General features: G+C 40.6%; 3 protein-coding genes and 1 pseudogene across 3 annotated transcripts in view; 3 read left to right on the top strand and 1 right to left on the bottom strand.

The window, feature by feature from the left end:
• The window catches only part of LOC107499100 (triggering receptor expressed on myeloid cells 1), a 6,294-nt gene extending 2,593 nt beyond the window's left edge, over positions 1–3,701 (top strand). Inside the window, exons 3-4 of the mRNA XM_016122959.2 lie at positions 210–399; positions 2,534–3,701. Coding sequence (XP_015978445.2) covers positions 210–399; positions 2,534–2,639 — 296 coding nt within the window. The 3' untranslated portion in view covers positions 2,640–3,701. The remainder of the gene's footprint in view (positions 1–209; positions 400–2,533) is intronic.
• Positions 3,702–14,081: 10,380 nt separating this feature from the next.
• Positions 14,082–14,199, bottom strand: LOC118605026 (annotated as a pseudogene).
• A 14,243-nt stretch (positions 14,200–28,442) lies between these two features.
• Positions 28,443–35,912, top strand: LOC118600318 (triggering receptor expressed on myeloid cells 1-like). The gene is made up of 4 exons (XM_016122957.2): positions 28,443–28,568; positions 30,497–30,853; positions 32,060–32,249; positions 35,507–35,912. Exons 1-4 carry the CDS (start codon positions 28,520–28,522, stop codon positions 35,610–35,612), a joined length of 702 nt encoding a protein of 233 aa, XP_015978443.2. The 5' UTR covers positions 28,443–28,519; the 3' UTR covers positions 35,613–35,912.
• A 19,088-nt stretch (positions 35,913–55,000) lies between these two features.
• TREML4 (triggering receptor expressed on myeloid cells like 4) lies at positions 55,001–63,519 on the top strand. Its single transcript, XM_036235688.1, is given in 6 exon segments — positions 55,001–55,009; positions 55,222–55,276; positions 55,279–55,333; positions 55,335–55,510; positions 56,463–56,550; positions 63,444–63,519. Coding segments are annotated over 6 exon segments (459 nt in total).
• The last annotated feature ends 8,570 nt before the right edge of the window (positions 63,520–72,089 follow it).

Here is a 72,089-nt window from a genome sequence, read left to right as displayed (position 1 = left end):
TTACTCTCGCTTTCTCTCCTTCCCTTTCTTTTTTTCCTTTTTCCTTTTTCTGACCTAGGCTAACCCCACACAATTTTTTAGTACTTAGTAAAAGAAAACCTTGCTTCATGAATGGCCATGTTCATTTCCCTTCTCAGCTCCATTTACCCTACACCTTCCTATCCATCCATCCATCCATCCATTCATCTATCCTACATGTCTTCTTGCAGATATTTCAAGTACACCTTTCTCAGACAAGTATCCTACTCAGAGTTTCATCCTTCCTTCTATCACCACTGAGGTCCAGAGCATGCTTCATACCAGCTCCAGGGCTGTGACTCAACTCCTACCCATGTCCACTGCCAGCCTCTCCTCTCCTGGACTCGGAGTCGACCCCACACAGGGGCCAGATGTCATCAGGTATGGATTCCAGGTCTCTGGGACCTTGATTTGGTAGTCACGATTCCCAGCCCATGTGCTGAAAGGATGTGGGGGAGTGAGGGATGGGGGAGGGTGAAGCACAGGAGCAGACTTGAGTTACTTCAGTCTGGCGGAACTTCCCAGGGGAGGAAGGAGGTGGTGCGAGGGTGAGGAGGAGGCTCTTGGTGAGGCTGCCACTCTCCTCAGTTCACCCTCTGTGTTTCCTTGCATGCCAAGGGAGAGAGGAGAGGGAAATTGCATCTTTGCTGAATTGCAATGGACCTCAGCTGAGCCCAGGAGTCTTATGGCATAGTGGCAAAGCACTTTGAGGGACCTTGGATTCTAATATCAGCCAGCTGACTGACTGGCTGTGTGACTTTGGGTGAGTCAGGAACCCTGTTTGGCTTCAGTTTCCTTGTCTATACAGTAGGGAAGCTGGGAAACTGGGGGTGGAAGTGATAATCTAGCCAAACAATTCTCAGCAGCTCTTGGGTGTTAGGGTTACCCAGAATATTTGCCTTTGCTTTAGTTTGTTTGCGCAGGTGACCGAAGAGCTGAGACCCCGGTCTGGGGATGGATGGCGAGACCCCTCAGAGGAAGCCACTCGTCACTCTGTCTTAGGGTGTGTTCCCCAAATGCAAAAGGTTTTAGGAAGCAATCCTAGATAAAACCATTAGGGAAGTGGGACCAGGTGAGAAGGAAGCCTAGCAAAGGGAGTCATAACCAAGCTGGGTCCCACAAGGGGAACTCTGGCTCAGCTGTGCAGAGGGCCCTGGCGACCCATGGATTACACCCAGAGTTGTCCCTATCAGGAACCAGCAGCTGGAGTATTTATATTCCCACATTCCCAGTGTTTGGTAAGGGTTGGCCCAGGAGCACATGAGTTCCCCAGCACTGCAGGGTTCTGGCAGCCTTCATGCGTCCTCCAGAAGGGTTGCATGGTGGCCCCTGGAGTGGATGCGCGCAAGAGCCCCGTGCATGAAATGTTAGAGGACTGGGAGGGGACATGGCAGGACACTGGCAGGAGAGACTGGGAGGAGGTGGACTTAGCTGAGCCCAGGGCTGAGACCTTCACGAAGCAGAGCTCAAACCCTGAAGGGCCAGAGAGAGACTGGCTGGCCAGCCCTGCCCTACTCCCTCGCCAGGGCCACCAGCAGCTGAACTTGACAAGCCCCCTTCGACATCTAGTTCCCAGTGATAAAGGACAGTTTCATAGGCTGGGGGTAGATTTCAGTGCAAAAGGCCATTTCCTTCCGTTTATTGCCATTATGTCATTTGTTTCTTTGCTAACTTGTACATTCGGTTGTAAGCTTTGTGTAGGTAACTGTATTAATTTAAAAATTACTACTTTACTTTATTTCTTACTTGTGCTTGATTCTACTTCCTGCTGACTTTTCTTTTATTTAAAGTTTTTAATTTAAATCTTTAATTCATTCTTGGGAAGGGAGATATTATGCTATACGATATAAATTGTAGAAAATAGGAATTTTTCTTTATATTATACCACAAGACTATTAACTAAAAATCCTTTCTGACATCCTGGGCTGCTGATTGATTTCTGTAGATATTACATTCTTATACATTCTTATCATGCCATTTAGCTGTGTTATAATCTATTTTTATATCTACTGAATCTAGACAGGCCAAGTGTCCTCACTCATTTCTACCCCTTTCTTATGCTTTCTACCGATGTTTTCCAGGACATTTAGAATCATTTTTGCTGAAATCTATACAAATTTATGATGGGATTTTGACAAGGATTAGATTTTTTCTTTCAGGTGAAAGATGAGGAAACTGAGGCCAAGGAGATAAAATGCCTGTCTCAGGAAGCAGGTGATGATGCTGAGGACAGAGAATTTCCTGGCTCTGGGACCCCCTCTCTGCACTCATCACAATGGAGGAAGAGGAGCTTATTTAGCCTACCCTAACCCCCTGCTGCCTCTTCAGGACCTAATTTTCTCCACTAAATATAGGAAATAGGGCAAGCTAAATGTATAGAGCCAGTCATTATGGGGAGTGTTCTGGAATGATGTATGCAGATGAAATGAGGGGTATGAAGACTTATAGAGAGTGAAGCTCAAGTATGAAGAACTGTCATCGCCAGCAGTAACATTAAGTCTTGTCTCTCCCCCAGGATCTCTCTGATCAGCATTGTCGTTTGCGTGGTGTGTGGAATCCTGAGTAAGAGCCTCGTCTTCACCATCCTGTTGGTTGTCACCCAGAGGTCATTTGGACCCTAGGTCTATGAACCCACAAGAATGATCTGTGACCTTCATGTACGTCCATCTGGCAGTTGTGACAGAAGAAGACTGTGAAGAGGAAGGAAAGGAGTGAGACGATGACTGAGTTGAATATGTAACACAGGTTATTTATAAGGCTCAGGAGCCTACCTTCTTGGCCCTGCTAACTACCCTCGTTTCACTAATAAACTTGAGTGTGTGCTTTGTTCCACCAGAAGAGAAGATACAGCCCCTAACATACCCTGAGCCACAATTCCATCAGTAGTTCAGGGTTTGCATTAAATAAAGACATAGTCTAAAGCTTTTTGCTGTCACTGTCTTGAGGGGGTCATGAGGTACAGAGGGCACAGCTACAAAATCTGTGTTAGTTCCCGTCCTGGACCATAGTATTTTGGCCTGACCTGGACAAAGCTCCACTACAGAAGAATTCTGCTCTCCCACCACTGGGAGTTTCTTCTCTCTAGAATCAGACTCTTGGGTTTCTCCCTTTATCTGTTGCCCTTTCCAACACTCCCAGTAAAGGGTGTTGAAAACTATACAATGAGAATTCCTGACGCCACAATGAAAATTCCATATTTAGGAAAGAGAAACCAAGTTAATCAGAATGCTGCATCCTGGGGACATACTGGGAGGGTGAGGTAGGATTCACAGGATAAGACCGTTAGAGAATATCTACTGTGCGCTTTATCACTGGATCCTCAGTACAAGGCAGGGAAATGTTTGACTGGAATGAGGCCACATGAGTAGTAAGTCACCACTTACTGGAAGGTACAAAATCTGACGTGGTTCTTCATGAAGACTAAGTCCCCCAAAGCCAGGAGTTCTTCCTATCATGCCTTTAAATACCTCTTTTCCTTGTATCACACATGGGGCAGGGATACATTATTCTTGGCTGGTAGTTCCTTTCATTTAATAGTTTGAATATTTGATTCTACTCCTTTGTGGCTTGTAACGTTTATGCTGAGAAGTTCAACAATAATCGAATAGATTTTCCTCATAGGTTACCGTCTCCTTTTCCCTGGCTGCCCTGAGATTTTGTCTTTGTTGTCAATTGAAATAATTGGGTGTTCTGTTGACTTCTTGAATTCTAAGCTCCAGCTCCTTCCTTAGATTTGGGAAATTTATATCAATTATTTCTGAAAATAGTTTCTAATCTCAACTCCTTTTTCTACATTTTGAGAATGCCCATTAGTCTTACGTTTCCTCTCCTGATGGTTTCAGCTAGTTCTTGTATTTCTTTCATTGTTTTTCATTCTTCGATTTCTCTCTTCTTCTGTCTGATTTATTTCTAGATTTCTGTCTTTGGTATCACTGATCCTTTCCCTCCATTTGGTCCTCTCTATTTCCCAAGCTTGCTATTTCACTTTTCATCTCTTTCAGTGTGTCCTTTATCTCCAGAAGTTTTATTTGACTCTTTTGAGGGTTTCAGTCTTATTGCTAAAGAATTCATTCTGCTGGTCTAGTTTTGTTTTTTTTCCCCCAGTTCCTGTAATTGCTGATATGAATTGATTTGGATCTCACTGAGTTCTTTCTGAAGTACCATCCTGAATTCTCTGTCATTTCTATGTCTTTAAGCTTATTTTCTGGAGATTTTTCTCTTTTTTTCTGAGCTGCATTGTCACCTTCGTTGTTCATGGTGTTTAATGGACTATTTCTCTGCTGGGTATTAATGGAAATGTATCCTGTTCCCACCCCCCCAACCCCAGAAAATATTTATTATACAAAGGCCTCTCTAGCCTGGTGAAAAAAGGCACTATTCTTTTGGTTTCCAGTAGGTGGCGTCGAAGCCTCTTGGGTCCCTGCTTAATATACAGGCTTAATAATACCTCTTTTTTTTTTTAACCCGTTATAGGTGTTTAACGACACTCTCTACCCTCAGTCTCAGTCTGTGTCAGTGCCATTGACAGTTTCAGTTAACATTGGTCAGATTCCCATGGGGCTCCATGGTCTTGGGTCTCAGAGAACATAACATGGTGCTAGAGCATTGTTTGATAGGGGCTGTGGCTGAGCCTCGGTTTTGAAAACACTGCTGGTAAAAATCAACTGTTGTTTCTTTGCCATCCTCGATTCTTTGCTGTCCCTGCTTCTCTGCTTTTTGCCCTGATAACTGGGACCTGCGTCTGGTCAAGTGGAGCTCACAGCTATCCCAGGTATGGCTGTTCAGGGAACTCGCCACATCTTCTCCCTCACCCTCCTCCTACAGGGAGCTCCGGCTGCGAGAGGCAGTTTCTTTGTTTCTTCCAGTCCACCACCTAACATCCAGGGTTCTCACTCCCTGGTTTACATTTGTGATTAAGGTTTATCTCTTTTAGCACAATTCACATACAATGAAATGCACATATCTTAAATATATAATTTAATGAGTTTTGAATAATGCAAGTAACCTCCTTCTGTATCAATATATAGAACATATTCAGTACCACTTCATCTCCAGAGGCAACCATGACTATGATTTCTTTCACATAGATTTGCTTCTAGAATTTCTTATAAGTGAAATCACAGAGTATATACTTTTTTGTGTTTGGCATTTTTCACTCACCACAATGTTTTTGAGTTTCATCCATGCCGTGACATGTATCAGTAGTCCTTTTTCTTCCTAAGTAATATTCCATTGCATGAATATACACATTTGTTTATCCATTTACTTGTTGACATTTGGGTTACTTCCAAACTTGGCTGTTACGAATAATGGTGCTGTGATCATTCTTGAACAAGTCTTTTATGGCCATACATTATAATAGTTTGCTAGGGCTGCCATAATAAAGAGTCACAGAATGGGTGGCTTAAACAACAGAAATTTGTTTTCTTATAATTCTAGACACTAGAAATCCAAGATTAAGGTGTCAGCGGGGTTGGTCTTTGCTGAAGCATCTCTGCTTGGCTTATGGATGCCTGTTTTTTCCTCCCTGTGTCTTCGTATGGTCTTCCCTCTGTACTTATCTGTGTCCTCATCTTCTCTTCTTATAAGGGCACAAGTCATTTGGATTAGGGCCCAGACTCCATTTTAACTTACTTGCTTCTTTAAGGATCCTCTTTCCAAATGGAGTCATACTCTGAGGTACAAGGGATTAGAATGTATGTGAATTTGGGGGAACTCTATTCAGCCCTTAACATGCATATTCCTCTCAGAGGAGTCTTTTTTTTTTTTTTTATAGTAGTCTATTCTTATTTCATGGAAGGCTTCTCTTTTCTTTCTAAAGATATGATGTATATGGCTGTTAAATTGTTTATTCAGGGCCCTGTGTTAACTGTCTCTCTCATATTCCTTTAATGTTTAAATTTTGTTTAAATTTTCATGCTATTTATTAGAGGCTTTCCAAAAAGGTGTTGTGGCACATATTTCATATTATTTTATTTTTTTTGGTATATTTGAAAATTTTAAAAATTAGAGAATAAAAACTACAGCATAAAAATTATAGGAAATTCTCCATGTGTGTGGTTTGCTGAATGTTGGTTTTTATTCTAGAACAGAGTTTCTAAACTTTGGTCCTATTGACATCTTGAGCCAGATAATTCTTTGTTCTGGGGGCCGTCCCATGCATTGTAGGATCTTTAGCAGCATCCTTGGCTTCTACATACTAGATGCCAGTAGCACCTCCCCCTCGGTTATGACAATCAAACTTTTTTCTAGATATTGACAAATTTCTCCTGGGAGACAAAGTCACCCTCTATTAAGTACAATTGATCTAGAATACTCAGACAAAGTCCTCTGTACTTTTTGAAGGATGCCCAGCTCTCAGTATCTGTAGTATTTTCCTGTGAACTGGTCATCTCCTACCAGAAATGAATCCTCTAACATTTCTATCTAGGCTGGGGAGAGGGTACAAGGCTGGCTACTAATATTCTTGAATCTCAGTTGCTGTTGTGATTCAAGATATGCAATATCAGGATAATCATTGATATGGAATAAGAACTGTAGAATATCTCCTAGAATGTAGAGAGAAAAAGTCATTTAATTTTAAGGTTATGAAACAATAAGGAAAGGGAGACAGAAAATGCTTAAGTGCTGTCAGACCAGAAGGACAGACCAGAAGAATAAGAATAGAATTAATGACGTGAGGTGTTGTAGAGGAAAACTTTCTTGAGGTGAAGAAAATCATGTGTATTGATTAAAAGGACATTCTGCATTCCAGGCAAAATCAATGAAAAGAGATCTATATATTATCAGTTAGATTAGGCTTGTTTCTACTGGAGCAATTCAGAGTCTTTACATGACAAAGTCTCTTTATTTTCCTGTGCGGTGTCTACTAATGGCTCAGACAAACTTAAGGACACTGTCCCCTAAGGTTGGCCTTCAAACTATGGCCTCTCCAAGTCAACAATTGTTTCTGTAGTAGGAGAAGGAAGTGCCAGAAAGATAAGTGATTAAATGCTCCTGTCCAGAAGTGACATTTCCACTTACATTTCTTTGGACAAATCAAGTACTATTGTCTTGCTCGATTTTAAGGGGGCTGAGAAATAGGATTCTTCCAAGTGTCTAAAAATGAAGATAACTAAATACAGTTGAACAGTAGTAATGTCAACCATTTTGTGTTGAGGCATAGCTGGCAAACATTTTCTTTTCCATGATTACTAAGGAAAAAATCTACAAGCATCAATGTTCTAGGAAAGAAAAGGTTACTTCTAGAGAACTTAATACAAAGTCTTGGTTTCAGAGTTTTCCGCCACTGCACTAAATGCTAGAAGACAACAAATTAGCCTCTCTTGAGAACAGGAGGAAATATTTTGATTCAGTAATTTTATGCCTCATTAAATTGTCCTTATTTTGTAAAGACAACTCAAGGAGTTTTCGTATAAAAGAATCTAAGGTATTTTTCTTTTAAAAATATAAATTGAGATTTATCTTCAGTTCACTGACATAAAGTAAAAAACAAAATGACAACTGACAAAGCTGTGGTTTATAAATATGGAGTATATCAGAAACCAGTGAGACTAAAGATAAGTTCAAATAACTACTGCAATTCTGTGTTAAAGGTAAACAAATATATGTTTGTAATTGTTGCTAATGTCTGAAAATGTAATTGAGTTTTGTGTTTTAATCTTACATTTGGTGACTTGATAATGTCCCCGATTATTTCAAATGACTTATTGTGCATATTTTTGGACTTTGTACATATATAATCATATCGCCTGCAAAGGATGTTAGTTTTATCACCTTGTTCAGATTCTTATGCCTTCCTTTTTTCTTCTCTTAGGCATTATCTTGGGTTTTCACTACAGTGATGACTAGAACTGATGATAATGAGTCTGTCTTACTCTTGAATTTGGAGGCGATGTTCTCTCATTTCCAGTCAGGATTTTCACGTACAATGCATTGTTCTGAGGCAAGAAGAAAACAATCCAGTTGCCTATTCCTTTGTGAATTTTAACTACGAGTTAATTTTTAGGTATCTACTTTTCGTTATATTTTTGGCACTTATTCCCACTTTAACTTCATTACGGTTGCAAAATATGGACTATATTCTGAAGTGTAATGTGTAGTTTGTGGTGCCCGGATTCCCTTGTGGGTAAAGGTGGTCATTTCACTAAGTTCTGCCAATGCAGGAGAAGTCCAGGGTTTAGTGTGAATTTCAGGCAACCTCGAGAAAACACTTTGCCTTGCTCTTTGTGCGCTTTTCTCTCACATGGTAAACTGTTACTATTTCCTTTACTGTATTTGATTTGACTGGAATTTAAACATCTTTTAAAATTGTTCTTTATTCATTTTTGCATAAAAGTTAAAACTGCATTTTTAGAATAGAATTTATTGGGTGACATTGGTTAATAAAATTATATAGGTTTCCAGTGTACAATTCAATAATATATCATTTGTATATTGCATCATGTGTTCATCACCCAAAGTCAATTGCCTTTCATCACCATATATCTAGTATAATTTAACCCCAAATTCCTGGTCACATGTCTGAATCTCCTCTCAAGATATTCTAACGCATCAAGTATTCTGTTGCTTCTCTTCCTAAAAAGTCGCTCCTGCAGCCTTCTTTTGGAAGGCTGGACTCCCTGTCCTCCACAGCTGGCACACAGCTGTTATTCGGGGTCTTTCTTCCCCATAATCCGGGGGCTTCCACTTGTCTCTCCTTGTGCCATTTCCCTATTTCTTGTACCTTTGCTTACTTCTTTGTATTGGAACACATCCTTCAGCAGCTACCATAGAAAAGGGAAATGGAAAATACATTCTTATTCTTTAGATATAAAATACATTTTATATCTAAAAATGTATATATTTTTTTCACCTTGACACTAGTAGTTTGAGTTGGGATATTTTGAGTTGGAAAACATTTGTCCTCAGAATTCCAAAGGCACTGCCTCCAGTCCCTTCTACCTTCCATCATTGTTGAAAAGTCTGAAGTCATTATGATAACTGAGATAATAAGTGATCTGTTGCTTTAATTTTATTAGTATCTTCTTGTTGCCAGTGTTGTAGAATGTCACAGCGATGAGACTCAGTGTGTACCAATTTCCACCCATTCTCTCAGTCCAGATAGTGGCCTTTTCAATCTAGAAATTCATGGGAAAAATTTTAGGTTAGTTCATGGATGATTTTCTCCTCTCTCTTTTCTCTGTCCTCTCTTTCTAGAACTCCTTTGATTCAAATATTGACCTCTCGAACTAGCTGTCTTTATTCTTTTTCTCTTCCATTTCTCTGCTGTTCTCATTTTTTATTCCTCCCCCCCCTTACTTTTTTCCTCTCTTACTTTCATTTTCCGAGAGATTCCCTAAGCTTTATATTCCAATCTTTTCCTGGAATTTTAAATTTCTGCTGTCATGCTCACTTTTAAATTTCCTTCGGAAGGCCGGTTTGCTTCTCTGACTGTCTTTTGTAAAATGTTTTTCTGTTTTAATTCATATAACTTCTTTGATGGTCCCTGTTTTCCTCCAAGTTGTTTTTCCCACTCTCTGTTCATTACAGTTTTTTTTTTCTCTTTCATTGGATAGCTTTTCCTCAGCTACCAAGTAAAACTGAGGTTAACGGCCCCAATTCCGAAGATCACTGGATGCTATGAGCCCCTGGTGGGGCTTGTGCACTAGGAGCATTGAAAGCACTTGGAGGCTGATGTCCTTGGCTGTTTTGTCATATTGTCATTCAGCCTTCCATCTCAGGCTGCTTGGATCCCCAGGGAAGACTCACCACTGCCTTGTCTGGAAGAGGGTCTGGCTGCCAACTTTCTGGAATGCAAATGGAAGGGGCCTGGAGTGTTTCTCAGCCTCATATATACATTCTTCAAGTGATCGCTTGGTTTTCAGGACACTGTCACCAGCCTAAACCACTTTTATTGCCAGCTTCTTTCCAACCTTGCCCAGAAACCCTCTTGGTAACCTCTCTCGGGCGTTCCCATCCAGTCCTTTATTCATGGTGGGGAAAGGTCAAACGTCCATCTGTGGGAAGTGGGCCAGGGCATCTGGGGACACCACTGCTTCTTGAATGACTCCCCATCATTTCTTCTTCTTTTTAAAAAATAATTTAAAAATTTTTAATTACAGTTGACCTATAATATTTTTAGTTCAGGTCTATAACAGCGATGAGACATTTATATAACTTATGAAGTGATCACCCTAAGTACATAATTATTGCAATATTATTAACTATATTTCCTATGCTGTACTTTACATCCCCATGATTATTTTATAACTGCCAATTTGTACTTCTTAGTCACTTCACCTTTTATACCTAGCTTCCCAATCCCCTCCCATCTGGCAACCTTCAGTTTGTTCTATATATCTATAGGTCTGTTTCTGTTTTGTTTGTTCATTTGTTTTATTTTTTAGATTTCACATGTAAGTGAAGTCATATGATATTCGTCTTTCTCTGACTTCATTTAGCATAATACCTGCTGGGATCCAACGATGTTGTCACAAATGGCAAGATCTCATTGTTTTTTAAGGCCTCGAAATAGTCCATATTTCTTCTTAATTGGATGCTCTCACTGCCCTTCTACTTCAGCTACGTCAGAGATCCTGCAGTGTAAATAAGATCTGATATCTATTTTCCTTAATTTTGACAAAGGATTCTGTTTTCTCAGCTCTGCTAAGTCATTTTTCACTTGTTCATATCCTTTTCAGCTCCCTAAATTTTCTCGCTCTTTTATCTTCCAGTTCCCCTCAACCTTGCGTATCCTCCGTTTCTTTATGTTTATTATTGTAGGTTCTGGAGGGAGCAAAAATAAGGGTGTCTGTTCCATTTGTCATCCTTGCCAGAGAGTCTGAATGTTGATCTTAGATTATGTTCATAAATAAATGGATTCATAACCTGTTATTCTCATTTGGTTCTTACATGGTTTTGGAATCAATGATGTTCTAGTCACAGAAATGATGTGGGTAGATTTTCTTTTTTTTAATTTTCTGGTATAAGTTGTACGGATTAGAGAATATCTGTATTTTGAAAATTCTTCTTGGCCTGGGATTGTCTCTCCCTTCCAGGACCCCTGATAATTACATAATTGGATTTTGATTTTTAAGTTGTTGTTGGTCTAGTTGGGTTTTTAATTTTTTATAGCAGTTTTTGAATTTTATACTCTAGAAATGTATCCATTTTGTTGGCTACCAAATTTATTAGTGTATGATTATTTATAAGAGTTTTATTCTGAAATTTTTTGGGGTCTCTTGGTATTTCTCATTTGTTTTTTTTTTATTTGCACTTTTAAACTTTTCTCTTGATTGGTTTTGCTAGATCTTTGTGTATCGTATTCCCCCACCCCCCAAAAAAGCTTTTCATTTTGTTCATACTCTCTTACCTCTACTGTTATCATTTCTGTATTTAGTTGATTTCTGTCTGTTTTAATTAGGATAATCATAGCTGTTGCAATAGATATGTTCCACAACTACAGAAAATAAAAGTTGATTCTTGCTCACCTTACGGGTCAACAAGGGTGTTTGGGGGAGACTTTACAAATATCACTTAGGGACCCAGCCTTTCTCCATCTGGCGGCTTTGTCACCCTGAGTCTTCTGAGTCCTTTGCTTCCAAAACTGGACAGGAAAAGAGAAAGTATGGCACATGGGAGAGTTTATGGGCCTGATCTAGAACAGATCCGGAACAGTGTATATCACTTCTGCTTCCTCAACCTGGGCAAAAATGAGGTCCACCTGAGTGCCCGGGAAGATACGAAAATAGATTTGGGCGAGCATGGAGTGGCTCTGCCTCCCTGCCTTCGTGTCTGTCATCTCCTTCCTTCTTAATGTTTGGTGTTTGCTGAAAGATGGCACCGGTTGCATTCCCCATGTCCACTCCACCTCAGCAACGAATGAGAGTGACCTTCGGCGTGTTCACAGTATACATCATTCTCTTAATTTTTGTCAGTCCGATGATAAAACAAATATATCCCATTGTTGTTTTAATTTGCATTTCTTTGACCATGAGTTATGTTGAGCAACTTGACCTTACTTTTTGTCCATTTGTATGTTTTGCTGGTGAATATCTTACTAATGTCTTAGATCCCTACTCTTCGTGTTTATATCTTTCTAGTAGATTATGAAGACTTCTTGCATTCTACATATAAAAATGCTTTGAACATTATATATTGTTGTAGAAACATTTTTTCTTAGTTTATTTTTTTACTTTGTGTTGTAATTTTATTTTGTGTTATAACTTTTTATGCAGTCAGTTCTTTCAATCTTTCTTGTATGGTTTCTGCCATTGAGTCATGCCAGGAAAGTTGTTTTATTGCAAGCTTATGTCAATGTTTCATGTAATTTTCTTCTAGTACTTTTCTAACTAGTGTCATTCTAGAAAAAAATATATACAGTTAAAAATCAAGCCAATAACAGAAGCTACCCTGGACTCCTATTTTTCTCTCATGGTCTATATCCATCCAATCCATGAGAAATCTCTATTGTTTCTATAAAAAAAGTTTATCTGGTCAAATAGATTATTGCAAAAGCTTCCTAGTGGATTTCTCTGCATCTACCCTTGCTTTCTTATAGTGCACTGTCCTTACAATAGTCAGAATAATCCTTTTAAACTGTAAATCAGCTCAAAACTCTCCAGTGGTTTTCTTTATCAGAGTAGAAGACAGTCATGAACTGGCCCACAATGTCCCCTGAGATCTGGCCTCTCCCTCTCAGTGACTCCTCCCCTAACACTCTCCCTTTCGGACTTTCCTATAACTATATTCACCTTCTTGCTGCTCATTGAACATACTCCAAACGCACTCCCACTTCAAGACCTCTGTATTTTTTTCCCTCTCTGTCTGAATGTTCTTTCCTCAGACTGTAGATGCACTTTTCCTTCCCTTCTCTTATGTCTTGCTTAAATGTCTCCCTATCGGTGAAGGCATCTCTGTTCCCTTATGTGAAATAGCAACTCCCACTCCCAGAAGGATGAGACACCCTGAATCAGTTAGGGAGTGTTTGGGGAAGCAGAAACATTTGAATCATTTGAAACTAGGGTAATTAGAGGCATTAGACTTTACACCATGGTGGGAGCTGATGAACAAGACTGTGAAGTTGACTTGGCATCTGGCACTGGGACTGAAGTCACTGTAGGTCAGTGGGGTTGACAGTTGAGAGAAAAGTTGAAGGAAGGGAGAACAGGGATAGAATGAGACCCAAGAGGGCAAACTTGGACCCGTCACAGTCTCTCATCGCTTTCAATTTCAACATTGAAGGAGGACAGCAGAAGGAGCTGATGCCCATGACCCCAGAGCTACCCACGTGCTTGACCCAGGACTCCAGGAGGCTGAGCTGCAGGAGCGCCAGACCAGGTACTGCCCCCGCCAGCAAGCCCAGCTCAGAAACAAGGCTCCTCGGCGTCAAGGCGTCATGCCTGCTGCTTCGCTGCTGCCTTCTAGATCTCACGTGATTTGCTCTTGTGGCAAAACCTAACCTGCAGCCTTAGAGGGAAGTGAATTCTGAGAAATATTGTACCAGCTTATCTAAGTTGATACAGTGCAAAACCTGCACACCTTTCCTGTCCTCACACCCTCCTCTTTTTGCCTCCATGGCACTTACCTCCAAGTAATGCATTATTTATGGTTTGTCTCTATTGCTTCATGAAAATGTAAACATTCAGAGGACAGGGACTTTATTCATCTTGTTTGTTCTGGTATTCCAGCCCTACAACGGTGCTTGATATATAGCAGTAGGTAATAAATACATACTAAGTATCCTAAACTGGAATTTATTGAATAGTATGTATTAGAAGCTGCTCTAAGTCCTTTCAAAGGGTTAACTCATATAACTTAAAGAAACTCAATGAGAGAGCCACTGGCCTGAAACATTTTAGACATGAAAAAACTGAAACTTATAGGTGTTCTGCAACTTTTTCAATTCAGATGGCTCATAAGAGGCAGATATGAACTATGACTAAGGTGTGATATCTAGAAATATATGACTTCAATTAATTAATTAATTAGTTAATTAATTAATTTATGCGAGACAACCCTTGGTTGACCTCACAGATTGCAAGGACTTTGTCAGCTTACAATCCCTTATTTTTCATCTTTTATGCCTACATTACCTGGTCTTCCTAGGTGGTCTCCCATTAAGTACTAACGAGGCCCGACCATGTTTAGCTTCTGAGATCAGATGGGATCAGGTTTGTTCAGGATGGTATAGCCATAGACAACTTTATGATTTAAATGGCATGCAAACTAAAATTCAGTATATATATATATATATGACTCTATATGACCTCCTTACCATTTTACTTATTTATATTTAATATAACTTTATCATAAAGAAAATAAATTTTTGATCCAGAAAAAAAGGCTATGACACTCACAAGGGTTAAGTTTGATAACATGCATATGAAATAGTGAAACATAGATAAATGCTCAGTATAAGTAGGAAAATATGTCAAAACTAATGAAATAAAATTTTCTTGTGAACTACTTAAAGTTACACCCAATAGCAGATACACAAGTATTTGCAAAAATCTTCAGAAAAGTTACACTCATAGTGTTTTTTTAAACCACTCCAATTTATAAATATGTTTCTCAGGATCATTTCTTAATAAGCAAATTAATCCAGAAGGGAATAGGGGGATTGACTTTAGCTAAATCACTCTGCTACTGGGAGCCTGGGGTGGGGTCCCCTCCTGGAAGCCTTGTGACTCCAAGGCTGCCTCCTCCCCTCTTGGAACTGCCTGGGAAAAGGAGAGTCCAAAAATCTTCAAAAGAGTCTTAAGGAGCTCACACTTCATCCAGTGACAGTGGCCTGAGCCTGTAGGACAGTCACCGAGGTGGAGGATGAGCCCAGAGGACAGCTGTGGTCCTCTCAAGGTCCATCTTCCCAGGCCCTAGAAGAGCTTGTGATCACTGACAGCTCCTCTCTCAGCTTCCCTGTCAGTCGACAAGAGTCCTGAAAGTTCCTACCCTGCTTCAGGACCACTGGCACTTTCTCTGGCAGCTCACATACATCCCTCTCTCATCTGGAATGTTCTCTTTCTCTTCATCTACACAAAAGCCCTAGAACCCAACCCACTCCCTGTGGATTTCAATTAACGTTATGCTCGAGGCATTGAGAGAAAGAATATACAAACCCACTCACCCATATGCCATATATTCACTCATGTCCCTACGCACACTATACAAATATGTCCACGTGCACCTATGGGCTATACACGTATATGTATTCCTGCTTACACATCCACATGACTTTCTCCAGGTGCACATATTACTACTATATCCTATGCTCTTCCCATATCATATTTTCTTTTTATTCCCATTTTTTACTTGTAAGGTTGAATTATACAATGGAGCAAATATGCATGGCCGATCTTTGCATGCTGAGACTGGTTGGAGCATTCTCCAAAATCTTTACAAGGTTTTACTCCTGTGTGGATCTCACATATTTTCTTAAAAGAGAATAAAGTTGAATGGTGAACTGGGTCAGTTCACAGGGAGAGAAAGCTATGCCAAAGAGACAGAAACTTATCCTGGAGGCAGAGAAGCATTATTGTGACTTGCTTAGAGTTAAATCCATTTAAAATAAGAATAGGACTTCTGGTATTCAGTCTGGGATATAAGCAGCTTGGAAGTTGTCATTCATCCTAACAACAAGTATAAAGCTGAACAAACTGAAAAATTAACAATTCTTCTTAGATCTGTCAGAGAAATGAAGCCACAGGGCAAATACTGCCCGCAAACTGGGGAGACATACAGGTAGATATAGAGAATCACACTTACTGGAGTAAAAACCCATGAACAGATACCTCCCTGGGGACCAATTTCAGGGTAGGAAAACCTGAAGTATAATAGACAAATTATTGGAAGGTCAATGTGGACAAATCTGAGAGATAAAGACTCCAGGGGACCTCACGCTTTCTGAGTTTTACCTTCAGAATCTGTACCATATTCTTGCAGTGAATATTGGAGAAAAAAAATTCCCTAATGCTTTGGCAGTGGGAAAGGAAGAGGAAACATTTTGAAATATGTCAAAGCATTCTGTTCTTCTCAACAAGGTCTGCCCTTGGGAGAAACTGTTAACTAGAGGCTAACCTACTGGGGTTTTATAAGAGCCTAGCTGACCTAGGGGAAGCCCAGAAGAGCGACTCCAACTAGCCTTAGCCTTACATGTGGAAGAAGAGAAATACTCAGTGTAGGCCCCCCTACCCATCTTGTCCAATCTAAGGAAAGGGGGGAAAACTGAGGATCGCATGTGAAATTAACAGTTCAGGGACACAAACTCATTAAAAGACCTAATCAGTCTCCCATGTCCCCCTCACCTTCCTACTTCATTACTAAAGGCTTATTTGCCACAATTCCTTTTACCCAGGACGTCATGTCTGGCTATCAACAAAAAGTTGCAAGGAATACTAAAAGGCAAAAACAACACCAACAACAACAACAACAACAACGACGACGACGACAACAACAGAGTTGAGGAGACAAGAACCAGACTCAGATATAGTAGGAATGTTGGAATTATCAGATAAGAAATTAAAAAAAAACTGTAATGAAGATTCTAAGGGCTATAATGGGAAAAGTAGACAATATGTAAGAACAGATGGGAAATGTAAGCAGAAAAATGGAAATACTATGAAAGAATGAAAAAAGAATTGCTAGAATTAAAAAAAAAAACACTGTAACAAGTAAAGAATGCCTTTGGTGGGCTGGACCTAGTAGACTGAACACAGCTGAGGAAAGAATCTCTGAGCTTGACTATATGTCAATAGAAACTTACAAACCTGAAAAGCAAAGAGAAAAAAGACTAACGAAAAGAATTAAAAATCCAAGAATTGTGGGACAACTATAAAAGGTGTAACAGGGCATTACATTATGATAAAAGATCGATTCTCCAAGACATAAAGATCCTTAACATGCATACATCTGACAACAGAGTATCAAGTTGTGAGAGGCAAAAACTTGTAGACCTGCAATGAGAAATAGGTGTATCCATGATCACAGTTGGAGACTTCAACACCCCTCCATCAGAAATGAAGAAGTTCAGCAGGCAGAAATCAGTAAGGACATAGTTGAACTCAATGCCATCGCCAGCACACCTTATTAACATCTATAGGCTACTTCTTTCAACAACAGCAGATTACACATTCTTCTTAATTTTATATGGGACATTCATCAATATAGACCACTTCTAGGCCATGAGACACGCATTAATAGATTTAAAAATAGAAATTATATAATACCTGTTCTCAGATCACAATAGAATTTAACTAGAAATCAATAACAAATAGAACTGGAAAATCTCCAAATACATGGAGATCAAACAACATACTTCTAAATAACACATACCAAGAGATTAAGTAATATTTTGAACTAAATGAAAACATAACTTATCAAGATTTGTGAGATACAATGCTTAGAGGGAAATTGATAGCGTTGAATGCCTATATGAGAGAAGAAGAAAGATCTAAAACCAATAATCTAAGTTTCTACCTTGGGAAGTTAGAAAAAGAACAGCAAATTAAAACCTAAATTAACAGAAGAAAAGAAACAAAAATTAGAGCAGAAATCAATGAAATCACAAACAGGAAATCAATAGAGAAAATTAAAAAAACCAAAAGCTGTTTTTTTTTGAAACCTACATGGAATAGACCAAGTCCCTGAAAGACATAATCTGTCAAAACCCATATAAGAAGAAACAGACCATTTGAATAGGCCTATATCTATTAAAGAAGTTAAATCAATAATTGAAAACATTCCTAATAGAAGACTCAGATGAGTTCACTGGTGAATCCAACTAATTATTTAAGGAAGAATTTATACCAATTCTCTATAATCTCTTCCTGAAGCTAGGAGCAGTGGGACTATTTCCTCCTCATTCTATGGGACCAGAATTATCCTAATTCCAAAAGGAGACAAAGACATCACAAGAAAAGAAAACTACAGACCAATATCTCTCATGAACGTAGATACAAAAATATTTTAACACAATATTAGCAGCTGTGAAATGTGGAGCAGACTATACAGGGGCAGTGCTTTGTGTGAGTATCAGGAGGATGGAAGTGACTGATGACTGGTTGAAGCAGGATCTCCAAGCCTGGGAAGATGCAAGCAGACAACAACAGCTTTGATATCCTTTCAGATACTCTACAGTCTGAACGGAAAGAGAGAGAGGCCCTGGTCCTACTCCCACCACCACCAGGATGTAAGTTCAGGATAGATTATTCTTCTAGACTTTGAACCTCAGTTCTCAGAAGCGTGGATTCCTCAGACCAATAACATCTCATAAAATACGTTACATATAGACATAAGGCCAAATTCTGATTTTACAAAAAGATTACTTCTATCTTTGATGACCATCATTTTCTTTAAAGAGAAGGAATTTTGAAATTATGAATGTTGCCTTGGATCGTGAGTATAAGACCCACATGTGGTAATGGCAGCATATTGAGCTGGAGGAAACCTGAGGCCTGAGAACTTTGTGGAGCACAGTCCCATCCACCCCTTAGACAGCTCTGGATTTCACATGAGATGGAAATAAACCTCTAAGCTGTGTTAAGCACTATTATTTGGAGTTTTTCTATTCTTTTGAGTCTAACTTAATTCTAATGAACACAGCTCTCCCTTTTGAGAGTTTTGTTAGGTATACAATTTTAGTTGAACCGTTATTTTTCTCCAGCATTTGGATGACATTATTTCACGACTTTCTGGCTTGCATTGTTGCATCTGAGAAGTCTTGTGTTTAAAGTCCTTTATAACTGATTACTGCTTCTTGTCTGTTCTGTGTTCTGCAACTTCTCAACAATAGGCTGAAATGAGAATTTCTTTTTGTTTATATTGCTTGGCTTATGACAGCCTGTATCTCTACTTAACGACTTTTCATAGCTCTGGAAAATTCTCAACAATTACACCTTCACATATGGCCTCTCATGTTCAGTTTATGTCCAGGATGTAGGAAGCCTAAGGGAGTACTGCTGCCATTGGAAGAAGAAGAAAAGGCTAGGTAAACTACAAAATCATAACTCTTTCTGAACCCGTAAGAGAGCTGAATTTGCAAGGAAACCAAGTAAACTAAAATCCAAGAGAAGACAAGCCAGTCCAATGGGACTGTCGGCTCACCTATCTCACAGAAAGGGAGGAAATGATGCAGAAAACCAAGCAAGTGGGAATGAACAACTTAGCTAAGATTCAACAGATTTTCAATGGTCAATGCAGGCTAGGATGACAGTACTCAACTCCTGAGATCCAAAGACATAAAATGAGTATACACACACATTTGCAACCTTTTTCATGTGGTTATGAAAAAATTGAAGGCAAGGAATTTCCCTTAGTGAGAGCCTGGAGAAAGAGAGTGGGAAATAGGCCTTTATCCTCTGTGTGACAAAAACATCAAGTCACTGGGATAGGGGCCACAAGCCCTGAGACCCTAGAGCAGAGACAAATAACCAATGAAGCTAAGGAAGTGTATATGAAATAACTGTCTGGCTGACTAGAATACAAATGTGATGGCTGGAGCTCCAGCAGCTATTTTGGCTCACAAGATGACAGAATTTAGAGCTCAAGAACTGAGATGGTGGGACAGAGAGAATGAACCAAAGTCCCTAATGATGCACAACTACCATAGTAGTCCTGAGGTGCCTATCTCTGAACATTTTTAGTGAGAGGTAATAAACTACTATTTTGTTTAAGCTATCTCGACTGGAGTTTTCTATTATATTTAGCCAGCTAATTCTAACAGAATCAGAGACTTTTGACTCATTTAAAGAGGAATGTCATATCCCTGGGACCTCTCTAGATCATAAGCCCTATATGTAAACCATTTGGCTAGGCCAGAAGGCAACCTTGTGCTTCCATAAGTAGACTTTGCAATGCCAGCTGCTAAAAAAATACACTAAAATTATTTTAGTGTGAAAGATGTTACTAGGATAAAAGATACTACTTTTTGAGTAGTGAGGTCTGAGGATAAAGAATCTAAAACCTACTGGTCCCTTAGAATGTCACTTAATTAGGGTGTATGAAGTTACAGAAGCTTACCCAAAGATAAACTACGTGAATTGCTTCCTCTGGTGGTGACCTAGATTCATAAAAGGTTGTGACCTGAGGTGTTTGTTACACAGAGGATACAACAACAACAAAGCAGTCCAAGTCGGCAAAATTTTTAACTGATTTTAAAACTTTTTTCATAAAAAAGTGAGTTTGTGTTCCTTCTGTTAGATAATAGTGCAGTTATTGTGGAATGAATGGCAGATTTTTTTTTTACTAAAACTTACATGGCCAAAAAATTTTATAAAAATTTTAAAGTTGCCATTGTCAGACTGGTTATTGTATAAGTAACTGGTGTCTTTGTAAACTGGTTCTTGTAATCCATATAAAAATGAAAATTGAGTAGAACAGTGTTATCGTTCCACCTGAACATTTTGGTAAAAATTTTAAAGTGTTTTATCTCTATAATAATTCCTCATATAATTTAATTGACCGTTGATTGTAATCTAGTCATATTTTATGAGATCATTAATAAACTTTGGAGTAATACAATACTGGGGTGATGAATATTTCTATCTGAATATTTTTGAGAAACAAGTTCAAAGTTAAAATGGATTGTAGTCAAAGAAATTAATACCACTATATATGAAGGATCAAATCTAAATTAAAGATGTAATATATGCCACACATAATGCATATGTATATATAATGTACATACAAACAGATATACAAGCAAATATGTATGCAATTTTGACCAACAGAATAAAGAACTAGGAGGATTTTAGATACAGCTTCAAACACTTCTTGCCCATATTCTTCCTATTTCATCATATGAAATTCCCTCTCAAGTTATTAGATACTCTCCCTATTTTTCCCCTAAGGTTGGAACAGAGCTGTTTCTTTTCAATTTACTGAAAAAGTAAAGAAACAAACCTATCATTTATCTTATCTTATCAAATGTTTGGAAAAGATTTCATTAGTATTGCAGTAGAGTGGGCTAGATTGTGCTGTGAGGACAAACAAGCTTCTCCCTCCTCCTTCCCCAGTCTCACTGGTTTGGCCCAACACAAGCTTGATCCTCATATCTTATTTCTGATGCAAATGAGCCATCAAAACTATGCTCGATAAAATTAGTTAGAGGCTTAGCTGACAGTGGCTTCTACAATCACTTTAGAGAGAGGAAATGCAGTGTATTCTCTGCTGATTCTTAAAGCCTTACTCTTAATGATATGTATTTCTGCTCATAATTTATTGGCCAAAGCAAATCACATGGCCGTATCTTTCTCCAAAGTGTACAGGCAGTGGAATCCATCAAGTGCCAGGAAAGAGGAGAGCATTTGTGAACAATCCTAAAGTTTCCGTATGTTCAACACAAATACAATTCAAATATGAGACGGCAAGACAACATATGACATGTTTTAAGATTAAGAAAATGTTTTTAACAAGCAGGAAAAAAGTTCGCAAAAGGGGGAAATCTAATTAATATGCTTTCATATCGAGATTTAATAGAAAATGACAGTAAAGTTGAATTGGATGCATCTAAAAGTACATTTGAAGATTGTATATTCTATATTTTATTTTGCTCTGTTTGGTCTTTGCTATTAAGCTTGATACCAATTGCAGTATGTCAAAGTTAATAACCAATGATTTTGGAAGTTCACTAATACATTTACATTACTAGAATTTTTACTGCTATAAGAGTCAATGCAAAATGAGTTTGTTCAGTAGGAATTCCCACTTACTAACATGTTCAGGAAATCATGTTTTGAATAATCAATGGTGGTCTTTCTCCAGCTAAGTGAAAGGCTTATAGAGTAAAGTGGTCACTTTTTTTCACTCAGGCCACAATCTGGACTTTTAGAGTCATCTTCACTGTCCTGTAGGAGCAAAATGTTGATATGAAGTAAGGACTAGTAGCAAAACCAACAAATAAGAAATGTCAGCTGATAGAGCACTAACACTCGAGCTAAAAATTAATAATGATGGACATCAGGAAGAGTTTATATAACTAAAACAGAATTAATAATTATTATAATTCTTAATATAAGTATATATGATAATTACATAATACTTATAATTATTGCATAATATGTGTTATATAATGAAGCCAGCTTGTACCAGCATCTCTTTCTTGCAAGCGTCTCTTTCCAGCTCCACATTCAGTAATACCACGCTGGTAGTTTGAAATCAACCATCATAGGAGTATTTACACCATAGAAATTGGCAATAGCTGCAAATCAAACCACTTCTGAGAGAGCTGGTTATTAAGTATTCATCAGGACATTACTGAATATAAATAACTCTAGAACAATGCATATTGGACATTTGTTTTATTTTCTTGGGAGAAATTTGTCCAGTTTAAAATTAGGTTGTCTTTTTATTATTGAGTTGTTACTGTTCTTTTTATATTCTGAATATCAGATACATGATCTGAAATGTTTCTCTCACTCTGTGGATTGTCCTTTCACTTTCCTGATGGTATAATTTTACAGCACAAAGTCTTTAATTTTGGTGGTGTCCAGCTTTTCTAGTCTTTTCTTTGGCTGCTTGTGCTTTAGGTGTCATACCTAGAAAGCCATTGCCCAATCCATGGTCATGAAGATTTACTCCTTTGTTTTCCAGTTTTATAGTTTCAGCTCTTACATTCAGGTCTTTAATCCATTTCGAGTTAATATTTGTATATGAAATACAAATAAACTTTTTAATGTGATTATAAAGGAATTGCATTCTTAATTTCATTTTCAGAATGTCTGTTGTAAGTGTGTAGACTTTCACCATTAAACATGATGTTAGCTATGGGCTTTTTGTAGATGCCCTTTTATCAAGTTGAGGAAACTGCCTTCTTATTCTAATTTGTTGAGTATGCTTATCATAAAAAGGTGTTGGATTTTGTCAAATGCTTTTTCTGCATCTGTTTAGATGACTGTTTTTTCCCCTTTTATTCTATTAATATGGTGTATTACACTGATTGATTTTCAGATGTTGAACCAACTGTGCATGACGGGATAAATCTTGCTTAGTCATGATGTATAATTCTTTTTTTTTTTATGCCATTGCATTCAGTTTGCTAGTGTTTTATTGAGGATTTTTGTGTCTATATTTATTACATTCATTGGTCTATAATGATCTTTTTTTGCAGTGCCTTTGGCTATCAGGGTTATAGTGGCCTCAGAGAATCATTTGAAAAGTGCTTCTACCTCTTCTATGTTTTGGAAAAGATTGGGAAGTATTGCTGTTAACTCTTCTTTACATGTTCATTAGAATTTACAAGTGAAGTCATATGTTCCTGGGATTTTCTTTATGAAAAGTTGTTGAGTACTAAGAAATAGACTTGGAAACAGGCTTAGAAACAGGGTTGTCTCAGTAACTACAATAATTATGAGAAGCAACAAATGGTCCTCACCTGGTCCTAGATTTTGGTTTCTAATAATATTCTTCCCTTAAACGCTTCTTAGCTCCTTAGAGGGCAGCTAATTCCACGTTGGAACAGGAGAACTCAAGATGGGTTGGAGCATCTTGTTGCTGTCGAGTGAAGATGAATGCAAGAATTTTGGCGGTGAAAGGACACAAGAGCCAGCTTAAATGGCTCCCAGTAGCCAAACTGCGACTATGTGAGCACCAAAGTGAAATAGCAGTCAGTTTATTAAGGCAAGATAAGTCTCAAAAAGTTATGGGTATATAACGAATTTAAAAAAGGAAGACATAATGTCTTTTCTCTATAAATAATGAGTGCTATACCTAGGCTGATTTTTTTTTTCCCCCAGGAAAAAAGTTTACATTTAATTTTATGTGTATTTTCAGAGTGGGTGGAAGTGTTTCCATGCCCTAAAGCTAGTAAGTCACTGTCAGTAAGGATCATAAATGACTTCTAACCCATGATCGCAGTGGCCTTTTTTATTGATTGAGAGTGAGCTGATTATTTGGCTATCGCCTCCCTGATGAACATCTCTCTTCTCTGGTCTGAGCTGAGATTCTGAAACCAGATTTCTCCTTTGCAGGTTGGTTCCCTGGTTTAACTCTGTCAATAGGGGCACCGGAGGGAGACTCAGGAGCTGGAAGAAGGGGGTGGAGACGGGATGCACTTCTTCCTGTTTGCATCCTCTTCCTGTGAGTGTCACACAATAATGAATTTTACCAGGGCAAGGGCATTCCTTTCCGTGGCTGCAGTTGGTTCCAATTTGTTGTTTTCCCCACTCCCAGTAACAGCTTCATGGGACCCCCTCAGAGACACCCGTACCAGACTTCAGAGATCTGGGCCCCAGACCCACGAGGCCCTTCTCTGGGCCAGAAAAGAAGACACATGCAACCTCACTGCTAAAAAAAATTATGGTGTATACATTTTTGCCACAATAATCTAGCTAGGTTAGACCGGATATGTGATTAACAAATTCATATTAAGAAAGAAACTGCTACCTTACTCCATTGTGAAGATTGAGACATGAGCCAGTGACTTACTGGAAAAAAAAAAAAAAGGATAATATGTGTGCAGACTTTCATAATAACACTGAAAATAACATTTGACAAATAAATACAAAGAGGCTCATCATCCCTTAAAACTAAGGGTCTAAGGCCATCAAAGGATTAAGTGTGGAAGTAAAATTCTTGACTCGGCCTTAATAAAATAAAAAGAAATACTAGGTCACAAGTGCCAAGACTATTTAATGAGAAGCCTTAAGAGGTATTGCTTGTTGGGAGAAATAGTTTGAGGATTAAAATACTGCAGGGGTCTCTGAACTGCTCAGAAAAATAAGGGATACAGATTAGAGGATATTTACATTCTGTTTACCTCAAGCATAGGAAGTGATCAGACAGGTGAAAGAAAGACTTTATTCTCATTTAAACGCACTCAGGTGCCACTTCTAGTTAGGAAAGTGTGAAGGAGCCATCTGCTTCCTGGGATGGTCAAGTCTAGTTAGAAATCCTTCATTGGCTATTCAATTAAAAGGTCCCAAAAGAGAACAGAAGAACGAGCAGCAGAGGAAGCAAATAGAAAACAAGTAATAAGATGATAAACCAAAGTGCTAACATATCAATCATTATACCCTCAATGTAAATCACCTAAATACACCTATCAAAAGACAGAGATTGACAGAGTGGATAAAAAAACACAATCCAATCTGATGCTGCTTACAAGAAACTCACATCAAAGTCAATGATTAGGTAAGTTGGAAGAAATAAGGATAAAAAAAGATATACCTTATAAACAGTAATTTTTAAAAGCAGGAGTGGCTATAGTTTTTAATTAAAATTATTGCTGTAACATTGGTTAATAAATAGGTTTCACAGAGTGGCTATTTTAATATCTGATTAAAGGAGACTTGAGAGCAAATAATAGATCTAGAGAAAAAGGGACACATAATAAAATGATAAATGTATCAATCCACCCAGAGGACAATGACCCTAAATGGATACGCACCAAAACATTGAGCCTTAAAGTATGGTTGAGCCTTGAACAACACTGGACTTAGGGGTGCCAAACTCCCAGGCAGTTGAAGATGTATGTATAAATTTTGCCTCCCCCAAAACTTCATAGCCTACTGTTGACTGGAAGCCTTACCGATAACACAGTCGATTAACACATATTTTCTATGTTACATATATCTATATACTGTATTCTTACAATAAAGTAAGCTAGAGAAAAGGAAATGTTATCAAGAAAAGCATAAAGAAAAAATAGATTCACAATACTGTACATATTTATATAAAAAAAAATCTGCATGTAAGTGGACCCATGTTGTTCAAAGATTAAGTGTACATGAAGTAAAAACTAACAGAGATGGAACAAAATTTTTTTTCCTCTTAATCTTTTAGGAACTTGACTCTCAATGCAAAGTATGCAGACACAAAACAATGAGAAAGTGTCATATTATTCATTTAAATGTGGAAGATGTTTGTTGTAAGAACAAGAATTTGCTAAATGAACTGCGCTGATCTGACTCTTCCTTGTAAAATCAGAAAGGCTCATCTCTGAGTCAGAAATTTCAAAACCTCTAGACCTACTTTCCCTCCTTGTGGGCCAAATGAGTTAAAGAAGCAGTGAAACTGGCAGATTTCAATCCTAACACAGTTGGAAGTCTGGTTTCTGATATTATTTATAGAACAAAGAATAAAAGGAACTTTAGTAAAGTCTTTATTATGTAGATGAAACAAACAGCCAAACCTGTAGAAAGCCTTAAGAATTTACTTGAGCCAAGATTTTGAGGATATGCCAGAAGCAAGATCTAATGGACTGAGAAAATGCTTTAGATAATGGCAGTTTTAAAATTCATTTTTTAAATATATATTTAGAATCAAAGGAGAAAAAGTAAGGAAGGTTATATGAAAGCTATTGGCAGTAAATTAAAGAGGCTGGAGAAAGCAAAATGGAGTAATCTCTAGGACTGGATAAAAAGGAAAATGGAGAGAGATATACATCTTTTACATTGGTGGGCACAATATAGTTAACGTTTAACAATTACGGCAAATAGAGATGATTTGTGGGCAATGATAACGACAGAGTTTTGATGTTATTGCCGACGAGCCTGTTTTTGAGGGATCTGGAAGTGAAAATTACTCTAACATTCCAAAGACATGTTATCTGAGAGGTAAAGATGAACTTTTTACTGAGGAAGCTATAGGCCTGGGATGTGACTATCCACCATGATCTGCCCAGTTAGGAGTTAATATTCAGACCATCCTGTGTGGTTACTTTCAGTCCCTGGGCTTGTCAGGACTGTGTAGTCCCCTTTTCGTTCACAGCTATAATGATCTCTGCAGGTATAAAAATATGATTTAAATCTATTTATTATTGTCTATATTTTAAACATTGCTACATTTACCAGTTTTAATTTTAAAAGTTAGGTAAGTTGTAATTCTTTAAAATTTGCAGAGACAATAGGACCTTTGAGTTGTTCTCATATTCAAACAGCAATCAGTTTGGGTTTAAAATTCTAGAGTCATAATATTCTTTACACGCCATCTTGCCATCTCTTTACATTTGTTACTCAGAGAAGAAATTGGATTCCTGGTCATTTAAATTCTTCTGGAGAAATTTTTTTTTCTGTTTCTTTTGTGGCAAGAGTGTTTTTACTTAAATTTAAAATTTTTCACTTAGAATCTTTCTAGTCTTAGTCTCACTTTATGAATTGTTTCTTTCATTGTTGAACTTTCTCCCAACCTCTAATTATAATTTCTTTTGGGTATACAGAGGCGCTTTTTTTTTTTTAATTGAGGTATTATTGGTAACCAAGAAAATATTAGTTTCAGGTGTACCACATAATGATTTGATATTTGTATATATTATGAAGTGATCACCACAATAAGTTTATTTAACACCACACAGAATTACAGAATTTTTTTGCTTACGATGAGACCTTTTAAGGTCTACTGTCTTAGCGACTTTCAAATACGCAATATGCTATTGTTAATTATAGTCACAATAATTAGTCTGTACCAAAAGATTTTTAACATACATTTTTATCTCTGTTTATGTTCTACTGTTCCGTGTTATACTTAAGAACATCTCTTATTTGTAGGTTGGATTTAAATGACTTGTCCTCCGATATAGTTCTTAGCTCTTCAGATATATTTTACATTTGGGAGTAGTTCTGAATTGATTTGTTGTTCACAGCATCGCATCTGCCTTTCATTGCTTCTAGTATGGAATCTGCTGGAGGTTTTTCTTCTCTTGTCACTGTCCTGTCCTACATGACCCTGTTTCCTTTTCCTTTTCATCTAAGTCTAATCTGGTTTATGGTGGTCATGTCCTCTCAAATCGTTTCTGGGGTTTGCTGCACCTCTGTGAGTTCCCAGGCCGTGTTTGTGACAGTATGCCAAAGGCGAGCGCAGGGTGTATGCTACCTTGGTGATGAAGAGGGTGTGGGCCTCACACCAGAAAAAGCCAAGCGAAACAGGGTGGGACTGAGTAGGGACAGGATGCAGAAATAACGTGCGTTTAGGTACTGTAAGTTTGAGCACTTTCCACATGGGCCTCATTTAGTCCTCACGGAAAACCTAAAAAGGAGATATCATTATCCTAACATATACTTCTGTGTGCCTGACACTCTTATCTATGCTGAACTGAACTGGATGGGAACAGAGAGTGGGCCACAGGGGAGCAAGGCAGCCCTCTATTCCCCTGATAATATTAACACTTTATCTTTTTTTTTTTTTGTGGTGCCATTGGTTAACAAAATCCAAGAAGTTTCAAGTGTACAATTCAACAATAAAGCATACACATATTGCATTGTTTTATCACTTTATTTCTTTTGACACAAAAGTATTCTTCTCATTAGAATTTTGTGGGGCTTGTTGAAAATGTAATTGTCATGACCCCCGAGAACAGCAAAGTGAGGTTTGGAGAAGTATAGTGGGGAGCGAGCCCTGCCTCTTGATTCTTACGTTGTCTGTCTTTGACGTCTGGAGTCAAGGCATGTGATGGAAGTAGAACAGCAGACTCAGAACCTCCCAGTAGTGGCATCATATCCTGTTGTGCAATTTTTCGGAGCCTCTAGTTAGGATGTTGCTCTGTAGCTGTCCCAGGAGCCACAGTGGTAGTTGGAGTTGGTGTCCATGAAGGATGAGGACGGTTAGGCTCTCGGGGCTGCTCTGGATGTTTTTCATCTCAGGTAAGGCGAGGAGGAGGCGTGAGCAGGTGAGGCTTCTGCTCAGGACCTCGGTGGGTCACACCAGGAGAGAAGTTTCCCTTTTGTTTTAAGTTCCAGGGGGATATGGCTACCCAAGGTAGAGTCAACAAATAGTTAATCCAGGCCATGTTTCTCTACTCAAACCTAACAGAATCAGGGGAACATATGGGTCTGAGAACAAAAAGGGAAAGATGGTAGGGAAACAGGATGTCTGTGCATTTTGGTGTTGCCAGAGACATGCAAATACCCTGGATGGGAAAAACGATAAGGTAAATGTGAACTTGAAATGATCTAAAATAATTTTATTCCATCATGGTGCTTTTGATATTGACAGTTTATTAAATACATAAAATGTAATTCATTCAACAAACATATCCCAGGGTTCTACCATGGGGCATGAAAAACGTTACTGCTAAGGATATAGTAGCGAATAGAGACACCTTCTGCCTGTTTTCACGGAGGGTAAGCTCCCAGGCCTCCGCTGGCTGCCGGAGTTAGAGGGCACTGTTGCTCAGGCTGCTCCAACTCCAGGCTCTTACTTCTGTTACTGCACAGCTCATACCTTCACTAAAAAGGGTAGGGTTTGCGATTTTAGTTGCTCCTCTCCTAATCCTTATGAATAAATGGGAAAAATAACCACAGAAAGGAAAATGTCAACAGTGAGTTAGTTAATAGTATTTGCCTTGCAAAGACACAGGGAGAGGGTGTTTTCTGGAGACCCACCACTTTGAGCAAGGTCACAGATGATTACCTTCTGGAGTTTACACACAAACCTTGCTGGGTGTGCTTGGAGCTGGGGTGGTAATCCAGAGGGGCAGATAGAGTTTGGTTCTCATGGACCAGTGCATTTCCTTGTATTTCATTCACGTTTTTCCAAAGGAGTACTGGAAGAGGATGGAGGGTTGAAAGTTGTGTACTCATGTGAGACAGAATCAGCAACATATATCATATATTTTGTTGTGTGCTGTGGGGGTAGGTTAGCGGTTGACTAAAAGCTCCTTCTAGTTTGTGCATCCCAGGGAGTGCAGTTGTTAGGCACCTATTCACCTTTGTGTTGTGATGAATGTAATCCCAACCAGACAGCTACCTTTGGCCATGAGGGAGCTCAGAGGTTTAGGGCTGATTCTAGAGTCAGACTACCTGGGTTTGAGTCCTAACTCTACCTCTTTCTACTGTGAGACCTTGGGCAAGTCAATTAATAACCTCTGGTTTATTAAATAACTTGTGCCTTGATTTCCTTACTTTCAAAGAGGCAAAATAGCAGTATCAAACTTGGAAGATTATATGAGATAGTATTTTAAACACTTAGCGATAAACGATATTTGTTAACATAGTATTACGTTATAGTAATATGTTATTATTAACATATTAGAAGAATTCCTTTCTTGCAATGGTGGAAGATATAGTGCACAGATAACACTTCAACATTAATTTCTTATTGTCTCCATTCACAGTAGATAGGCTAGTTTGTAAGGAACCCTAGTTTCCTGTAACTCCTACTGTCTAAGTCCGTTCAGGCTCCCATAACATAATACAACAGACCTGATGGCTTATCAACAACAGAAATTTATTTCTTACAGTTCTGGAGGCTGTAATTCCAAGATCAGGGTGCCAGTAAGGTTGTCCTCATATTGTGGAAGGAGGCAAGGGGGCTCTCTGGAGCCTCTATATAGGGATGGTGATCCTGCTGATTTGCAAGAACCATATGCAGTTTAGCTCTTGTAGTTAAAACAAAACAAAACAACACAAAAATTACTCACAGTGAAGACCTGGGTTTGGTACTGGCTTGCAGAGAAAGTTGTATCATCTCCGGGTAGTCGAACAAGAAAAAGAGGGGGTTCCTTTCTCTTTTTTCCCAAAGAGAGGAAAGTTATTTCTCACGGAACTTAACTTTGATTCTTTGCTTACAGAACTCCAAGCTGCACCTGAATTACAAGAGGAACTGTTTCCCCTAAAAGAGGGGCAGACCCTGATGTTGAACTGTCCCTTCTCCAGTCAGCTGTACCCCTACAACCAGAAGGCATGGCAGAGGCTGGCAGCTGGAGGAGAATTTGTGACATTGGTAGAAACAGAGAAAGGCCCAGGGATATACAATGAAGTCCAGGTGGGGAGGTACTACCTAGAGGATATCCCCGAAGATAGCATGCTGCACGTCATAATGAGCGACCTAAAAGTGGAGGACTCGGGATTATATCGGTGTGTGATCTTGCAGCCTCCCAAAGACCCCGTCATCCTGTTCCGTCCTGTCCGCCTGGAGGTGACCAAGAGTGAGTGACTGGGGCTGGAAGGGAGAGGATGGGGAGAGCCAGGCTGGGTGGGGGTCAGAGCCATGTGGTGGCAACAGCAGAACTGTGGCTCAGGATTTCTAGCAGCCCGTCTTTCTCCCGGAGGCTTCTTGTCTCTCATTTGAGAAGCATTTGGTCCAATATTGAGAGGTGGTTTCTGTGTATGGAATTTTTAGTTTGGGGTGTGGTTCTAGCAAGTGGGATAGAGCGAAAGGCGAGTGGTAAACTTGGGATAATTTAGTCTCATTCTTCAGGTCTCCACGTAGAAGTAATTTCCTTGAGAAGCTGTTATGGTTCACTCTCCCCCTCCCAAACGTGCATTATACATGCTTACAAAGCAGTGCTTCTCGGGCCTTACTGTGGGCACAAACCACCTGGGGATCTTATTCTGAATTCAGACTCTGATTAAGGGAGTCTAGGGAGGGACCTAGATTCTGCATTTCTCATCTGCTCACAGGTGGTACTGATGCTGTGGTCCATGGCTCCCTTATTGGGTAGCAAGGCTTCGAAGCTCGTTTTGTGTCTGTCCCCTGTCATTGCAACACTGTGTCACTGAGTAGTAGAGGCCTGTTTACTCCCCCGTCTTGCCTGTACATCTCTGAGCACTTTGCGGGAGGGGCCTGTGCCTTGCTTAGCTTTGTATATCCAGCACATAATGTAGAGACTGGCCCACAGTAGGCCCACAGTAGATGTTGATATTAAGAAAGGCAAAGGAAAGAGAGACAGGTTCAGGTTCTCAGCACCTGGGGAATTCTAAGCCTAAGGAACACAAGGTAACATATACAATACATTAATAAAAGATGCCTTGTGAAGCACTATGCCACAGGTACAGATGAGTGCAAGGCAGAGTGCATGGGAATCAGGGAATTATTCTTGAAGAAGATGGGGGGATATGGATTGGTGAAGAATAGCAGGCAAGTGCATTTCCAATGACATAAACAGAAAATTCCTTCCTCCTTCTCTCTCTTACTCTCGCTTTCTCTCCTTCCCTTTCTTCTTTTTTTTTTCTGTTTTTGACCTAGCATGACCCCACACAATTATTTTTAATCTAGTAAAAGAAACCTTGCTTCATGAATGGCCATGTTCATTTCCCTTCTCAGCTCCATTTACCCTACACCTTCCCATCCATCCATCCATCCATCCATCCATCCATCCATCCATTCATCTATCCTACATATCTTCTTGCAGGTATTTCAAGTACACCTTTCTCAGACAAGCATCCTACTCAGAGTTCCATCCTTCCTCCTATCGCCACTGAGGTCCAGAGCATGCTTCATACCAGCTCCAGGGCTGTGACTCAACTCCTGCCCATGTCCACTGCCAGCTTCTCCTCTCCTGGACTCGGAGTCGACCCCACACAGGGGCCAGATGTCATCAGGTATGGATTCCAGGTCTCTGGGACCTTGATTTGGTAGTCACGATTCCCAGCCCATGTGCTGAAAGGATGTGGGGGAGTGAGGGATGGGGGAGGGTGAAACACAGGAGCAGACTTGAGTTACTTCAGTCTGGCGGAACTTCCCAGGGGAGGAAGGAGGTGGTGCGAGAGTGAGGAGGAGGCTCTTGGTGAGGCTGCCACTCTCCTCAGTTCACCCTCTGTGTTTCCTTGCATGCCAAGGGAGAGAGGAGAGGGAAATTGCATCTTTGCTGAATTGCAATGGACCTCAGCCGAGCCCAGGAGTCTTATGGCATAGTGGCAAAGCACTTTGAGGGACCTTGGATTCTAATATCGGCCAGCTGACTGACTGGCTGTGTGACTTTGGGTGAGTCAGGAACCCTGTTTGGCTTCAGTTTCCTTGTCTATACAGTAGGGAAGCTGGGAAACTGGGGGTGGAAGTGATAATCTAGCCAAACAGTTCTCAGTAGCTCTTGGGTGTTAGGGTTACCCGGAATATTTGCTTCTTCTTTGGCTTGTTTTTAGTATTGCTGCATGTGCCCTACTGCGGGCCAACAGAATCGGAATTTCTGGGGCTGGTCTCAGGAATTTTTATAAGATCTTCAGGAGAATTTTAATGCACAGGCAAAGCTAAGAACCACTAACTTTGCATGCACACCCCTCTTTCCAGAGTATTATCAAACATTGATTTGTCTTAGAATGTGTTTATCACGAAATATTGGGTTAACAGGTAAAGAAATATTCTTCGGTATTCTCACGAATCTAACATCTTTTTTCTCCATATTGCCTTCTAGTCTTTATACATATTTTGACATAGTAGTAATTCTATTTATACAATTTTCATTATTTTTCTGTGCTAAAACTATTTTTCGATATTAGTACATAGTCTTTGTAATTATAATTTCAACGAATTCACACTTTTGTACCAATGGAGAAGTCATAACTTAGATAATAATTTGCCTGTTGTTACACGTCGAGATTGCTTCCATTTTTTCATAGTATTAAGCTGAGATGAACATATTCTTGTAGATGTCTTTTTCTTCTTTTAAATCATGTATTCATATGAAATTCCTTTTCAAGGAATTTAAAATTAATATCACTCTGTATACATATTGCCAAATAGTCTTCCAAAAATTGGAAATGATTTGCAGTGTTATCCATAAGGAATAAGTGAAGCAGTTTCACTGTAGGCCTGCCTATTAGGATTTAGTATTTCTAAAATATTCCTGCCAAAATAGACGTGAACTGGTACCTGCTTCCATTTCTCTATTCCTGCGGCTGATGAGCTCTGGGTAGATAGAAGTGGTACCTTTATTCTCGTATGTTGTTTCACTGGCACCGGCCTAAGTCGATCCTGAATACATCGGAGGTGCTCATTAAATCTTTGTGGACTAAATAAAATAAATGATGTATGAGAGTCAACATTTTTCTTTAGTCATTACTTTTCTTTTCCAGTATGTAAGTGAGTACATAACTTTTGCCCACATTCCTTCTAGAGTCTGTACCTCTTTTACCTATTAGCTTTATCTATTAGTTAATGATGAACTAGTCTCTCAATCAGAGTCCAGTTAGGCAAGCAGATGCCACTGAGCTGTTTGGAAATGAGGTAATTTAATATGGGGAGCTGTTTGCGCAGGTGACCGAAGAGCTGAGTCCCCGGTCTGGGGATGGATGGTGAGACCCCTCAGAGGAAGCCACTTGTCACTCTGTCTTAGGGTGTGTTCCCCAAATGCAGACTGTGGGACGAGTCTTATGTAAAGGTTTTAGGAAGCAATCCTAGATAAAACCATTAGGGAAGTGGGACCAGGTGAGAAGGAAGCCTAGCAAAGGGAGTCATAACCAAGCTGGGTCCCACGAGGGGAACTCTGGCTCAGCTGTGCAGAGGGCCCTGGCGACCCATGGATTACACCCAGAGTTGTCCCTATCAGGAACCGGCAGCTGGAGTATTTATATTCCCACATTCCCAGTGTTTGGTAAGGGTTGGCCCAGGAGCACATGAGTTCCCCGGCACTGCAGGGTTCTGGCAGCCTTCATGCGTCCTCCAGAAGGGTTGCATGGTGGCCCCTGGAGTGGATGCGCGCAAGAGCCCCGTGCATGAAATGTTAGAGGACTGGGAGGGGACATGGCAGGACACTGGCAGGAGAGACTGGGAGGAGGTGGACTTAGCTGAGCCCAGGGCTGAGACCTTCACGAAGCAGAGCTCAAACCCTGAAGGGCCAGAGAGAGACTGGCTGGCCAGCCCTGCCCTACTCCCTCGCCAGGGCCACCAGCAGCTGAACTTGACAAGCCCCCTTCGACATCTAGTTCCCAGTGATAAAGGACAGTTTCATAGGCTGGGGGTAGATTTCAGTGCAAAAGGCCATTTCCTTCCGTTTATTGCCATTATGTCATTTGTTTCTTTGCTAACTTGTACATTCGGTTGTAAGCTTTGTGTAGGTAACTGTATTAATTTAAAAATTACTACTTTACTTTATTTCTTACTTGTGCTTGATTCTACTTCCTGCTGACTTTTCTTTTATTTAAAGTTTTTAATTTAAATCTTTAATTCATTCTTGGGAAGGGAGATATTATGCTATACGATATAAATTGTAGAAAATAGGAATTTTTCTTTATATTATACCACAAGACTATTAACTAAAAATCCTTTCTGACATCCTGGGCTGCTGATTGATTTCTGTAGATATTACATTCTTATACATTCTTATCATGCCGTTTAGCTGTTTTACAATCTATTTTCATATCTACTGAATCTAGACAGGCCAAGTGTCCTCACTCATTTCTACCCCTTTCTTATGCTTTCTACCGATGTTTTCCAGGACATTTAGAATCATTTTTGCTGAAATCTATACAAATTTATGATGGGATTTTGACAAGGATTAGATTTTTTCTTTCAGGTGAAAGATGAGGAAAATGAGGCAAAGGAGATAAAGTGCCTGTCTCAGGAAGCAGATGCTGAGGACAGAGAATTTCCTGGCTCTGGGACCCCCTCTCTGCACTCATCACAATGGAGGAAGAGGAGCTTATTTAGCCTACCTAACCCCCCGCTGCCTCTTCAGGACCTAATTTTCTCCACTAAATATAGGAAATGGGGCAAGCTAAATGTATAGAGCCAGTCATTATGGGGAGTGTTCTGGAATGATGTATGCAGATAAAATAAGGGGTATGAAGACTTATAGAGAGTGCAGCTCACGTATGAAGAACTGTCATTGCCAGCAGTAACATAAAGACTTGTCTCTCCCCAGGATCTCTCTGATCAGCATTGTCGTTTGCGTGGTGTGTGGAATCCTGAGTAAGAGCCTCGTCTTCACCATCCTGTTGGTTGTCACCCAGAGGTCATTTGGACCCTAGGTCTATGAACCCACAAGAATGATCTGTGACCTTCATGTACATCCATCTGGCAGTTGTGACAGAAGAAGACTGTGAAGAGGAAGGAAAGGAGTGAGACGATGACTGAGTTGAATTTGTAACACAGGTTATTTATAAGGCTCAGGAGCCTACCTTCTTGGCCCTGCTAACTACCCTCGTTTCACTAATAAACTTGAGTGTGTGCTTTGTTCCACCAGAAGAGAAGATACAGCCCCTAACATACCTTGAGCCACAATTCCACCAGTAGTTCAGGGTTTGCATTAAATAAAGATATAGTCTAAAGCTTTTCGCTGTCACTGTCTTGAGGGGGTCATGAGGTACAGAGGGTACAGCTACAAAATCTTTCTTGGTCTCTGCCCTGGACCATAGTATTTTGGCCTGACCTGGACAAAGCTCCACTACAGAAGAATTCTGCTCTCCCACCACTGGGAGTTTCTTCTCTCTAGAATCAGACTCTTGGGTTTCTCCCTTTATCTGTTGCCCTTTCCAACACTCCCAGTAAAGGGTGTTGAAAACTACACAATGAGAATACCTGACGCCACAATGAAAATTCCATATTTAGGAAAGAGAAACCAAGTTAATCAGAATGCTGCATCCTGGGGGCATACTGGGAGGGTGAGGTAGGATTCACAGGATAGTACAGATAGAGAATATCATTTGTCTACAGTGTGCCTCATCACTGGATCCTCAGCACAATCCCATGAAGGCAGAGAAGTGTGTGGCTAGAATGATGCCACGTGAGTAGTAAGTCACCACTTACTGGCAGGACCCAAAACTAAAGAGGTCCTTTAATGAAGATTAAGTCCCTCAAAGCCAGGAGTTCTGCCTATCATGTCTTTAAATGCCTCTTTTCCTTTTATCACACATGGGGGAAGGGTAGTGTGGTGACAAGATCTCACCATTTAGGCTTTTGGAGACTCTCTCTTATGTTCGCTCCTAGTTCCCCACTCCGTCTTCATCTTTTCCTCTTGATCTGCTTCTATCTCCCCTTCAGCTCCCATGGTCACCCATGAAATAGGTGTCCAGACCCAACTGTGTCTTGCAAATGCTAACAGATTTAAATCAGGGCTTTTTGATTTCCCACCTCTTTTGTCTCTAAAGGAGAAGGGTCCTCATTAGCCTGAGAAAATAATAGGTCCTTCTATTTCAATTCAGGAATGGCCAAGGCCAATTTCATCCTAAATTCCCCAAGAACAAATACACTTTACCATACACAATCCTATTGTGTTAGAAAAACATATTCCTATAACCAGCATGACTACCCCCAGTCCTGGGATGAAAGGTACCTGAGTGCTAAGGTAGAGTCCCTCTACCCTCCCATTCCGATCCCACTGCAATTATACATATCCTTCCTTATCGACCTGAGAGTAATTACTCTGTCTGAACCCTCCAGGAGGATGGCACTAACCCCAGAGAGATTAGCTCTGATTTCCCAATTTTGAGTCTGTTAGAAGATGCGTGGAGAGAACTCACATGATTTCTAAATGCGTGAGAAACACTTGTTCCAGAAACTGTTCTCAGTGTACCTGTTTTCCTGCCTAAGAGAACTGAGCAGCTCAGAGGCAGTAACTACATGACATTCAGTTTTTGCTCTCTGAGGTTGCTGGTCTGGGACCTGGAGTTTAGCAGTTCCAGTGTGGCCCTTGTTCGTGAGGTTGACAAAAAAAGACCAGGGGCAAGGGAGGTACCATTGTGAAATGCTATCTAGGAGAGGCAGAACCCTTTAGTGTTCTTAAACTGTTGTTCTTAGACCACTCGCTTCAGAGTCTCCTGGGGCATTAGTTTAAAACACAGATTCCAGGGGCCCCTCCAGACTTACTGAATCATAGCAGGTAGTGCTCAGGGGTTCTCAAACTTGTTTGGGAGTTAGAGTTCCAAGGAGTCCTCATGCTCCTTACCAAACACCACAACACAGTCATAGTAGATGTAACCAACTGCTTGAGGTAGTGTGCTTGTATGATTAACTTAGTTATATATTAAGCAGTGTTTAAGTCCAATACATTAAACTTGCCTGAGAAATTATATACAAAATTGGAAGACAAATGGTTGTGCTGGATGCTTTCCCATTTGCACTTGCAGGCCCACTCTTCATCCTTTTCCTTCCTGCTCTTTGCCTGGGAACCTGACCAATGTTGGCTAAGTCAACAGACTCCCTTGCCCACCAGCTTCTCGTTGGGTTTAGCCACCAGGAAGTATGAAAGCAGAGCAAAGGATGGAAAGAGATTGAAGGAAGGGTTTTTACCTCTGGGCTCCCTCTCTGTGGAGTGGCTGCCTTCCTCTACTGGAGGCCTCTTCAAGCTCCTTACCCAATAGCTACTATCTCCAAGTTCGGGAAACTGCTCCATCCCCTTGCACCATTAGGCCCAGAGGTAATAATAACTCACCACTATCCTCCGGATGCTGTGGCATTCCTTACTGGTTTCCCCAATTCTGCCACACTTTTATCAAATGCTTTGCAGTTACCCAGTTTCAGTGAGCCACCTATTTCTTGCTAAGACCTTCAATGACATAATAGTGTTATGTGGTTAATTACACAGACCTTGGAATTAAACAACACCCAGGTTTGAATCCCACCTCTAAAACATCCTTGAAATGTGTCTGACCTCGGGTGAGTTGGTTTCTTTAGCCCTCATCCTAAAGATATTCCTCATTGCCTCATGGGCATAACAACCAATATTGGTCATGATTCTTGATGCCAACAACTGAATCCAATTCTGGCTATCTTTAACAGCAAAGAAATTTAGAAGGATGTCATTAGCTCATAGAGTTGATGAGAAGACTGAAGGACCAGGTTTAGAAAACAGTATAAACCAAGAGAGAATGGAGGGTAGAGTCCACAAATGAGGTTATTGCATGAGGCTGTCAGTGATGAACTTGCCATCGATGTATCCGTCCCTGTACACTCGAAGCCATCAGTCCTAGGCACTGTACCATTCCTGGACTCTCAATGCTTAAACTGCCCCTGTGCAGTCATCTCCAGCTGGCCCTGCATCTTGTATCACACCCTCAGGATCGAGAATTCTGGGAAGACTCACGTATTTGGCCAAGCTTAGGTCAAGTCATATGCCTGTACCATAGATACCAGGGAAAAGGGGCATACTCAATAGAAAGGGAAGTTGAGCTCTGCATCCTAGGGAGACCCATACTTTTGGGCACATCCCTCAAACAGAAAAGGAATTTGGTGCTAGAGACCTAAATGATGACACATATTCATTATACAACCTCCTGAAGCTGATAGAATTAAATACGATAATCTGAGTAAAGCACTTGGCACATAATAGGCCTTCATTCAATGGTAGTTACTACCAGTACCATTATAAGTGTGGTTTTGATGCCTAGACTGGGGACTTAGGGAAGTACATGCCTCGTACCAGCAGAGTACCCTAGGAATGCCTTGGGGCCTTGGGGTCCATCTGACCTCATATAGAGCTTTTAAAGGCATTGTCTATTTGGACCACTTGCCTCAGAAGCAACTGGGCTGCTTGTTAAAATGGAAATCTCAGCAACTGGTCAAGGTGGCCTAGAAGGTAGAGGCTGTGGATGCCTCCTCTCGTGACCACACCACAATTATAGCAAAACTACAAGCAATAATCATGCAAAGTCACCTGAGTTCTGACTGAACATAAGCCCTACAACTAGGGACAAAAATAGAAGTTGTCTTCAACCAGTAGGAGGGATGCAAGATGGGCCAAACCCACAACCATGTGTGGTGATCGAGAATTGGAAGGTTATCTTGGCTGCAGAGCCTCTCCTCAACCTGAGGACCAAGGGGTCCTGGCCCTACACTGGGCTCCCCAGCCCAGGGTTCCAATGCTAGGAAGAGAAGTCTCCATAGTCTCTGTCTATGAAAACTAGCGAGATTATGGCTGAGTGAGATGGGGCGGTGGGGGGGGGGGCGGCTTTGCCGCAAGAGTTATAGGCGTTCTTCTTAAAGGGCCCACACCTGGAGTTACTCACTGACAGACTCACTTGCTCTGAGGCAGCTGCTTGAGGAGCCCCAGGGACATATGGGGGTACACTGGGTTGCCAGCCTTCAGGGCAAGGGCTGGAGGGATGGCTTTCTCCTGGACAGAAGTGCTGGCAGTACCCATTTTTCCTTTGTTGAGCCCTCCTCCATCCCAGTGTGCAAATGCAGGTGCCTCCATATCTGAGTCTCCATCAATTCGGATAACACAGGCTTATAGGTGCCTTGAGAACCCAAGATAGGAACTGAGGCTGGCTGCTACTAGTGGGGGCTTGGAGCTGGTCAGCAAGAGTGTACAGGATATGCTGAGGCCAGATACTGCTTCTTTGGGTTTTGTGAGTCTTTAAGAGATTTTAGGAAAGTATGTAGCAAGAGCCAAGACAGGCCACTCGTATGGAATTAACCACTGGAAGCAGCTTGGGTGAGCTCAAAAGTTGGAAGAGATGGAGTCTCAGGGAATCACCTGGGTGGAGCAACCTGTGTTATAAGGATGCTCAATGAGAACTTGAACAAAGAGACAGAAAACATAAAAATTAATATAGAACATATAAAAAGGAAGTAGTTGGAAATGAACGACATGATATATGAGATGAAGAGTACAGTAGAAGGAATCAACAAATTGGGTGAAATGGAGAATTGAAATAGTGATTTAGAGAATGGAGTAACCAAGGACACCCAATCAGAACAGCAACAAGTAAAAAGAATCCAAAAAATGAAGATAGTTTAAGAGGCCTCTGGGACAACATCAAGCATAATAACATTTGCATCATAGGAATATCAGAAGTTAGATGAGAGAGAGCAAGAAATTGAAAACCTATTTGAAGAAATAATGACAGAAAATTTCCTGAACCTGGTGAAAGAAATAAATGTATAAACCCAGGAATTTCAGAGAGTCCTAGACAAGATGAATTCAAGAGGCCCGCATCAAGATACATCATAATTAAAATGCCAAAGTTTAAATACAAAGAGGGAATCTTAAAAGCAGCAAGAGAAAAGCAATTAGTTACCTACAAGGGAGCTCCCATAAGATTGTCAGCTGATTTCTCGACAGAAACTTTGCAGGCCGGAAGGGCTTGGCACAAAATATTCAAAGTGATGAAAAGCAAGGACCTACAACCAAGATTACTCTACCAAGGAAAGCTATCATTTAGAATCAAAGGACAGATAAAGAGTTTCCCAGACAAGAAAAAGCTAAAGGAGTTCATTACCACCAGCCAGTACTATGGGAAATGTTGGAGGGACTTCTTTAAGAAGAAGAAAAATATGCTCCAATCAAAAGATAGGATGGCTGAATGGATAAGAAAACAAGACTCTACAAGAGACTTATTTCAGATTAAAAGACACACACAAATTGAAAATAAAGGGACGGAAAAAGATATTTCATGATGGACCTAGAGAGTATTATACTGACTATAGTAAGTCAGAGAAAGACAAATGCCATATATGGAATCAAAGGAACAAAACAAACAAACAAACAAACAAAAAGAAACAAACTCATCGATACAGAAAACACTTTGAGAGTTACCAGATGGGAGGGGGTTTGGGGAGGTGGGTGAAAAACGGAGAAGGGATTAGGAAGTACGAATTGGTAGTTACAAAATAGTCATGGAGGTATAAAGTATAGCATAAGGAATATAGTCAATAATATTGTAATAACTATGTATGGTGTCAGACGGGTACTAGATTTATTGAGGTGATTACTCTGTGTATGATATAGATTTCTAATCACTATATTGTGCATCTGGAATGAATATAATATTGCATGCCAACTAAAATTGAAAAATAAAACATATTATTAAAAAAATGCAAATCTCTGAGTCCTCCTCAGACTTACCAAACCAGAGTCTCTGGAGATGGAACCAGGCATGTGCCAAGCTTCTCTATTGATTCAGCCACATGACTATTCTTAAGAATCATGGTGCAGAGTAAGAATAAAGAAGACATGTCAATAGGAAGGTTTGAACCGGACCTTGAAGGGCAAACCAAATGTGAACGTACAGTGTCATTCCAGACAGGGAGAATGACAGGAGGGGTTATGGGATGTAGTGGTAAGAGTCCAGTGATGAGTATATCTTGAGGAAATGAGTGGAGTAGAGGTGAGACATCAGATGGGTGGGTCTAGATTTGCTATGGTGGAGAATGGAGAATTATTGAGTGTTGCCCAATAGGGTGATAACGTAATGAAAGCAGGAAGGAAGATGTCACAAGGGAAGTGATCACTCTTTTTGCTCTTCTGCATTTTCCTGAGCTGTCTCCTCTCGTTGGATTTCCCTCAGTGTTTCTCAATTGCAAAGTAACAGCTAAGCTTCTTAGGGAAGATGGAAAACATCCATGTGAGGCAACATCCTGCAGTGGCTGCTAGAGCCCCTGAGAATGGCCAGCACACAGTAGATCCAGGGAGTGGATTGAATGGAGAGGATGGGGCTCGGGGGTCGGGGGGACGAGGAGTGGTGGTGGTGGAAATGGCTGCTGCTGCCGCTGCTGCTCTAGGCCTCGGGTAAGGAGAGGCAGAGAGAAGGAGGTAAATGCCGAGGGGAGGTACTTACTAAAAGGGACTTTTCTCTTCTTTATGGGGAACCGAAATGGGATCAGGAAGGTAATAAATGCAAACTGTGCTGGTTGACCCTAATCCAGCAGGGATTGGGTGATAAAACAGCACAGGGGGTTTCCTCTAGTGCACCTGAAAGTTGAGAAAATTATATGTGCGATTGACCTCTCCCCATGTGCCCTTTCCTATGATTGTGCTGATATAGTGTGAAGGTGAGCAGCAGTGAGAGCCTCGTCAGGTTGTAGAGGCTGAGCTCCTCAGCCACAGGCCAGAGCCCCATCTGCCATGAGGGTTGCTGTGGAGAGAGGGCACAGAGTAATGGGAAAGCTCTCCACCCCAAATCGGCGCACTTGGTCTTCTACTCTCTCGCTTGGCAAGTTTGGGGAAGTCATAGCTCCTCTCTGGGCTTCAGTTTTCTTACTTGGTAAGGCAAGAAAGTTGGTCTAGGTCATCTCAAAAATCTTCTTACTCTGGCAGAGAATCTGCTAGAGGAACTGGATAACCGAACGACTATGTGCCAAGTATTGCCGCTGTTTCTACTGCACAAGGGAAAAAGGCTCCAACAGGCTATGTTACTCACTACATTTTTCAGCTGACGCATGGTGCAGCTGGGCTCCTACAGAGATCTGTCTGATTTGATTGTCTTTGATGAATACTGGAAATGGGCCCAGCGTAGCCAGTAAAAGCTGTACCCTTTTCCAAAGGATTTAAAACGTAGTAGATGAGGAATAGACTGAGAAACAAAAGGCCTTTCGCTGACCTTGAATTGGTTCTCTCTGGTGGGAGTTTGGCCAATTCTCCCTCTCCTTTCTTAGAAAGCCTGTCTACTCACAGTGGAGATGGAGCTAGAAAGGTGGAGCCTAACACTTCTGTCTCAAGCTTCTCAATGCGCCTTCTCCTTTTGAGCTGGAGAGGCCTCCACCACACAGGACACTGCTCATCTGCTTCCTGCTAACTCGAATATGTGAATATCAGGCGAGGGTTGTGCTGAAGTGCAACTTCATGGTAGAGTCTGGAAATAAAGAGTTGACTAAGCAAAATGGCAATGCTGTAGGTGGGTCTGGAGGAAAACTGTTGAACCTACGTGCTAGAAAAAAAATCCCCCAGTTCTTTAAGAACATCCAGTGATAGCCGGTAATTAACAGACTGTTTACAAATGGTTTTATACAGTCAGTTAAGCAGTTTCATTGCCCTCTACTCAGGGACATTTTTACTAATTTGGTCTTAGTACTGGTTTGCGTGGAAATACTAAACTGTTACTCTTTACAAAGGTAAGTGGGGCTGTTGCAGGATAACAGGAGGTGCACTGGCCTGCATTCCTACTCCCTCTCTACCCTGAACCTACTCAGTAACCTTGAGCAGGTCCCTCACCCTCATCTAGGCTTTCTCCATGGTGACATTTAATGGCTCCAATTCTCTGGATTTCTCTGTATTTATTCAGTTCAGAGAAACAAAGGCCTTATATTTTAACTTTGCCAAAGTTTCTCCAGTAGACAGCTCGGGCCCCACCAGCTCTGAATCCATCATTCAGTAGCTGCCTGGTTCTGTAATTCAGACAGTAAAGACAACAAGAGAAATAATTTAGAATGACTGAGCCCATGCTGTTGAATGACAGTGATATCAAGGTCAACACAAAATATATGTAAACATAATTATTTTCATCAAACCACATATAACAGGCAGTAGAGTTCTGATAGCAGCTTTATGCTCATTTCTCCAATAATTGGAGAAAACTTTAGGCTAACGTGGCTCAGGAAACTGAGTCTAGTACATACTGTTCCTGCTCAAAGGACTTATTGGTCTTCCAGGGTAAACAAGAATATAATCCTCGGAAAAGGACATCCGAGTAAATACTATGGTTGCAGGGAGAGGAAAAGGCACCCAGGGGCTGTTTTCTAGTTAGAGTAAAATGAATGAATGAAGACTTCTTCCTGGAGTGGTGTTGGGCCTGCTCAGAAATGTGTGTGCTTTCCTTCAGTAGATTGTGGGGAATCCTTCTCTGTTAATTCTTTACTTTTCCAGCTGGGGGACAGCCTGGCAGTGGAAAACGACAGAAAGAAACTTACATAATGTGATGATATTTGGAGATGATGAACGCTGTCCACCCAATCCTGCTACAGGGAGAGACCTGAAATAGGAATTTCACGGAGAGAAGGTGGGGCATGGAGGGCAGGAGGAGGGGACTTTCCTACCTAATGGACAAGCTCCATGACGGGTTGAAAGCAAGAGCAGAACCTGTTGTGGGCCACTTGACTGTGACAGGCTGGGTGGACAGGGGTGCGGAGAGCTCAAAAATTAGGCTAGGCTCATCGGACAAGATTCCAAAGGCTGAGGCCAGCAAGATATACAGAAATACACAGCAATGGAGTCAGGAGACGTGGGTCCCAGTGCTGGCTCTGCTGCTGTCTCCTGAGCGACTTTGAACGTTCCCTGTCTACCCTATTCCTTGGGGGGTTAGATTAGATGGTGTTGAATGATTCTTCCACCTTTGGTCCTTCCATCTAGGGCCCTGTGAACTTTAATCCCCCAAATAGAGTACAGTGCCATGGCGATGAACTTGGGAGAAGAATGCTCAGACTTAGGAGAAGAAAACTTGTTCCAAACATCTCGGAGGTCCCTCTCCTGCTCAGATTATTTATCCAGTCTGCGGCAACAACCTGGCAAGCTTAGGGTATGCTGTCCCATCTTCATCAAGCATTCGCTGCCCACCCAGTAAGGGTCCGATGTCAGTCGAGACCCTCAAGAGCTTTTTATCTCTTCGGGAACTCGGCACCTATCAAAGAGAACCAACCCTAAGGGGCAATCCAGATTTAGCATAAACTGTGTCTGAATGAGGGTCACTGCACAGAGGCCACAACAAAGCAGAATAAAACTGTGAGATTAGCTGGAGCTCTCTGCTTATGCCCCATACATGGGCTACAGAGAGCCAGGCTGGATCATATGGAGGACTGTCTCCTGCTCTAGGAAGGCTGAGGAAGTCCTGAACTCTAGCAGGCAGAAAGACCTCCACTTCTTTTTCTATCCTGAAGCCCTCAAGCAAGCCTTGAATGTTACTGTCTCAGGCAGCAGAAGTCCTATTGACCAGCTGCACAGGAAAGGAGCTGGGGTTTGGGGAGCTAAGAACATATAAGTGTATTATACTCCTGATGTTAAGGCATTACCTAGAAAACGTGGCCCAGGTGAGAATGTAACCTGAGCAATCAGCAGCCTCTTCCTTGCAGTTAAAGAATGGGACTGACAGAAATCCTTCCCTACCCAGAGTTGCTGGGGTGTAGGGGCTGGAGGTGGGTGTAGAGAACACTACCTATAGGGGGAGAAACTTCGAAGGTAGCAGAGGAGTAATAAATGCAGGGGAGGAGGTGGCCGCCATGCCAGGAGCAGGTGGTGGGAATGCACACATGGAGTACGTCAGTTGCAAAGGCGGGCAGTTTGGATGAGTCGAGAAGAGATGGGTAAGGTTAAAGCAGGACCATAAATTCAGAGTATGAGAACGCTGAGTGCTGTGCAGTCTTGTGCTCTTGGTCCTTTGGCAAGGGGGAGCACAAAAGGCTTTCCTTGGCCCCTTGAGATGAGGAATGAGGGCTCAGTGCAGAGTGACACAGTAACTGTGTGCAGGAGGTACAGAGAAAGGAGATATTAGGGGCAGGAGACCAGGTAGATCCCTTTAGGGTGCGAGCCAGGGCAAAGGATCATGCGAAAGGTAAAGGTACAGCCTTGAAGGGTGGAAACCCCTGCTCTGCTGCTCTTACGGTCAGGAGAAGGGGAGCAGGCTGAACTTCAGAGCAAACATTCAGCAGACACCTTGGGTCGAGGAGAGTCAAACCTAGGACACGAGCACTTGCCCTTGACCGTTTAGGCCCACCACTTGCCCCTGACCATTCTAGCCTGCTACTACCATCTATTGTTCTGACTTGTGGATTCATTCTGAAAAAGGGCCTGGTGTTCTCAGTCCTGTTTGTCCTTCTCTGGAAAGCCTGGGGCTCAGGTGTGTGGAGACTAGGGCCATACTTGGGTAAAAACGAATTAGGAGACCGAGATGGTGGCTGCAGGTGTAACTTTAGATGGACCATGACCTAGCACTTCCCCCAGAGCCTGTCCTCTGACTTTCCTCACTTCTATACTCGGGAGTCTTTGGACATGAAGCAGGGCTAGCCCTGGAAACTGTGAATGGGGCGAGGTTGGGCTCCTCAGGACAGGAAGACCTGGAGGTGGGGGAGGCGGCTGAGGATTTTTGCTGCTTGGCAATCCCGTTCTTCTTTGGAGGAAGGAGGGAAGCTGAAGCTGTGGCTGGCATGGATGGGTCATTTTCAAATACTGCTCATTTCTCTCACTCCCCGGCTGAGGCAAACCCTGGGAAGCAACAAAGTCACTCTACCAGGAGCTGATAGGCGTGTCTTCCTCCCCTAGCAGACATTACATTCCACTCCCTGTTCAGTAAATAAACCAATGAAGGAATTTCTCTCTCAGGTAAATAAAAGGCTTCCTAAACTTCTTCTGTTAGACCTCTGCCCAGCCCTTCTCACCCAGAGGGAGAAAAAGAGTAATGAGCTGTGGAAAGAGACCCCAGGAAGTAATCAGAGGCCAAGGAAATGGCAAATGATTTTTACTTAAATACCGTAATTAGGACTTACAAAGCGTAATTCATACAAATCTTATATTCATTCCCTTATAGCTGTCTAGGCTCGCTTTGCTGGGGAACTTCTCTGGCCTTCCTTAAAACCTATGGCAAAAAATAAACTTGACTTCTTTAGAACAGTTTTAGGTTTGCAGCAAAATTGTGGAGACACTGCTGAGTTCCGATATGCTCCCTGTCCCCATGTTACCATTCGGGGGCGATGTGAACTCTGGTGTCACCCAGCGACATGGTGGGGCGGGGAGGGGGTTGCGGATAACGACACAGAAGTGCAATTAGCATTTGTCCTCAGTTCCTCCTTGCTGAGGCAGCAAACAATCAAGGTCAGTGAGATTCAGAAAAAGTCAGATTTATTAAAAGGTGTATTTCAGAAGGCGATGGGTCGCGCTGAGGAAGGCTGTGGAATTTGAGAGGTGAAAATACAAAAGAAATAAAAGACAGAGGACGCCCCAAAGGAGGAGTGAGTTTTCAACGAAGAGAGCTGTAACAGCGCAGATGCGGGAAGCTCTGTATTATATTTGGGCCGTGGTGGGCCCATGCGGGGGAGGGGAGAATAGAAGGTGAGTAAGTCCACAGTATCTGCCTAAACAATATCTGCCAAAAACAAATTAAATGAAAAATAAATATCCATTCTTTGTTGGGTTGTGGCAAATACACCCTCTGTCTATGGTAGAGTTATGTTATAATAACAAGTTCCTATTTACCAAAACAATGTATTGGACATTACGTGCTATATATCACACTGAAGCAGAAAAAGATAGACACAGAAAATAAATTCTTTTTTTTTCCTGTTGACAAATTATGGTACTTTTCTTGGAAACATCAGTGTGTTTAAGTGAATGACTCCTATTTACTACCAACCTCCTCTAATCTATTCCTGGGATACCAACAGGATCATGAATTGTTCAGTGACATTGGGAATATCCAGCTCCCGAGGCAGTTAGTTACATCAGTGAAAATAATTCCACTTAACATCCTGGAAATCGAAGTTTTCAAAACCTCATAAAATCAGAAATGATTTCTTTTGGAAGCAAGGCAGGTAATTTTTGGATAGGAGCTGGTTTTCAATGACCAGGCTCCTCTATGGGGATTAAAAGGGGAGCAGTCATTTCCTTTGCCTGCATGGTGGTCTAGAGACAATCACCATGAGGACCGGACCACTCTACTGAGTTAATCTCATGATTACCTACATACCATCTCCTGCAGCCAGGCTTCCCCAGTCCAGTCGTTCCTCCTACTTGAATACTCCTATCCCACACAGTGTATGATTTTGCGTAAGCCGATTTCTGTCCCAGGCTGGACCTGAATCCTCTCATTTATGTTATGAACTAACACCTACCTGTAAGATAGATGCAGAGAGGTCAATTGCAAACAAAGAATGCAAACATGCTCTATTTTTGCTTTTGCTTTTTCTTTCTTTCTTTTTTTTTTTTTTTTAATTTAGGATCTTCAAGTGTCCTAAACTGAGAAAACACATCCCTTATTTCATGGCACACAGTCACTCATTGGAGTACATTACCATTCATCTGGTTTAAAGTATTTTGTAATTTTTCCACCTTCATCCAATACTGTACTTCTTACCCTTCCCCCACCACAGGCATCCTCTTAATATATTTAATGTATGTTACTTTCGGTATGTATATTTACATCTGTGTAGATCCTTGAAAATACATGGAATTGATTCATGTGCTTTATTTTAAACAAATTTCATTGTATAAAAAATGTGCATTTCCGGGTGGCTCCCTAGTGTAGTGGTTAGCACATCTGCTTTGCACGCAGAAGATCCTGAGTTCATGCCCCAGGTGGAGCCATGGACCATACCCCAGGTTCACCAGGCCCCAGGTGTGCCAGGCCCTGGGTGTGTCAGGCCCCAGGTGCAGGCCATGAGCATGTGGGAGGAGACGCCCCACCTTCTGAAATCCACTCTCAAGGAGAAAAGGCAATATCCATGGGTCAGGGGTGGAAGTGTGTTGGAGGGGCAGAGATTATAGAGGGGGAAAAATGTGCATTTCCATGGAAAACTGCATTGTCTCTAACATACTCTTCCTTGTGTTCTCTGATTCTGATTCAATGAGAGCTATTTTATAATTCTGTAAATCATAAGTAATTGATAAATAAGCAAATTCTGTCTTGTCTTTCTTCCTCTGCTGGGGGAGACACAGAAAACCTCAAACTGGTTTGTTTCTCCATGCAATTCATTTCAACTTCCCTTTACTCCATATAAATTTTTTCTTGACTTCCTTTTCTAACATCTGCCTGGTTCACACACTGAGTATGAGTTAAATAAAACATTTAACACGTTTATTTTCATCTGCATGAGAGTCATAATTTTACCTTTCTTGGAAATTGTAACTCGGTTTATAAATTTTTACTCAATATTGTGCTTCTGAGACTGTCCTTGATACAATGTATAAATTTAAACCTTCGATTTGTTTTTTTACTGCTATGCAGGATTCCATATAATGTAAGTGTTGGATTTTGCTATTCCATTCTCCTAGGAATGGACACCAAAGTTGCTACAACAGCTTAAAACAAAACAAAACAAAAAACAACAAAAACAAAAACAAAAACAAAAAAAGCCAAACCCTACAAAAACAAAAAACAGAATTTAAAAATAAACATCCTCATTCACGTGCCTGGAGGACCCATAGAAGATGTTTTCTAGAGTGCACATGCAGTTGGCATAAAGCCAAATAGACCGTGGGTTCAGAAACATACCCATGCATGTACATTTGCCTGGTTACCGCAAAGGTGCCTCTGTGACTGAGTGAGAAAGGTTGGTGATGGCGATGATCTATGGGATAGTGACGTAGGAAATAAAGTCTTTACTCTCCTCTCACGCGATACACAAAATTAATTCCAAATAGATTATTAACCTAACTATGAAAGGTGTAAACACTATAGCTTCTAGAAGAATACATAGAAAATATGACCTTGGAGTAGGCAAATATTTCTTAAACGAGGCACAAAAAATGGTAACCACAACAGAGTATATAACCAGGGGTGGGACACTGAGTGTAGGATTTACTCCGCAAAGATGTTCCAGCTCGCTCTCCAGAATTCTGGATTATTCCTCCCATTGGGGTTTGAAGGTCCACTCCTTTTCACATTTTTACCGGTACTGAATCTAACCCAACTTTCTAGTTTCTGCCAATCTGATGAGTACAAAATGACATGTTAATGTTTGAAAATTAGTGTTTCTCGGATAACTGATGAGGTCAAACATCTATATATGGCCTTATTAGGCATTTCTACTGATTTTTACTGCACTGTATCATCCACTTCTGACCATTTTCTTTTTCTGTTGGATTTCCTTTCTTTTGCTTGCTGAGTTTTAAATAACTCCGTGGTTCATTTAGATATTGATCCAAGGTCAGTTTTAGACATAGCAAATATCTTCTATAGGTTTTTCACCTGTTAATTGTTGAGCCCACACAGGACAAGGCAAGGCCAAGACCAAGACCTGACTGATTTGGTCAGCCAAGATACAATGAGCTGCTTTTAGATTGAGACAGTTCACTACTTACCTAGACAGTGAAAAGAAGATAAGCCAAAGGCGTCAGCTTCCTGTGCTTCTAGTCCCACACACCAGAATTGAAGGGGCCGGATAACTGCAGGGCGAGTTGTATGACCCACTGCCAGGGGTCTCATTCACTACTGTGCTCAGCGGTCTCACAGTCTGCTTCTCTGTCCTGAAGGGATCAGGCAGAAAGCCTCTTCCCTCATCAGAAAATGGGAAGTGATGAGAAACTATCTCATCACCTATCTGGGGAGGCTGGGAGGTGAGTGAGAGATGTTTGCACAGGCCTCCCAGCCTCTCATTCTCTGCCACGACTCATGACGCGGAAGCCTTCACCTGTGTGGCTTCTGTGGATGCATGCAAGATGGCCAGAGTGTCATTGTGGAGGTGTTCCCCAACATTGCTTTTGTCCACAATATCCTTTGTTTGAATATAAATTCTTATTTTTGAACAGAAACCATCTATAACCACATTCTCTCTTGACCATGAGAACTGAAATCACATCTTACTGTCTATATCAACATGGCTTTGCCATTCCATATTTACTTTTCCTGTGAGTTTACTTGTCCAGGCATGTGGTTTAATTGTTTATTATAAAAACTCCCTGAAAGACCCATCAACTCTTCAATAGGAAGCATCAAGAGATAGTTTGCACACCAAGATTCTTGGATCCTTGCTTCAAAATCCTCGTTTTGCTGTTTCAACCAATCCTGGGTTAGTATGCTGCAATCCTTCCCCAGTCACAATCCAGCGGCTCCTTGAAACACCTGCCTTAAAGTAAACCTCTTAATAAAATCCAACCTTGCCTTCCTCAAAGACTCTCCCACAGCTCTGCACAGTTGGTGTTCTCCCCGACCACCATAAACCATAAACTCAGCTTTCTCTCATCAACAGGTTGTGTCGGTGATATTTGTTTGGAAAGCCAGTGTTTGACAATGTAAACCCAACCAATTTCCCCTCATGGCTCATGTTTTGGGTCCTCATTTAAGATGTCCTTCTCAATCTAAAACATAGTCATATTTTGAATGTTGTCTTTTAGGCAATGTACAAGGACATTCTCACATATTATCTTTTATTAGCTTTACAGTTTTGACATTCACAAATAAGACACAACAAAGAAATCTGCCCCATACAAGAGGGGCAGGTTATTGTTAAAGTTCACCTCAGTCACCTAGAGCTGTGTTATCTAATACTGTAGCCACTAACCAACCACATGTGGCTATATACATTTACGTTCAAATTAAATTGAAAATGAAAATTCAGTTCCTCTGTCACAATTGCCACATGTCAGGTGCTCCACAGCTGCACATGGCTAGTGGCTACTATATTGGACAGGAAAATATAGGACTTTTCTATACTCGGGAAATTCTGTCCAAAAGACTTTCGTTTCACCGTAACTGGTCAGCTAACAAAGTCTTCAGTTCCTTGTTATAAATTGAGCTTCTTATTAATACAGATGATAACTTTCCATAGTACATGGTACTTTTAGCCTGGGTAGTTTGATTGTAATTTCCGTTTAATTAAAGCAGAATTTCCTCATAAAGAATCATACTTATGACTTTTTACTTTCCCTTCTCAAAGAAAGGGCTCATATTATTTCTGTGCCGCAGTCCTTTTGCCCTTTATCTGGAGTCTCCTCCGTTGCTCCTGCCTTGTCCTTGGGCCAAGTGTCCTCACCACTAAGTGTGGCGCACTGCATGGATGATGGGGACACACTGAGGAAGCTGGGGTGGATGGAGAATTCTTAACAGGGGGCAAAGCACTGAGTTTATGTTGAGGACAAGGTTCCAATGCCCGGCTCAGTTCTGAAATCTCTGTGAAACCCTGGGCAAGCCCCTGGTCTACTGTTAAGCTCAGCCTCCACAAGGAAAAACACGAGAGGCTGGAGATGTATTCTGTGACACCCACACCATCGGATCAGGGAACACACGCAGACGACGACTGACGTAAGGTCGAAGAAGGCACGGCTCACACAGGAATGAGAGAAGTTGGCTCGGCCCTCAGGGCACTCATGGTCTGGAACAAAAAGAATCCACAACAGGTAGTGATAAAAACAGCCCAGGATCAGGACCAGATGCTACATACCCATAACAGGGGCTGAGGTGGTAGTAGCTAGCTACGGGCTTGAGTCCTCTGCACCAGCTTCTTGCAAGAGGGCCCCCTTGTGGTCCCTCGCAGTGAAGCTAGTTGGGGAGCAGCCCCTGGAAGCACTGTGGCAGCTGGGGAATGGGACAAGCTCCAGCACAGTCTGAGGCAGGACCAGCATGGCAGTCAGGAGTGGACCGTGAGGGGTCTAGACACACCGGGAGCCAGAGACAGTGGTGGGCACAGATTATGGGGCCTTAATGCAAGCTGGAGCATCTAACCAAGCCAAGCGGTCCAGTTAAGGGAGGGTAACTGAGCACTCAGGTGGACCTCATGGTGAGGACACTTGGCCACAAACAGGAAGTAGCTGTAGACCCCTCTCTCTCCTGTCCCTCTTACCTGAGCTGCCTCCTGGTGCCTACTGAAAGCTTGGGCTCCAGGCCTTCTGGTTATTCGCTTCAGAAACTCCACCTTCCCACCTTCTCTTTCTTGTGTTCGCCCTTCTCTCTGGGTCTCCCAGGGACCAGTTCTACAGCAGGACCAGGGCAGGGAGGTCCAGGGACATGTGAGGTCTTGAGCAGACCAAAGTGTCCACTCATCGTAAGGAGGCAAAACAATACTATCTGAACAGCACTCTCTGAAGACTGAATGTGCCTAAGGAGAGCTAGTTTACAAGCAACTGGGAAAACCAGTGATTCGATTTCAGCAGCCAGTGGGATACACTCAGTCAGGATGCAGTGCAGCAAGTAGACCTTAGATAAACTGATCGCTGAAATTGCTACCGTGTGTATTCTTTATGCCTAATCGAATTGTTTAAAAAGTATCTATTTTCTTTATTAGCAAGTGTTAATAAACAGGTTTTATACAATAGTCTCTCTATATTTTTAAATGAAGTCTACATTTATAAATTTTAGAATAGTTTTAGATTTCAGAAAAAGTGTGAAGATATTACAGAGTTCCCAAATACCCAGTTTATACTATTAGTAATATCTTACGTTAATATGGTATATTTGTCACAGTCAATCGATAAAGACATATTATTTTGAGTAGAGTCTATACTTCATTCAGATTTCCTTAGCTTTTATCTAACATCTTTTTTTTTTTTTTTTGATTCCAGGATCTTATCCAAGATACCTGATTACATTTGGTCCTCATGTCTCCTTAGGGTCCTCTTAGCTAAAACAGTTTTTCAGAATTTCCTTTTTTTTTTTTTTTAAAAAAAAAAAAGATTTTGACAGTTTTGAGGAACACTGCTCAGGTATTTTGTATTGTTCTTCATCGAGAGTTGCTTGATATTTTTTCTCATGAGCGTAGGAGTTTTAGGGAAGAAGACTATAAAGGCAAAGTGACATACTCATCACATCAAAGCAAGGGCACATACTACCCGCATGATAATCGGTGTGGATCTCAACCACAATCACGAGGCTGAGCTGGTGTTTGCCAGTTTTGTCCACTGTAAAGTTATTCTCTTCCTCCTTTCCATATCGCACTTTTTGGAAGGAAGTCACCATGGACAACCCTTACGGAATGGGAGCTATGCTTCTCCACTTGAGGCACAGTGTCTTCATAAGTTATCTGGAATTCTTCTGCATGAAAGATTTGTCTATTCTCCCCACTTGCTTATCTACTCCATCATTTATTTATATGAATATGAACTCATGGGTATTTATTTTATACTTTGGGTTATAATTCCATACCATTTTATTTTGTTGCTCGGGTTGTTCCATCTTTGGCCATTTTTGTCCTCAACACATTTTTACACACACATCATTAAAACAAAAAGGTTTTCCATCTTTTCATTCATTTTTGAATTCCTTTAACCAACACTGATTGAGCACTATTAGGGAGTAGGAAGAGTAGGAACTGAAGATATGGACATGATGCTCCTCCCCGCCTCCCTGCCTCGACTAATTCACTCTCTCTTGGCCTCCCCTCTGATAATCCCCATTCAGCGCTCTCTTTCTTCCCACCTATCCCAGGCCCCATCTTTCCTTACAGTTCCTGGAATTGAAACTCTGTAGCCCTCACAAACCTCCTAAGGTGAAAATACATCATTGACCTACCATGCCTGGGAGTGGGGTCCCCGTCTTCTCCTGGGAACCGGAGGGACTCAGATCCCTGGTTAGTCCACCAAAGGACCCTCGACCTTTCATAGGCAGTGTACAGAATAAAAGAAAAGAGGAATAGCCTATTGCTGCACCATGGTTTCTTCTTAGGCATTCCCAGAGGTTACCCCAGCAACAATGAAAGATTGTGATGGGTGGAAGGTTTGGCGCAATGGAGATGGGAGAACTTGGGCAAAGGGGAGCAGTTGAGGCGGGGCTGAGGTCTGCGGGCCCAAACTTAGGCCTGGCTACCGCTCCCTCTACTCTGCCCACAGGGTCCACCTCTCAGGCTGCTCACTTCCCCAGTTGAGGTGCTGACCTTTCTTAGTTCTTCCAGGTCAGAGATGTTGGGAAACTGGGGCTGAATCAGACCCAGCTTCTGGTTCCCTCTCCCCAGAAACCTCTCCTTTCCTTCTTTCCTCTATCATCAGAAGCAGGTTCGGGCTGGCATGACCTGGGGAACCCCATGCTTGCTCCTGCTACCTGTCCTACCGGTACTCCTGGAATCAGGTGAGATGCCGACGGTGAAGGAGAGAGGTGGGGCAGGGAGCAGGGTGGCTCTGTGACCAGAGCGCTAGCTTTGGGGACTATGCTCTGGGTGTGGGCATCAGAGGTTGCTCCCTTTACCTGTCAGCCCTGACAGGGGTGGCTGGGTCCACCTGACCAGAAGTCATGTTATCCAGGTTCCTGGGGAAGGATAGTTGCACCTGAGGAACTTCGTGAAGTGGCCTGGTAGACACTCTCCGTGCAACGCCAGTACTGTCACAAGAGAGTGCCCTGCAAGAAGAAAACCGGTGTCTGCAGACATCTCCAAATGACTGTACCACATTGGTCACCAGCTCCAGGCCCAATGGCACCTCAGGACTCTCGACCCACAATCTGGGATGCACCAGATGCTGGCTTCTTCATCATCACCATGACTCAGCTGCGGGAGGAGGACTCAGGGCTCTACTGGTGTGGAAGCTGCAACTCTTCCAGCAACTTGGTCACTATTCTCAGAAACATCAACCTGGTGGTGTCTCCAGGTGAGCTCCTTTCCTGAGGAAATGCACCCCCTCTCTCCCAGGCCTCGGAAGAAACATCACTCACCCGCTTTGTGTCCCTCCATGCTGCAGATCCGCCCAGGTCTTCTGCCCTAGTCCAGGTGGAGTGAGGGGCCCATCTCCAGAGAAGGGCTTTCGCTTCTGACTCTGCCAGTCCTGGCCTCACCTGGTAGGAAAAGATGCCCAGGGCCCACTAGACAGGAACTTGGAGTCTCTTACTGACTCTTTTTTCTTTTATACACACACCAACAGCTCTGATATGCAGACCTTAAGCACAAGTCACCTCTGGCTTAAAGGGCCTTGAGGGACTGAATCTGGGTCCCCTACCTCCTCTCACAGCTTTGGGATCAGACCTTATTTTGTCTTTTAGATTCTGGAGTCATTGTTTACTTTCTTTTATCATTAGCCTTGGCCACTTCACCTATGCGGACCCCCACATGGCTCCTAGAAGGTACAGGTGGGTCTGGGTTTCATTGTGAGGAAGGAAGAAGGGTGGCCTTCAGCCTGGATAACCTCAGATTCAGAGAAGGAGTGACCAGGGAGGCTTGCCTCTAGGGTCAGAACCCCTGGAGCCTGGGCTAGTAGGAAGGTACATTCAGGGCTTGCTAAGCTTAAGACCCAGGGAGAAAAATGTGCACCATCTGATCTGATCACAAAGATTGTCATAGATAGGCTGGGTGTCCCAGGAGGCAAGCCTGTCGGGGAAGACCCCGGACTTGCATGTCTCAGCCCTGCCCCTTGCTTCCCACCAGCTCAGGGAGAAACTCTCCTCACTTTGGGCCCCGTGCAAGCCTGATCTCCAGTTTGTTGTAAAGATCCCAGGCCCCAGGTACCCCTGGCCTGAGGGACCCTAAGGAGCTGACTCTGCCCCCTCTTCCTTCCTGACACATTTTTTTTTGGCCAATCCTATTCTATAGTTTAGTCTTCTGAGCAGCCATTGTTTTCTTTGTGTCCTCCTTGGTTCTGATCACTTCTCCAGAGGGGACCTCTGGCTCACCTTCCCTCAATGGCTCTGAGCACAGGTAGGTCTGGGGTGTCACCAGAAGGAAGGGATCCTGGGAAGGGATGGCCAGAGTCATGAGAAGAAAACAAAAATTCTTTCAAGATGGTAAAGCATGGGGTGCTGCAGAGGAGCATCTGAAGCTCAGACACGAAGTTGGGGTGAGAGGAATGAGGAGGATAATATGGGTCATTAACTCAGAGGGAACTATAGAAAAGACAGTTAGATTGGATTTCTGGAATGAGATCAAATGGAAGCAAAATGATATGAGAGCTGGAGGCTGTGTTGGTGTGTGTTGAATGGGGGGTATGGAGAGAGTAACCACTGCCTCGGCAGATGGTGGCTGAAGACATAGCAAGAAACAGGTGAGAGGAGTCTTTTAGTTCTGTTCTTGACGCTTGCAGTTATGGGCTTTAAGACCGTCGTGGCCTCCCCTTCACCCTAGAAAAGGCAGCAACAGCGTAGCTTACAAGTGCTCTAGGGGATCATGAGGCACAGAAAAAGCAGTGGAGTATTGATGAAAATAGATGGCGAACTGCCCATGGGCATTTGCTCCCTAACCCCTTCCTTCTTCGCTCGCCAAGGCAGGTGAATTACAAAAGAAGGAGTATTTCCTAGAGTTTAAAGTCGAAACCCTGACCAGAGGATGAGAATGGCAACAATGTGGGTACAGAAGGGGGTACCCCTGTGTTCTGAGGCTTATTCCTCCCACTTTTAAAACTCACTAGATAAAAGGATTTAGTTTTCTTTTGTTTGGTTTTTTCCACCCTATTACTTATGACCAGACTGGGTATATGATAACTCCTGAGGAATCTGAATTCACAAGCCAAAACAATTTGCATCTCAGGAGAACTACTACCTCTAAAGAATGATGACTCACCAAACAAGAGAAACCATTCAGAGCAGAACTATGGGAATCGACAGTACTATCATTCTAAGTGTAATCAATATAGCTAAAGAGGTAAGAGAAGACATAGACTATGTGAACTAAGATCAAGAACCATTCAAACTGCTAAATGGTAATATTGGTTGTGAAAGATATTATAGTTGAAATAATGACCACAATGTATGTGATAAATAAATTACAGATGTGGCTGGAGAGTTAGCTGGATGAAAAGGTGAGGAATTCTCTCAAATAGTTCCTGGAAAAGGTCAGGAAATTTGAAAATCAGAGAGAAGTAAAAAGACATGAAAAAGTAGGTGTACTGATATATGGTTATTAAGAAGCCCTGTGTGAAAGAAAAGATAGGAAAGAAAAACTATTTGAAGAATATAAATCTCTGAGACGCATAGAAAAAGGAAAGATCTCAGACAAAATAGGAAACACACACACACACACACACACACACACACACACACACACACACACAGCCCTGGACCCATGATGTGAAAGACATCAAAGACCAAGAGAAAATTTTAAAGACTTTCAAATGACCTACAAAAGAACAAGAATTAGATTCACATCAGACTTCTTAAGAGGAACGAACACTGGATGCAAGAAGATAACTGAGTACTATTTTTAAACTATTAAAGAAACTTGTACCTAAAATTTTATATCCAGCCACACTGTCATTTAAAGGAAAAAATATAATACTTTGGGACTTCTAAGGCCTAGAAGTTTTGACACATACAAAGAGCCCCACGGAAAATGCTCTTGGAGAAAGTACTCGATTAAGATGAAAAACACATCCAGGAGATGCTACAAGAGGCGAGAAAGTAGGTGTGAACGAGCACCTTGGTAAAGTCTCTTTTTGTCTTTAAAAAAGGCAGCTAGAATCAAAATGAAGAAATAGAGACAATCTATCCATGACAATTGAAAAATGACATTCTAGGCAACATCAACATGGAGTGAAGAGAAGAGGTCAGAAGGACATGAGGATGGTTACATCCTAGTCTCGTGAGAGGCAACATGCATATAGCAACAAGTTTAAAGCAGCGACTCAAGTAAACCAATATAAACATGAGTTTTCAGTTAAGTAAACACAATGCGTACCCCTTAAACCAGCAAAATATAGTTCTATCCAAAGGAAAGCAAGAAAATAATTTTTAGAAAATTACAATAAATGGAAAAAGTGAAATAAGAAGGCAAAAATAAATCCTAATATAAAAGGCAGTTCCAAAAAATTTAAGTGGGTTAAACTCATAAAATAAGAATAGAGACTCGCAGTTTGGGTTTTTAAAAACTGTCTACAAAAGATACGCTTAAAAAAAGATTTTAAAAGATTAAAAATGAAAAGTTAAAAAGTATCCCTGGCTAATGTGAAACAAAATAAACTGTAGTAGCAATCTTAATATTGAACAAAATAATAGCATTTAAGGTAAAATATATTATGAGACAAAGATATATAATAAATATTGATAAAAGACACACTTGAATAAGAAAATAGAACCATTATAAACATATATTACCTAAATTTATGGCCATAAAATATATCAAGCAAACCACCAAAAATGCAAGAAGTAGATCATTAACAGATATAGTTGGAGAGTCACTTCTCTCTTAAAAGATTATAGATCAATGAAACAAAAAATAAACTTAGGAATCTAAGTTCTAAACTAGATGATTAAAAAATACCAGGTATCACACATATTTATATAATATTTATAATCGTGGTATGTATATTTTGATATATATTTACAATATATTAAACTATATTTTAAACAAATAATATAAATATATAAAATATGTATTTACATTTTAAAAATGTTTTCAACTATATAAATGTATTAGGAATATTTAATAAAATAGATTATATATATGTGTGTGCTATACACACATATATAAAACACACTATATAAATAAAAACAGATAATATATATTGTTTCAAATAAACATAGACTATTTACAAAAGTAGACCTTGTTTGAAGCAATAAAAGACACTTAAAAAATTCCATAGAATTACTATGATACAGAATGTATTCTCTAAGCAATATAATAAAGTTAAGAATGCATATAAGTAAAGTTAAAATAGTATGTTTTGAAACAAAGTAATAGTTATTAAGATTTAATATATGATGTTATATAAATCATTAAGTTTACAATAAAATACATTATAATGTAAAGCCTACATATCAAGTTTATGGGGCATGGTTAATATTTAGAGGGGAAATTAATAACTTTAAAAGCAGAAATTTAAAAGGTTAAAAACAAATGAGCTAAATATTCAACTCAAGAAGGTGGAAAGTGAGCAATGGAGCAAGTCTGAAGAAATGTAAGGAGAAAAATAATAATGATGAGGGTTTGGAATCAATTATAAGGATTAAAAAAATGGAGATTAAGAAAACTCATAATTAGTTCTTCGAAGGGTTAATAAGATAGGCCTACTTCTGACAAGACTCAATGAAGATAAATAAAAAACTACAAACCAAAAGAAAGGAAGAAAATAACCCCACACTCTAAAAAGATTTTTAAATACACTTATCCTGAACAAATACTTTTTGAAATCCCAGGGGTGGACAAATTCCAAAAAAAGTATGTAAAATGCTTTTTATAGATTAATAAATAGATTAACAAATATTAAAGAAATCGAAATATTAGATAAAACCTATCTTGATGGAAATTTCATGACTCAGATAATTTTATGGTATCACCAGCTTTTAAGAAATATTTGATTCATATTTTATACGAGATTTTGCAGAAAATAGAAAAGCCAAAGCTGCCTAGCTCATTTTGAGAGGCTAATGTCATCTTAATCTTAAAACCAGTGGAGAATAATACTGGAGAATTAAATTATAAATTAATTTCTCTGATGGACATGGAGTAAAAAAAGGATATAAATATATTAGCTAGCTGAGTTAACAGTGTGTTAAAAATGAATGTATTATGATCATGTGGGGTTTATCCCAGGACCAAATCCATGAAAATGAACCAAATTAATAAACCACAGGAAAAAAGTCAACTGATGCAAGAAAAGCATCTGGAAAAGTTCAATACATTTATTATTATAAGAAAAAGAAACCCTTCGTAAATGAGAAACAGGACAAAATGACTTGGTGAGGACTGTCTAACAAAGAGTACAGTAAATATTAGTGGAGAAAGTGAACATCCAAATCAAGGATTTCCATAGCTACTACTAATGCTTAAGATAGTATTAGGGGTCCTGGCCAATGCCATAGGAAAAGGAAAACAGATAAGATGAAAAAAGATTAGAGAGGAAAAGTACCTAAAATTGTCATTTACTTAGAAAAAAGTAAGCAGAAACCGCAAACTATTAGATCTCATGAGAGTTGAGCAAGGGTTTGAGATGGCAGATCAAATGACAAAAATAAAACCTTTATGATAAGGAAGCATCACAAATCAATGGGGCAAAGTGCCCATTATTTGGTAGATGTCTTTGAGAAAACTGACAGAGCACATGAAAAATATAAAAAACTATCAACCCCAAACACTAGATTCCTACCTAACACTAAATACAAAGATGAATTCCAGGTTGATCCAAGATATACGTGTGAAAAATAAAATTATTATGTTAATAGAAAAAAAACTGTGTGACCTAGGGATGAGGAAGGACTTCTCATTCAAAGCTTCAAAAGCACAAATCATAAGGCGAAAAATAATTCGATGACATCAAGATCAAAGGATTCTGTTCAATGAATAACACTATGGGAAAAGTTACCAAACAGATGATGGACCAGGGAAAATTCACTGACGACGTGTGAAACCAACACAGCAGTACCATCTGTAACATACAAGGAGTTATGCTCCTCAACAAGAGAAAGACAGGCATTACAGTGGAAATGGGTAAAGCATGTGAAAAGCGGTTTATGGAGGAGGAGGTCCTAGAGTGATGATGACGCTTGTTAGTAATCAAAGAAATGTCAATTAAAACAACCATGAAATGCCACTTGACGCCTTTTCAAGTGGCAAAATGAGGACACAGTAAGATGCTGTGTCACGTAGGAACCCCGACGAGAGTGTAGACAGTCACAGTCATTGCTCCCTCCTTGACAGCGCCACAGATGTGAGGAGGAGCCTCTTAGAATTCAGAGCCCAAAGCAGGTTAGGGACTTTCCAAGACATCACAGCTGAAGGAATGAGGCCCAGAGATCCTATGCAGACAGTCCAAAACTGTCACCCAGCCACTTAGAAACAGAGAGAGGGTAAAGCCCCAGGCCCCAGACTTCTAGGATCTGAGAGCCCTCCCCGGGGCCCTCTGCATGACTCTAATACCTGGTCTACCTAGCTCTGATTCTGGGGCCTCCCTGCCCCAGAATATCTGCCTTTTTTTTTTTTTTCTGGCCTCAGTAGCCTCCTACTGATGGTCCAACCTGACAGCCCTGTCTTTTTAACCTGGTGAGAATCTTCCTACTCCCCTGCCTCTATCTCTCCCATCCCACTGAACTCTGATCCTTATCTCTTCCTGGAGACAGCCTTTTTCTTCATCCTGGGTTCCCTATGACTGGGTCTGCTGATAGGCCCAGAGAGAATCCTGTGACCCCGTCCCCCACTCCTGAGACCATTCCCCCTGCACAGTCAGTTCAGGGTGGTTCTTATATGTACAAACAAGCTCCAGCAACAAGGGGCCTGGCTCAGGGACATTACAAAAACAGCTGACATCCCAGCCCAGATCCATTCTCCTTTCACCTTCCTCCCACGAGGAAACCAAGTTTCCTTTTCTCCGCTGGTTCAGCTGCCTCCAGATTCCTTGTTGCCATGCCTTGTGGACTCTTCATGGCCAAGGGCCTGGTGCTCTCAGTCTCGTTTATCCTTCTAAGCTGTAGGTGCAGGGAACTGGGTGAGTGGGCCTGGTTTGACTGGGGCAGGGAAGCAACAGAGCTGGGGACGGCTTCTGTCTCAGGAAAGATGGCCAGGAAGAAGGAACCATAGAGAAAAAAGGTAGAAAAAACTATAACTGAGTCTAATCTAAATATTCAGCTTTTTATTCTGATGTTACCTGCTCCCATTCAAAAGTAACGAACCTTAGAGACAGACAGTTGCCTTCCCAGAGCCCCCATCAGAGGCTCTGCCTCTAACTTAAGAGAAAGGAGGGCAGGAGGAGAACGTTGAGAATTATGAAGAAAGTTTAGGGAACAGGAAGGGTCATGGATAGAAGTAGGTGAAAGGGAGAAGGGATGGAGAGAAAAGGACCTGGTAACAGGGACAGGGTCAGAGGAAGGTCAGGGAAAGACAGTGGGGAAAGGATTCACTTAAATTTGTTAATTTCCTCCTTATCTTCCCCCCTTAGGGTCATAAAATTAAATATGGGAGTGGTGTTTGTGTGGTGGGGGATGGGGTGCAGACAGCAGTGACAGAGGTTTCTGACTGTGCCTGCCCAGAACTAGGCCCCAGGCCCTTTTGATGCATCTAGCCTCATCTGTGGATGCAGGATGAATCCCCATTCTCCCCCTGACCAGCTATTGGGAGCCACTCTAACTATTCGGTTACCACAGCCCTATGAAGAAAAGTCAGTGCCCAAGCCTGTTGGAGACAACCCCCAGCTTTTGAGTTCACCTGTGGTGACCCTTCATCCAGATACTAAGAACTCAGAGAACTGCCTCCCTAGCCCTGACCCTTCTGCAAATGGACCACCCATGGAAAGTTTACCTGTGTCTGGGTCAGCACCTCTGCTCCATGGGCCAAAGCCCAACTTAGCACCTTCCTCTCCTATGTCTCTGTTCCTTCTCCCCAGGGACTCCCGCAGTCTCTTACCCTCACCTCATTTGAGTACCTCGATTTCATGTTTCCTGTTTCCAGGTTCAGGAGGGCCCAATCCCAAGCCCCCACAGTGTGGGAACCAGACTCCTCCCTTACCTTTGTTTGGGAACCAGACCTTGCTTCGGGCTGGCAATGCTACATGCTCACTTCCCATTTCACTGAACTCTCCTCCCTCACCCGCCAATTTACCTGCGCAAAATATTCCCACCAAAAAAGCCCACCTCAAGCCCCTTTTAAGTTTCAGGTCCCCTTGCTTTCAGGGCTGATGCCATCTTCGGCTCAGCCAGGCTGTCACTCTGCTACAGTAAAAACCGCTTATCCCCTATGGCCTTGTGAGTTCCTCCTTCTGCGATCCTAACACCTCTGTGCTACCTAAAAATTACATGTACTTCCTCTTGTACTTGAATTCAAATCTTTAAACTGAAATGTGTAGGGGGAACCTGAGCAAGATGGCAGACGTGGCCCATTGGCCTTCCTTTCCTACCATCCCGGATGTCTTAAAATGAGATGAAAAGGACACCTGAGCCACTAATCTAGACAACTAGAGATGAGGTACTTCCTGTTGTGAATCTGTATGAAGTACACAGCACTGCCTATGGAATTTTTTTTTTTAAATGTGGAGTGATGGTCCATGGGGGTTAGATGTATTATAGTCTCTATTTTTGTGCATGCTTGGTAAACTTCATAATTAAAATAATACATAAAAACACTCCTGTTGAAGCCACGGCTATTTGGTTTTCAGTTGTATATGGCTGAAGATATTGATTTATCGAACTTCTACAACTGTAAATGATTTGGTCAAGGCCATTTTAACAGTACAGAAACATTGAGATTCATTTTAAAAACATTAACAATAGAATAAAAGTAAACTAAGAACTAGCAATTAGCTATGACTTTTAAATATTTCATCTTAACAGTCTTGGTCTCAAAATTGTGTAATTCCCTTCACCACTATTTTCAATCTTGCAATAAACTCTATGTTTAAACTAGTGTCTAAAATTTTTTCTTAAAAAACTGTGAAGATATTATCACATCACTGTCTTACCTCCAGTGTTACTATTGGAAAAGTCTAATATCACTCTGAATTTTGTTCATTTTAACTGAATTCTTATATTGCTGGAACACTTTAGAATTTTCTACTTGAAATTTTTATTATAATGTGTCTTAATGTGAGGTTTTAAATTATTCATTCTATTGGGAACTCTGAACACATTTAATCTGATGTCTTTCATATTTCTTTAAATTTCAGTATTATTTTTCAAATAATTCCTCTCCTCCATTTATCTTTTTTTCTACTTTTAGGACTTCATTGAGGAGATGTTGAATTTCTATATCTGTCCTTGATACCTCTTAATTTTTCTCTTATACTTTTTTTTTCTTTACCCCTTCTTAATGCCTTCTGGTTGTATTCTTTGACTCTTATCTTTTTCTCACCAATTTGTTCTTCTGCTATTTGTTGTTACTTACAGAATTCATTTCAGTAATTTTACTTTTCATAAATCAGCATCTCTAATTAATTCTTTTCATTAACGCTTGCTCCTGTTCCATGCTTCTAACATTGTTTCTTATCTCTCTGACAATATTACTCCTATTTTAAATTGTTGTTTTCTCATTAGTCCAGATATAAACCCACATATATGGCTAATTAATTTTTGCTAGATGTAATTAAATGGGAAAAGTCTTTTAAAAACATTAATGCTTAAACAATAGCGTGTCCTTTAGGCCAAAAGTAAACTTCAACTCTTACCTCACATGATATATGAAAATTAATTCAAAATAGATCACAAACCTAAATGTAAAGGTTAGTACTATAAAGCTTCCAGAACACACTCCATATGACTTCAATATTTTAAAATTGATTGAGTTGTATAGTGTGGCCCAGCATATGTCATAAAATATGCACTTGAAAATAATGTGTATTTTTCAGTTATTAGGTGTATAAGTGTCAATTAGGTCCAGTTGATTGATAGTTTGTTCAAATATTTTATATCTCTACTGATTTTTTTTGTCAGTGTGTTTTGCTCATTATCAATAATGAGTGTTAAACACTTCCGGCTATGCTTACGAATTTGTTATTGTAGCAGGAAGAAACTAGAAACAAAGAATTATATATCTAGCAAAACTATCACTCTAAAATGAAGGAAATATTAAAAGAGAGCTGAGAGGATTCTATGCTAGCGGACTTGCCCTTAAAGAAATACTAAAGGGACTCTGTGGGGCTGAAATGAAAAGACAGTAGATAATATTTTGAAACCATACGAAGCAATAAAGAACACTAGAAAGATAACTACATGAGTAAATATAAAAGAGAGTCTAAATGTCTTATTTTGTTAATAACTCTTCCCCTATCTGATTAAAAGACAATTGCATACAGCAGTAACTATAAAACTGTGTTGATGGGCTTATAATGTTTAAAGATGTAATTTATATGGCAATACCAGCAAAAAGGAGGTATGGAGGAAACGAAGCTAGAGTGAAAAAAAATTCTTAAGATGCCACATGAAATCCCCAGGACAACTATTAAAATTTTTTTTATAATGGGGGAAAAATAATAAGGGCGTTAAAATGGTATACAATAAGTATCTGTTTAACACAAGAGAGGACAGTAATGGAAGAATAGAGAAACAAAAATTGCATAAGACATGTAGAAAAGAAACAGTCAAATGGAAGACATAGATCCTGATGGAGATTGATTAAACACTCCGATCAAAAAGCCAAGATTGGAAGAAAGGAAAAAAGAACATGAACCAACTATATTCTGTTTACAAGAGACATATTTTATATTCAAAGACACACATAGATTACATGTAAAAGGATGGGAAAATATACAACACAAACAGTAACCAAAAGACAGCCGGTATGGCTATGTCAATATCAGATAAATTTTAATAAAAATTTATAAAGATGTTATTAGAGACAAAAAAATATTTTAGAATGACAAGAAAATGAATCCATCAGGAAGATATATAAATTATAAACGTATATATACACCTAAGAGCAGTGCCCCAAAATATACAAAATGAAAACTAACAGAAATAAAGGGAGAAATAGACAAATAAATGGTATTAATCGAAGATTTCATATCCCACTTTTAATAACTGATATAACAGCGAGGCAGAGGATCAACAATGAAATTGAAGACTTGAACAATACACCATCTAGATCTATCTAACCAACATCTGTGACACACTCCCCTGCCAAAATAGCAGAACACAGACTCTTTTCAAGTGCATGTAGCATAAAATAGATCATATACTAGGCCGTGAAACAAGCCTCAATAAAATTAAATGGTTTTAAATCATACAAAGTATGTTTTCTAACTGCAAAAGGATTAAATTAGAAATCAATAACAATAGTAAAATTTGGAAATTTACGAATAGGTGGAAATTAAACAACACATACTTAAATAATCAATGGGTCAAAGAAGAAATCACAAAGGATATTAAAAAATATTCTGAGATGGATTTAAACAAAAATATAATATGCTAAAACTTGTAGAATTCAACTAAATCAGTCTTTAGAAATTTATAGCTGAAAATGCTTATATTATGAAAAGAAGAAGGATATCAAACCAATTACAAAACTTTCCAGTTTAAGCAACTATAAATAGGAAATGAAAACTAAATTCAAATCAAAGAGAAGGAGGGAAATAATAGAGAAAAGATAGGGAGGAAATAAAATAGAAAAAAAAGCAAAAAAGAGTAGATAACCTCAATGAAACCAAAAGTGGACTCTTTTAAAAGATCAACTAAGTTGGTAAGTTATTAGCTGGGCTGGTTAAGCTAAAAGAGAGAAGACTCAAATTACTAAAACCAAGAATGAAGAGAGGTGGGCACTACTAATAATCTTAGAGAAATAAAAAGGACTATAAAGAAATAATATGAAAAACCTTATGCCAAGAAATTGTCTAACTTTGGTGAAATGGACAAACTACTGAGGCTGACAAAAGCAAGAAAAATCCAAGTCTGAATAGAATTACAATAAAGAGATTGAATTAGTAATATAAATCACTTCCCACAAAGAAAATCCTAGCCCTTGATGTCTTCACTGGTGAATTCCATCAAATATTAAAGAACAATTATTATAAATTCTTTTCAATTTTTCCAAAATAATATACAAGAGGACACATTCTAACTCATTATATGAGGCCACTATTACCCTGATAACAAAACCAAAGACATCACAACTACAGACCAATATCTATTATGAAAATACATGCAAAAAATATCAACAAAATACTAGTAAACTAAATCCAGCAAAATATAAAAAAGGATTATACATCCTTTATACATCTCTAGATCCAACACAATCCCTATCAAAATCCTAGGCAGCTCTTTTGAGAAACTGACAAGCTGATCCTAAAATTCATATGGAAATGCAAATGACCTAGAACAGCCAAAACAGTCTGGAAAAAGAACAAAGTTGGCGTGAAGAGGAATTTTCCACTCAAATGGCTAACCTCGTAATCAGTTCTTTGTTCTGCTTCTGTGGACATAGTTACTACACAGGCCGAAGGGCAGAGTTATCTGGAGACCAACTGAAGACTCACCCTCCCCTTTGATTGTTCTGTCTTGATACCAGATAACAGACATATTACCTAAATTCCTGTTTGAAAATCTCATGCTCTGTAACTGCCTATAGCTCATAGCAACTTCCGCAGTCTGTAACCATCTGAGGACAAATCAACCTATCAGCCCATGCCAGCTTAACAGCACACATATAAAACAAAATTGCCCCTGAGCTCAGGGCCCAGATCTTCAGAGTGCTAGCTCTTCTGGGATCACCAACATAATAAACCTGAGTTCTCCAATTCTCTTAGTGGTACTTGGTTTCTCGCCAGTCTAGTTTTGCAACATTTCTGCAACAGGAGAACTCATGCTTTGGTTTCAAAGCTTATTCTGAAACTATAGTGATCAAGACAGTGTGGTACTGGCTTAAAACCAGACAAGATCAAAGGAATAGAATTGAGAGTGTGAAAATAATCCCTAACCTTTATGGTCAATTGATTTTTGACGGTGGTGTCAAAACAATTCAATAGGGAAAAAATTGTCATTTCAACAAATGGTTTGAACAGATCAAAACAACTGGATATCCACATGCAAAAATAAAATAAAATTATTCTCATACCTCATCATACATAAAAGTTAACTCAAAATGGATCATAGACTTAAATGATCCATTTACAGCTAAAACTTCATAGTAACAGCTAAAACTATGAAGTTTTTAGAAGAAAACATAGGAGTAAATCTTTGTGACCTTGGGTTAGACAGTGATTTTTAAAATATGACATCAAAAGCATGCGTGACAAAAAATATAGATAAATTGGACTTCATCAAATTTTAAAACTTTTGCATTGAAAAATAATGCCATCATGAAAGTGAAAAAAGCAGCCCATAGAACTGGAAAAATATATTTGCAAACCATATGTCTCATATATAAAATATATAAAGAACTCTTACAATTCAATGATAAAAATACAAATAATTTCTGGTTCCAGAATGAGATGGGCTAGACTCACTTTTTCCAGTTCATCTCTAAATACAACTAAATATCCTGTCGATTACTCAGGAGATTATGACAAAAGGATTCTAAAAGTCAGGTAGAGGGGGCAGCTGGCTAGAGACCTCAGGACTTGTGAACAACTTGGTCAGTTCCTTGAGTTTGCTTATTATCCCCCATTTCCCTGGACTAGGTGTTGGAGAGGACAGCATGCGGTCTGATCCACTGGCAGCAGTAATAGCAGCAAAGGCCCCGGGCCGTCCCACACCTGCCTCCACGACAAGTGTACCAACTAACATTTCCATGTGCCTTTGGTGGCAGTAACAACAAGCCCTTTGAAATTATAAAGCGTCTATTCTCCAATGACAATGGAATCAAATTAGAAATTAATAACAAAAGGAAATGTGGAAGCTAAAATACACTAACCAGAATAAAAAGCTTATTGAATGGACTCTATTGTTAAGTGGAGATGACAAGATAGACTTAGTAAACTTGAAGACAGATCAATAGAATTTATTCAATCTGAGCAACAGAAAAATATAGACTGAAATAAATTAGCAGAGCTTCAGTAATATGTGGGACAATAAGAAAGGGGCTAACATTTACATCATCAGAGTCCCAGAAGGAGAGGAGAAAGAGCATGGACTGACAAGATATTTGAGGAAATAATGATTTAAAACTGCCAAAATTTGACAAAAGATATAAACTTACAGATCCAGGAAGCTCAGAGAGCTCCAAATAGGATACACCCCCCAAAAAAACATTTATCAAGAGATATCAAAGGTAAACTCCTGAAAACGAAAGACAAAACAAACAAACAAGCAAAAACACCCCAAACCAAAACCAAAACCAAACCTTTAAAAATAGCCAGACAGAAACAATGCATTACCTAGAAAGGAACACCAATCTTAATTACAGACTTTCTTTCTCATTTTGAAACCATGAAGGTCATAATTAAGTGGCACAACATTTTTCAAGTGCTAAGAAGGCAAATAACCCACCTAAAATTGGACAAGAGAATTGAATAAACATTTATCCAAAGAAGATATACAAATGCCAAATGAGCACATAAAAAGATGCTCAGGATCATCAGTTTCTAGGTAAATACAAATTAAAACCACGACCCTTCATACCCACTAGGAGGACTATCAGAAAAAAAGACAGACAAGTTACAAGTATTAGAGAGTGCAGAGAAATTAGAACTCTCATACATTGTTGGTGAGTGTGTCAAATGGTGTGGCCACGTTGGAAAACAATTTGGAAGGTACAAAAAACAGATAAGCATAGAATCATCATATGATCCAGAAATTTCACTCCGGATTATTTCCTCAAGAGAAATGAAAGTGCATCCACACAAAAACTTGTACACAAATGTTTATAGTAGCATTGTTCATAATAGCCAAACAATGGAAATAAATTAAATGCCCATTGACTAATGAATGGATAAATAAAATGTATAGACATACAATGAAATTCTACTCAGCTATTTAAAGAAATGAAGTATTGATATAGTTTGGTGTGGTAAGTACTGTACAACATGGACAAATCTTGAAAACACAGTTGCAAAGGACCATATAGTGTGTAATTATGGTTTTCTGAAACACCCAAATTAGATAAGTCTATAAAGATAGACAGTAGATGGTTTCACGAAAGATGTCCATGCCCTAATATCTGGAACATGTGAATGTGACCTCATATAGTGAAAATGGGCCTTTGCAGATGTGATTAAGTTCAGGATTTTGAGCTGGGAAGATTATCCTACATTATGTGCATGGGTGCTAAATGCAATTACGTGTATCCTTATAAGAGGAAAGCAGAGGGGGATTTGAACACCCAGAGGAGAAAGTAATGTAATGATGGAGCAGAGAGAGTTTGGAGATGCTGGCGTTGAAGACTGGGGTGATAGAGTCTCAAGCCAAGGAATGTTAGCATTCACCTTAAACTGGAGGAGATAAGTGGTGAATTCTTCCTTAGAGTCTCCAGACGAACTGCAGCCCTGCCAATACCTTGATCTAGGTCCAGTGATACTGTGCTGGCTGGAAAATTACTATTTGGCCGTCGCCCGTGAGAACATAATGCTCTAACAATAAGTTTTCTGCTTCTGTACCCCCTGCTTGCACAACCGACCTGTGGGTTGACAGTTAGTAAAAAGAAGAAAAACAGACTTGTGTGTTCAAACAGGATGAAGAATGGGGTTTAGGGCTTAAAAACTCTGTACCTCTACATTTCGGGGCTGCTTGATTTGGGGTCTGTGTACTCCTGGCAGACCCAGCTGGGTGAATAAAGAGTGTGTTTCCTATAACTCACTGATTTCTGGTGGTCCATGTGTCTATTGGGGGCTGGTGGCTACAACATTTCGAGGCTCCAGCGAGATGTCAGGGAGTGGCCCTGAGATCTAAGACCGGACCGAAGCGGTTGCTGTCGCTGTTATGGTTTCAAAGTGGTGGCCACCCTGAAACATTCCAGGGCCCTTGAATGCCATGATGGGGTCAATGCAATCATCAAGGACGCAACTTTTAGGACACACTCTTTGTTCCTGGTCCCGATGAGAATCTCCAAGGCCTCGACATCTAGATAAAAGGTACCTTTCTGTTTCTGTTGACCAGTCCTTGGGGGTCCGTGGAGAGACTGGATGCAGTCATATCTCCCGGACCATGGCCGGGCCGCGGGACACTGCCTCCTGTGCCCTGTTATCGGGTTCTGTCTATTGTCTTTGGTCTTGTCTAGGTTGTAGGTGGCGGACCTCTCAGGGTCCACCTACACCCCAGTAAGAGTGTATGTCTTGTGTTTTCTGTGCAAGCGATGAGAGGAGGCCCGAGTTCACACAAGACACCCTTGGGGTGTCTCCTGCAATATTTCAAAGAAGGGTTTGTAGAGGGAGCTGACTATGGCATAAAGTTTTCTCCAGGCAGACTAAGAACATTGCGTGAAGCTGAGTGGCCATCTTTTGGTGTAAACTGGCCTCCGGAGGGTTCTTTTGACAGGGGTTTAGTGAGGAATGTTTGGTAGATTGTCACAGGAAACCCGGGATATCCCAATCAGTTTCCCTACATTGATCAATGGTTAAATCTTGTTTAGAAACCCCCTCCTTGGCTCCGCCAGTGTGCCCTTTCTCTAGGGGCACAAGTCTTAGTTGCGGCCACCCCGAAACATACGGCAACCGAATCTCCAACACAGCCCAGTCCTTCAGTCCTCCAATCTCCACGGGAGGACAGTGACCTTCCTGCACCCTATAATCCAGGATGACAGAAGACAAATAGCACCGCCTTACCTCCTTAGACATGGGCAGGGAAACCCTATGGGCCTCCTGCTCCCGCTCCAGGCAGGGCACCAACTGATACCACCACTCCGGCTATCTTCCTCTTGGGAGAAGCACCACCCCAGGGGCATTACACAGACAGGCCCTT

This window comes from Rousettus aegyptiacus, unplaced genomic scaffold, assembly GCF_014176215.1.
Source record: "Rousettus aegyptiacus isolate mRouAeg1 unplaced genomic scaffold, mRouAeg1.p scaffold_m13_p_1, whole genome shotgun sequence".
Taxonomy (NCBI): domain Eukaryota; kingdom Metazoa; phylum Chordata; class Mammalia; order Chiroptera; family Pteropodidae; genus Rousettus; species Rousettus aegyptiacus.
This window is presented reverse-complemented; position numbering and strand designations above follow the sequence as displayed.

Bases quoted from the DNA above. Each gene is read 5' to 3' on its own strand.
- LOC118600318 (XM_016122957.2), top strand. From the start codon at position 28,520: ATGAGGACGGTTAGGCTCTCGGGGCTGCTCTGGATGTTTTTCATCTCA. The intron at 30,854-32,059 runs GTGAGTGACTGG...ATCTTCTTGCAG, and splicing joins CCGCCTGGAGGTGACCAAGA to GTATTTCAAGTACACCTTTC. The intron at 32,250-35,506 runs GTATGGATTCCA...GTCTCTCCCCAG, and splicing joins CAGGGGCCAGATGTCATCAG to GATCTCTCTGATCAGCATTG.